Source organism: Benincasa hispida, chromosome 5, assembly GCF_027475165.1.
Source record: "Benincasa hispida cultivar pf3 chromosome 5, pf3_genome.v1.1, whole genome shotgun sequence".
NCBI lineage: Eukaryota > Viridiplantae > Streptophyta > Magnoliopsida > Cucurbitales > Cucurbitaceae > Benincasa > Benincasa hispida.
In genome coordinates this window covers 522,115-594,203 of record NC_143482.1, presented here as the reverse complement: position 1 = coordinate 594,203, position 72,089 = coordinate 522,115, and the positions used below count along the sequence as shown (strand labels likewise).

General features: G+C 33.2%; 1 protein-coding gene and 1 long non-coding RNA gene across 2 annotated transcripts; both read left to right on the top strand.

Annotated features, from left to right (window-relative positions):
* Nucleotides 1-32,209: 32,209 nt before the first annotated feature.
* LOC120078524 (AMP-dependent synthetase and ligase family protein) lies at nt 32,210-46,097 on the top strand. Its single transcript, XM_039032796.2, has 8 exons — nt 32,210-32,351; nt 32,461-32,575; nt 40,871-41,984; nt 42,527-42,716; nt 43,193-43,338; nt 44,374-44,441; nt 45,643-45,745; nt 45,857-46,097. Exons 3-8 carry the CDS (start codon nt 40,881-40,883, stop codon nt 45,968-45,970), a joined length of 1,725 nt encoding a protein of 574 aa, XP_038888724.1. The 5' UTR covers nt 32,210-32,351; nt 32,461-32,575; nt 40,871-40,880; the 3' UTR covers nt 45,971-46,097.
* A 2,790-nt stretch (nt 46,098-48,887) lies between these two features.
* Nucleotides 48,888-50,383, top strand: LOC150035822 (uncharacterized). The gene is made up of 2 exons (XR_016529890.1): nt 48,888-49,522; nt 50,202-50,383. It is a non-coding gene; the product is annotated as an uncharacterized LOC150035822 (long non-coding RNA).
* Nucleotides 50,384-72,089: the final 21,706 nt, after the last annotated feature.

Here is a 72,089-nt window from a genome sequence, read left to right as displayed (position 1 = left end):
TAATTTTCAAAAACAAAAAATAAAAAACCAAATGGTTACTAAATGAGACTTGTTTTTAGTTTTTTTAGTTTTTTATTTTTTTTTTATTTTGAAAATTAAGCATATGAACACATAATTCATTTCTAAATTATTTATTTTGTTATCTACTATTTATTAATATTTTGAAAAACTAAGGATCTGTTTGGTAACCATTTCATTTTTGCTTTTGATTTTTGAAAATTAACTCTATTTTCTCCTCATTTTTTACAATGATTTGCATCTTTTTTAAGTATAATGGTTGAATTCTTAGCCAAATTCCAAAAACAAAAACAAGTTTTTATAAGTTATTTTTTTGTTTTTAAAATTTGGTTTGGTTTTATAAATCGTTGGTAAAAAATAGATAACAAAATAAGAAATTTGGAGTAGAAGTAGTGTCTATAGACTTAATTTTAATAAACGAAAACAAAAACAAAAAATATAATGGTTACTAAACAAGGTCTTAATGAACCAAGTTTTGAAAAACTAAAGTCGTGTTTGGTATTTGATTTTTTGTTTGTAGTTTGTGAAGTTACGCCTATAAACATCTATTTCACCTCTAATTTTATTGTTATGTTATTTACTTTCTATTAATATTTTTCTTTTTTAAAAAAAAAAACTAAAAGGTGTGTTTGGGGTTGATTTTAGGAGGGTGAGAACTGATTTTAAAAGAATCTTAACTGTTTTTTGTGTTTGGTAAAACAAATTTTGATTAAATCTACTAAAATCGCTTTTACACAATTTTTAAAATCAATTGCCTACCTTTTTTTTTTTTAATTTTTATATAATCAAGTTTTATTCTTTTAATAAATTTTCATTTTTTTATTTTTCAATTTTATTCTTCAAAATTAAGATTTATATTATATATCGGTATCTTTCTCACATAACCATCATTTATCATAAAATACAACTATTATTTTTAAACCATACCATATTGATTTTTTTTTAAAAAAATAAAGTTTTCCCCCTTAATTCTTAACAATGATCTAGAGAAAGTATAACATTTTAAATAAATTTTTCAATATTTTAGATTATTAAAAAAAAATTACAAATTGTGAATTATTAAACTAAAACACAATAATATAGTATTTATATACCAAACATTATAACCAACTTTTTCAAATCTAAAACTGAAATTTACCAACACTAACTTTCTTCATACTAGGATTGATTTTTTTAAAAGCATAGTTACCAGAAAAAGCTACAACAATTCTAAACAAAGTCGATACCAAGTTTTATAAACTAAAAAAGTAGTTTTTATTTTTTAAATTTAACTAAAAATTTAATCCGTTCACTCTCCTCTAGATCCTTAATGTTTTCAAGTACCGGGGTGGTTCTTGCTTGTTCTAAGAGCACTACACATTCCTTTTCTAATCCACTCTTAAGTTTCCTTTTCTTTTTCTTCTCATTCAAAGTTTGTATGTTGCTAAGCAAGGTTTCTTGTGTGTTAATCTCCACTTTATTTGCATATACTTCTATTTGGATCACTAAAATTTGTTGATATATTGCTTCACTTTCAATCTTGACACCCATGTTTGCCTTATATTCCTTAACAAGTTCTTTAATACTAGTTGACACTTGTGCCTTTTATAGGATATGTTCATGTTGTCATTTAAGCATTGATTCAAAACTACAAGCGTCTAGTTTGGGTTCCCATAAAGTGTTAGGGTACTCCCTCCATCCTTGTTTATCCTTGTTTATGCTCATTTAAAAGTGCTTTTGTTTCGGTTGGTTTTAACACATACAAGTTGTTTTTTTAATTTGGGCAGTTCTACTTTGAGTGACCTTCCACATTATAGAGGAAACATTTACCCTTTCCGACCGCCTTGGCCTTTCCCTTACTCTTCCTAGCAGAAGAAGCCTTCCACTTTCCTCCTTTCTTCTTTTGGACCTTCTTAAGAGCAAAAGATGGGGGTACAGACTTAATTCCTAAGAATGAACCTTTATGAAACTTTTTGGAATGGGCAACATTTGCCTCTCCTTCCAGTCCCTTACCTTTCATAAGAGACTGATAGGTCTGCAACTTATTCAGGAGAGTCGTTATGGTGTACTAGATTTTATTCATAACCGCATTGCCACGAAATTGAAGAAAACTCTTCGGAAGAGATTTCAGAATAAAAGACAACTAACTTTGCTCGTCAATGACCGCCCTGTTCATTTCAGCCACATTGAATTAGACCATCAGGTCAAGAACATGTTCTCTAACTGATTGACTTTCCTTCATACGTGCATTATAAACGTATTTAAGGGTCTCGTGCCGAATCTAAATGGATGGTTGCCCAAACATATCTTGGAGGGACTCCATGATCTCACGAGCAGTGAGCATGGCCTCATGCTTCTTGTTGAGTACATTAGATAGACTCGCTAAGATATAGACTCGAGCCTTTTCATTGGCTTTTGTCCAACAGTCATATGCATCCCTAACATTTACGGGTGCATTTCGAGCGGGGACCTGAGGACACTCTTCAGTTAAGACAAACCACAGATCATTGATATAAAAATCGTATTCAAGTTCGATTTCCATGTTGCGTAATTTTCACCGGTTAATTTCTCGTTTTTAATTAAAGCGATAATTGAGGAAGACATATTGAAAAACAAACAAACAAATGATCGTTTTAGTTACCGCTGCCATAATCCATCACACAAAACATCCAATTAATTTAGCAAAACCAGGAAATCGTAGAACCCTAAATAAACTATTGATTTTATTTTGCAACGATACTTCAAAGGTTAGGATAACAACCACCAAAGGGTGATCAGCTATCCCTCCCCTGAATTGAGACTATCTTAGCTAATTACTAATTCCAGAATACCTCTTATTCTTATAGCTCTTAGCTACTATTAATTTGGTTGAGGATTCATTAACTCGTTTAATTCATCCTTTAAGTGTGACCCTTTCATTTTCTAATTTCAAAGGTATGCTTCAACATGCTACCGTTAGAAAAGACAACTGTTGAAAATTAACCTAAGAAATCCTATCCATTTTTGGAGTTTGCGTTGTTCCGAAACCTATGATTAGGCTCTCTGAAGGGATGGTCGCTCTAGGACGACATGCAAGCAGATCATAAGAATCTCACGGTGCAACCTAATGAAGGAGACCGTAGGATATGTTGACATGTGACCTTCTCCCACTTACTCTGAACATTTCCCCTATTCACCTTGATATTGACCCATGCAAAAACTTTTCGAAGGGAAGCTGTGCCTAGGGCGACATGACGGCGAACATGGAACTCACGGTGTGAACTCTTAAGGATGTGGGAGTGTAAAAATGATATATCTTATATACCGTTTTTCTCCCACTAAAATGTTCTAATTATTTTAGGATTTTATTATACTTAGCTAAATTCTGACTAATGAAATATATCTAAGTTTATGCCTATTATAACTCTTATAATAAGATATTTATACTAAAGTTCTAGGTGTATTAAACCATTTAATTTACCTAGCGACATTGCATGCTTATAGGACCTCAATTAATTCAACTCAAGTTCCGATCCAGTTCCCAGTTAGGAGGTGTTACGTAAACCGTCAACTTAAATACCTCTAGTCTAGACAAAATCGTATCGATTGAGTTCCCTTATAACCTTAATCCTATTTGTCCTACTTAGTCAATTTTAAAACTATTTTAAAAGAAACTAAGTAATTATTTTGATCTAATTAGAAATGTGATCTTATGTCTAATTAATTTTAAACAATTTAAAAATTAATATATTTTTTCCAAGATTCTATGTTTGCATGCAACTCTTTGTTATATGTTAATGGTTTGCTAATAATTAACTTTTATAACTATTACAAATTTTAAAGATTAGTCCTATAACATGCTCACTATGATTTTAATTAATTAACAATCATATTCTAATTAAAAAAATTAAACTAAATTACAAGTATTTCATGACTTTAATATAACCATTATATTAAGTTATGGATGTGTCATGCTCAATGCATATTGATTTTCAATTAAATATAACATTTATATAATATTATGAAAATCAACCAAGCATATTCATTACATTAATAAATATAACTAATTATATTTTCTAACTAATGTCATGCAACATGTTTCTCCAATTTCATATATTTAACATATCACATACATTAAATAAATCTTGAAATTATAAATCATGCATTTCATACTATACAATATAACACTTATAATATACCAAAATGCATGAACATACTTAACCTAAGGTGGGATTTATTTAAATGACATCCACAAAGCATTTAAATAGCAAATAAATATGTAATTTTGGACCTAGGATAAAATAAAGCAGTAAATTACACTAATTTAATTAATTTTATCCTAAAAAATCTTTTGTTGCTCTAGAACCAGACCAGACTAACCTGAACCAGATCACCAACCTACGAACGAAGCCAACCCAACCGAACCGGACCACCAACTAAACCGCAGTCGAACCGGACCCGCTTTGCTAACCTTAATTCTCTGCAAAATTGTGCAGGGATGCAGAATGTCAGCATAATGCGATTTTTTTGCCAAATTGGTCTCGATCTTCATCAACACGAACTCTAATTCTAGATCTAGACTTATAGAGAAACGATTTACAACAATAATACTTAGAAAACACAAGGGCCTTTACATTGATCATATCAAAATTGTAAATCTAAGGCCAAATATTGCAGAAAACATTCAATTGCAAACTATAACCAATGGAAAAAAAATTAATGGCCAAATTAATAATACAACCTAGCTCTGATACCAATTGAAAGGATGAAAATCCTAAGGCACAATGGAAGCCAAAACACAAAACTTTTTTTAAAAAAATTGGCATTTAAAATCAAAACAATTTTTTTTTCTTTTTGTATATTGGAATAAAAGGTAATAACAAATGAGCATGTTATTCCTAAAAGACTAATTATACGGTCTTGTGCAACCTAACTAGTCAACGAAGTTACATCTAGTGGTTACTATTTCACGGTCCGGTCTTATGCAAACTCATTGCACAGGATACCCCCACTCATGTTTCTCCTATACGAATGTGTTGGATCACTGTGTTTGTATGAAATAAAAAGTGGGTCATATCCATAGTGTTACTAGGATAACGTACCCAACCTTATCCCTATACTATAGATCCTTTAAGTTGTATCTTGAACATTGATCCCTATATGTTTCTACATACAATTTAAGACTCATAAGACAGTCTAGGATGTTAGTTTATTGGATTTTAAAGTTAATAAGACAAAATTAAATAAAACATCAATAACACTTATTGATAAAAATATTAATAACTATTTATTAATGATGGTCATTTAATTACATTCACTATCTACGAGGTTTAGGGCATAAATCCCAACAAGCAAGAACATGAATCTGTTACAATGTACTATGCCATGGTTAAAAGTCCCTGGGATGAATGCGTCTCCTATGGGCCTGGTTACACTTGCGAAAATGTACTTATGGTGGAGTTAAATCGGCTGAAGATTTTGTCCAATTTGAATATCTATTGTGTTTTTTGATGGGCCTAAGTGATGATTTCACTCATGCTAGGTCTCAAATCTTGCTTATGGATTTTCCCCCTGTCATCAACAAAGTGTTTTCTTTTATTGTTCAACAAGAGCAACATCAATCTTCTTCTTCTAATCAAGCTACCACAGCTCTTACTTTTGCTGTTCATAAACTTGATAAATCTGATACTTCCTCTCGATCACAGCAGAATGCTATCTCCAATCCTATATGGCAGAACAAAAACGAATTGGTTTGTACCTATTTTCATATTTCAGGGTATACGATTGATAAATGCCATAAACTTCATGGCGACCCCCCTGATTATAAACAGAAAAGACAGACTCATCCAACTACTCAAGTTCACAAGCCTTCTCCTAATCTGGTTGTTGTTGTAAACACAACTATTGATTCTCACCAAGGAGTTTCTTCGTCTGCCACTGCGTTGAATCCAAATACTCTTACTCAGTGCCATAGTATTCTAACTATGCTACAATCCAAACTTGCTGCAGTGAAATCTGATCTGGATGTTGTTACACATGTAGCAGGTATTTGTTCTTATTTTGATCTTCCTACTACTTGGATTGCTAATTCTAGAGCAACCACACACATATGTTTTCAACGACATATGTTCACTTACTTGAAGGTTGTTACTAGCTCTGTTATTCTAACTAATAACACACGAATTTCGGTGCATTTTGTTGAATCAGTCACCTTATTTGGAAACTTAACACCGAATCATGTCTTATTTGTATCTGAATTTCAGTATAACTTACTTTCTATCAGTTTCTTAATGTCCAATGGCACTCTATCTATGCATTTTTCCTTCAATCATTGTGAAAGTACACTTTGGAGACAATTGGCAAAGGTAGACTACGTGATGGTTTATATATTCTTGAACATCCTTATGACGTTGTTGATTCAATGTTGTCTTCTTTGGTTAATGTTGTTTCAAGAACTCCATCGATTGTTTGGCATTCCAAGCTTGGTCATCCTTCTACGTCTCATTTCTCAGCTTTGAAAAACATCTTATTCTTTTATTCGTCTTTGTTGAATAATGTTTATCAATGTGAAATATGTCCCTTGGCTAAGCAAAAGAGGTTGTCTTCTGATTCCAATAATCATAGGTCTACTAATATTTGTTATATGTTACCTGCTGATATTCGGGGTCCAATATCTACAATTTCACATGTTGATCATAAGTTTTTCCTCACCTTGGTTGATGATCATAGTGAAGGATCTCATACCGAGAGTTCCATGAGCGGGCTTAGATCGCTCCGATTTCACAGTGACCGAAACATAAACGATATACATTCCATACAAACAGTTATGCATATTAAACTCATCATCGGCATGCTCAGAATACAATAAAACACAAGGAAAGAGTTCATACCAGATGAAGACACTCTTCAAACGACTGAACCCAAAGTAGCGGAAAACCTCCCACCGATCTACCAGCACCCGGTAAGTCTGTTGACTGCAATAGCACGATCCGAACATACACGAACAATGTCGCGGGGACGACACCACCACAAGAGAAACCCGGGTGTCCTCGACGTCAAAAACTCAAAGAGTGGGCTCTGGTGAGTTTGGTAGAGGACAGAGGAAAAGATGTCGTGTAGATGATAAGCAAGTGAGAGATGAACTCTGCTATCGTATAGCTGAAATGCTTATCGTATAGTAGAGCTACATGATCGTTTAGAAAAAATTGAACGATCGGTTAGCAAATATGTATACAATCGTTTAGAGAACGCGTGAACTAGACGATCATTTAGACGAACAAGCTTCTATCGTATAGGCTCTCGCGATAGCGAAAATGCTTATCGTATAGTAGAGAGATGATACTGGGGTATGTCCTAGTTTATTGTATATTGTACAATTTTATATTGTATTGTACATTAGTCTCCCGAGTCATTACGACAAGTGGGAGATTGTTGGGATTGGTGCCTAATTCTCCCGGAGTCTCGTTGTTTTGTAAAGATACACATTGTTAAATGAATAAAATAAGTGTTATTTAATTCTGGCATTTACTCATATCTAATAAACAAATCTCCTTTGTTATCTTATGTGAACTTAAGCATGTATATGTGATATACAAGTGGATCGTGCCTTAAGTGATAACTAAATCGGTCTGTAGTATAAGGATTAAGGTGGGGTACCTGATCCTGGTGACACTAGGATACAACCCACTTTGTAGAGGTTTGCAAGTGTTGTAAACTACTACAGATGGTTGATTCTGACCATTCATGTGGAGACATGGAACAGGGGTGTCCTATACAAAGAGTTTGTATAAGACCTGGACCACGAGATGACTAGACTCTGTATATAACGCCGTTGATACTAGAGACTTGCATCCCACCTAAACGACCATAGGTGACACGACCTCAATCCTGAGTGTTTTGTGAACTTCTGCCTTTGAGAGCGGTCCTTTGATTAGTATGGGTGAGAGTGACCAGATTGCCAACTCAACATGCCTACCTTTTTGAAGACTTGTCTGATCTGGGAGCTGAGAACTCAATCCACAATATAGAATTCACTTCTTTCCTGAAGTAGGGATAAGTAGAGAGATTGCTCCCTTAAGGGCTGATTTTGGGGCTTGAACGTAGTGGCCACAACTTCTCTTTGGAAGAGAAGACTCGGTCATAGTAGGACTATGATTTATGTTTATTAGAGGGATCAATGGTACTTAAGGAGACAGATGTAACTATAGGGGCATAACGGTTATTGACCCAACTGTACTTACGAGCGATTTGTGAAGGGTTGTCGCACTACTCATTGGTTAAGATGGATACATAATATATCTGTAGTGAGGAGAGTTCAGCTGTCGGTCTTTAGTGGAGTGCCTAGCAGTTAATGGATGGTGGATCCCGTGACTAAAGAGTTTAGTCAGTTATTTACGTACCGTTGGAGCTTTGGATCTACAGGTCCATGAGGTCCCCTTGGTAGCTTGGATTCATGTTGAAGGATCAAGTTCTTGGTGTTGATTTGAAATATTCAAATTGACAAGAGGTATTTTGATTATACGTGATATACTCGGTTTGATATATAAGATACATCTAGTGGAAGATTGATGTAAATGAGATTTACATTAAGTACCACGGAATAGAAAAAGAACTATGGTTTATATGTTTCATGAGATGAAATATTAAAACTATAGGTTATAAATATAGTATGATAAGTTGGTTATCATTTATATTTATAATAATATTGATTATTAGATAATTAATACATTTTTTTTTAAATAACCAAATGTAGTGGGTGGTTATTGATCATGGTAACTGTGAGGTTTTAAAACGAAATCGGTTTCCAATTTTGAAAAGAAGTTTTTTATAAAAGATTGAAAAAGAATTTAAGTTTTCTCTCCGGCAAAAAGAAACTCACGGAAGTCGTCAATTAAATACAGATTTACTAAACGACGGCTGGGAGAGCTAAACAATCGTGCAGGTGCTAGTTAAACGATCGTGCAGTGTTTACTAAACGATCGCATAGTTTTACTAGACGATCGCTGGCCCAAGGAACACGATCGTGTAGAGTCTGTTGAGCTAAATGATAGAGCTAAACAATCGCATAGCTTTTGCTAGACGATCGCATGGTTGTATCTGAACGATTGGGCATCGATCTATACGATAGGTCTCCGACTTCTCCCACTTGCCTAGTCGTGTACACGATCTGTCTTTCCATCATTCATCTGCCTCACACCAAGTCCGAACAAAGCCCACCCTCTAGATTCTCACACAGAGAATACCAAGGTTGCCTTGTTAGTGGTGTCAGACTCAACTCGTCACCGTTGAGGTCTTTCGGAGGCCATTCGTGGTGCTGTGGAGGCCGTTTGTTATTGCGGAGGAAATCGTTGAGGACGAGCATGAAGAGTTCGTGCGGTGTTGCGGTCGTCTAGATCAGGCACTCATGGTTACTGTGATCGATCAGAGTGTGCATCAGAACGTGGAGACACTTCTACCTTTGTTAGTAAAGTTTTTCCTTCTGTACATTTAATGTTCATGCTGTAATTTCTCTGTATATTTGCATAATTGTTTGTATTGAAGTTGACCGTAATTCATTTGTTGATTCATGATTGTAATTTGGAATGGTCTTGCTTCTGCTACTCATGGAAATCATCGTTCCGATTTCCTTCATCAGTAATATTGTGCTCCAAAGCGATCTGCGTGACGATCACGTTCCCTCGATGCACTATCTCGCAGATTAGATGATATTTTCGCTCTATGTGTTTACCACGCTGGTGATTCCTTGGCTCCATTGAGTTCGCCATTGCCCCACTATTATCACAATAGAGGGTAATGGGCCTAGACATATCTAGAACAACTTCCCGATCTGTCAAAAACTTCCTAAGCCAGACGTCCTCCTTAGCAGCTTCGCAAGCCGTTATGTACACCACCTCCATATTGGAGTCGGTAATGCACCCCTGCTTAGTGATTCGCCACACTACAGCTCCTCCGTTAAGAGTAAAGACTGACCCTGATGTGAACTTACGAGAGTCCTTATAAGTCTGAAAGTCAGAATCTGTGTATCCTCTAAGGATCAAATCCCTTGAACCATACACGAGCATGTAGTTCCTCGTTCTCCAAAGATACTTGAGGATGTTCTTCACTATGGTCCAGTGACCCTGGCCTAGGTTAGACTGATACCTACTGACTATGCCCACAACGTAGCAGATGTCTGGACGAGTACAGAGCATCGCATACGTCAAACTGCCAACGGTAGATGCATATGGGACTCGTCTTATCTTCTCAACCTTTTGAGGCATCTTAGGATACATTTCCTTAGACAAAGTGACTCCATGCCTGAACGGTAATAGGCCCCTCTTGGAGTCCTACATCGAGTACTTGAGCAACATCTTGTCAATGTACGATACCTGAAACAGTGTTAGTACTTTGTTCTTACGATCCCGAAAGATCTGGATACCTAGAACAAACTTAGCCTTTCCCAAATCTTTCATTTGGAATTGCGTCGCTAGCTAGTTCTTAACTGTAGTCAGTAGACCTACATCATTCCCAATGAGTAGGACATTGTCAACATACAACACTAAGAAAACTACTGAAGCATTGAAGATATTCTTGTAGATACAAGGTTCATCAACGTTTTGGTCAAAGCCATACGACTTGATCGCAACATCAAATCGTATGTTCCCAGATCGAGACGCCTATTTCAGTCCATAAATGGACCGATTCAGTTTGCAAACCTTTTGCTCTTGACCTTGGGCTATGAATCCCTCGGGTTGCACCATATAAATGGTCTCCTCAAGATAGCCATTCAGAAAGGCAGTCTTGACGTCCATTTGCCAGATCTCATAATTATAATAAGCTGCGATGGATAGGAGGATGCAGATTGACTTTAACATGGCAACAGGCGAGAAAGTCTTCTCATAGTCAACTCCCTCTACCTGGGTATAACCCTTTGCCACAAGTCGAGCCTTGAAGGTCTGTACCTTCCCATCAACATCTCGTTTGCACTTGTAGATCCATTTACAACCTATAGGGCGAACCTCATCAAGCTGATCTACAAGATCCCATACTGAGTTGAAGTACATCGACTCCATCTTGAGATCTATGGCCTTGATCCATTCATCCCGGTCAACATCTTCCATTGTCTTCTTATAAGACAACGGATCCTCAACATCACCATCTGCTACCATAGCAAGGATTTTCGTGAAACCCAGATAGCGAACGGGTGGGTTCGCAACCCTCCCACTACGTCGAGGTTCCCTCAACTCTTAAGGTGGAACCGACCTACTGGATGAACTCCCATCAACAACTCTTGTGGATGTAGAAGGCTCTTCAATAATTCTTGTTGAAGTTTCAGTAGTTTCATTGGAAAGCTCACGCAACACGACTTTGCTCCGTGGACTCTGCTCCTTTATATGATCCTCCTCCAGAAAAGTAGCGTTTATTGAAACAAACACCCTATTTTTCGTTGGATCATAAAAATAACCCCCTTGTGTACCTTTGGTGTAGCCTACAAAGAGGCATAACCTCGACCGTGGTTCCAACTTCTTGAACCGCCTTAGACAAAAGGTCCCTTATAGATAGATTTGCTACACTTTAATCTTTTATTAGTCAATTTAATCCTATTAAACTGATTAAAAGATTAAAGCCTTAGGGTTGCTAATCATATTAGAACCGTGATCTTAGGTCTATGTGATCCAAGTTTTAAACATTTTAAAACATGAATTAAACCTAAGTTAGCATGCATGTCTTTCTTATTTCTTTTAGTTCTAATTTCTCCTTAATCTTAAAAAGAAACAACTAAAAAATATTGCGCATAACGAGGCATTTATAACAATTATAAAGTAACCTATGTTTCATGCTTCATGCACTGTCCGGTCATTACTATATAACTTTTATATGACTCGTAATAACCAACAAACATGCTATCATTCACCTTTATACTATAACAATTATAATATAAAGATGATGCATGTCAATGCTTTTTATGCATTCATAAATATAACTCTTATATTATATGATGCATGGGCATGCTCTTACATAATTAAAATCATGTTTTTCTAAATTATAACAATTACAATAAAGAGATGATGTATGATCAATGCATAACCTAAGGTGGGATTTACTATATGTGTATACCATATGACATATAAAACATACATCGCATGTATTAAACAAATAGATTAATGGATCGGGATGAGCCTTTAAACTAAAAAAAATCGAAATGAAAACCCTATATATTACATTTTTCATCGAACAAACCGGTTCACAAGCGAACCGGGTCTTAACCGCCAGGAGGTCTCCATCATGTAGCAATCTTCAGCAGGTAGACAATCGTTCAGCTCGCACTAGACGATAGGAACTTTAGTTAACGATCGCGTAGATGATGATGAGGCTGCAAAGCCTGATCGTCCAAACGATCGTGTAGCGCGACGACAGGTAAACGATTTACCTTTAGTTACTAAGCGATCGTTTATTCAGTTACTAAGCGATCGTTTAGTCAGTTATTAAGCGATGAAGCTTGCTGATGACGGAAAATTAGGATGGGGTTATGCATGCAATCATGCATTAGACATGGCTTAAGCTATGCATTTAAGCCTATGCGTCTGAGGTCATGCGTTGGAATGAAAATGCGTTAATCTAGTATACAATGACCACGCATTCCTATCACAGGTTTTCTTATGCTCGCGCCAAGTATAACGCGAACGCAAGTTTCTCGGGTAAGCCGAGGTCGAACACAGGGACTTATCACTCAATAATGCTTGTGAAGCAATGCGTTTGAGGCGATGAAAAAAATAAAAAGAAGAAGTTTAATGGATTAACACACTACTCCTACTCCTAACTAAACAGATTGAGCAATAGAAGACTTGCGATGAGAATAGGTAGATATACAACAACCATTAACGCATAATAATGTTTATTATCTTAAATTGCTCGAGTAATCCTAGCTCGTCACACTAACACATCGCACATCTCTCGGTGGTCAGCCGCATGACTATATCTCTATGAGAAATGGAGTTTAATCCCGTTTATTGAGCATAAGATTGTGTCTATCTCTAGGAACAATGCATACTTTGCTTTAGTGCGTTCCATCTCTTACTTTCTCAGGCAGTTAAACGTAGCTATTTAACTTATAGACAAGCATAGAAACAACCCATAGACAAGCGTTGCTACAGCCTTTCACCAAGCAAAGAGGATTAACTCATTATACTCACACAACGCACACCTCTCGGTGGTTTGCTACATGTGTCCTATCTCTAGGCTACACAATTAAGTATGCGATCGCCTTTGATAAATAAACGCTGAAGATAAACAATGATAAAGATAAAGATGACGAAGAAGACGACAATAAAGGAATCAAGGTATGCATTGATTAAAAAATGTCTTAAAATCTTAAGCTAAAATGTAATACAATATAGAGGTTAGAGGAGAAATGAAGGACTCTACGACAAGGCTACTGGTGGTGCCATGGATGAGTGATGGAGATGTCTCTCTCGAGCTCTATCTCCGGCGAAAGCTCCGGTCATCAGTCGATCTGGTTTGTGGAGGTGAAGAATTCTCATTGAAAATCTTGCTCAAGCTCTCATCTGTGATCGCAAACGTCTTCCTTGAGGCAGAAGTTTGGACGCTTTGAAAAGAAGGTCCAAAGGGCTATTTATAGAGTTTAAATGCCGACAGCTACAATGATTGCATTATGTTTCACTGCTGCCTTTGTCGCAATATGGGCAATGTCACATCGTCTTATCTTGTTAATAATCTCAAGGTATGTGTCCGAGCTTGATCCAGCTGAAGTATTAATGCATTCTACCCATCTTGCAATCGCCCTTCTATTATGGTTGTCACTCTATGGCCGTAATCTTCAAGTGATCAACGCATTCGCTTGATCACCGCAACTTCCATGCGATAGACGCATGCGATCACCGCATGCATTCGTCTATGCGATAGCTCGGTTTTCAGCACATGCATTTGTCTTTGCGGTCGACTGACTTCAGCGCATGCGTTTGTCTGCGATTGCTTATTTCCAATGCATGCGTTCGATTTCTGCGATAGCTACAAAAATAGACACTTTGGCATAAAGTAACGCATAATATTGGGGTCAGTGAAGATTTAGGTGTTAATCGACGCAAAACTAAAATTTTCGCAAATTCTAAGTATTATCACTGCATTTTCTACTTGTTAGTCCTCATAATTCTAAATAAAATGCTTATAATAACGGGCAATTCTGCCAGTTATCACTTGCTAACCTAAACAATCGTCTGGCGTGCTTTAAACAATACGCGAGCGTCTAATCGTCTAACTGATGCGTGCAACTTGGTAAACGATTTACCTTACGATGCTAAGAGATCGTTTAGTCAGTTACTAAGCGATGAAGCTTGCTGACCTAAACGATCGTCTAGCTCACGCGCGCATTAAACGATACTCAACGATCGCGTGCCCGATCGTCTACCCGATACGACCAACTCTTGATCGCATACTCCATCGTTCAACCGATGCGTTCATCCACGATCGCATAGTCCTTCATCTTCACTATGCAATGGACAACGATCACATAGAACCTTTTCTGTACGATACGATCAACCCTAGATCATCTCCTTCCTTGAAGAACCGTAACCTTTGCCCAGAACTTCAACGAACGACTCAAGACTTCAAACACTTTGAATACAGACTCGATTATGATTATTTATGCCTAAAAACGCGGGGGCCTTTACAAACAACCGCAAACATAAAAGAAATTAAACAGACCAAGGTAATTCATCCCGAAAACATCCATTAATCCGGCACATCCACAACAGTATTAACACTTAAAACAACGTAGAAATGCATCCACCATAAATATATACGTTATTTTGTTCCAAAAAATGAAATCAGAGTATCAGAAACCTGGCTCTGATACCAATTGAAGGATCTCATACCGAGAGTTCCATGAGTGGGCTTAGATCGCTCCGATTTCACAATGATCGAAACATAAACGATATACATTCCATACAAACAGTTATGCATATTAAACTCATAATCGGCATGCTCAGAATACAATAAAACACAAGGAAAGGGTTCATACGAGATGTAGACACTCTTCGAACGACTGAACCCAAAGCAGCGGAAAACCTCCCACCGATCTACTAGCACCCGACGAGTCTGTCGACTGCAACAACATGATCCAAACGTACACGAATAATGCCACGGGGACAACACCACCACAAGAGAAACCCGGGTATCCTCGGCATCAGAAACCCAAAGAGTGGGCTGTGGTGAGTTTAGTAGAGGACGGAGGAGAAGACGTAGTGTAGACGATAAACAAATGTGAGACGAACTTTGCTATCGTATAACGAAAATGCTTATCGTATAGTAGAGTTACACGATCGTTTAGGAAAAACTGAACGATCGTTTAGAAAAGATGTATATGATCGTTTAAAGAACGTGTGGACTAGACGATCGTTTAGATGAACGAGCTTCTATCGTATAGGCTCTTGCGATCGCTCTTTCACGGATTCTTTTTGGGCGTGGGCGATACGAATGCACGATTGAATTAACAAAATGAAAACGATTTTCATAGCTTTAACCCGCCGGTTACCATAACCTTCGCAACCTCACTTACCATGTCCGAACGTGGATTAATCGGTTGATTATCAAATAATTAATCAATTAATTTAATTAATAAATATATCATATTATATTTATATCCTATAATTTGATATCATATATCTACTATAGTATTTTCTCCTTTACTTGATATAAATCATATTTATATCTAATTTCCTCCAAAATAATGTATCTCATATATTTAGCCAATTATATCATATATAATTGAACTTCCTGTTGTCAATTTGAACCTTCAAATTAACCCAAACACTGGTTCTCGACTTTATCCAAGCTACCCAGGTGACCTAATGGTCCTGTGACTCGAAGCTTCAATGGTACGTGAATAGCTGACTAAACTCTTTAGACACGAGATTCACCATCCGTTAATTGTCAGTGATTCCATTAAAGACCAACAGCTGAACTTTTCTTACCACAGATATATTTTTGTGTCCATCGGATATAACCAATCATAAGTACGATGACCCTTCACAGATGTTCGTAAGTACAGCTGGACCAATTTACCGTTTTGCCCCTATAGTTACATCTCACTCTTTAAGTACCATTGATTCCTCTAATGAACAATACAACATAGTTCAACTATGTGTGAACACCTCTCGGGCCAAGAGAAGGTGTGTGGCGCTACATCGTTCAAGAGCCGGAATCAGCCCTTAAGGGAGTCATCTATCTACTTACCCCTACCTCAGGAAATGAGTGAATTCCATCTTGTGTAGCTGAGTTTCCAGCTCCCAAATCAGACGAATCCCCAAAATGGTAGGTTTGAATAGGCGACCCGGCCACTCGCACCCATACAAATCAAAGGACTGCCCTCAATGGCAAGAGTTCCCAACTCACTCAGGATTGAGGTCATGTTACCTATGGTCATCCTAATGAAGTGAAGTCTCTGTCATGAACGGTGTTATATAAAGAGACATTAACACTTCGTGGTCAGGTCTTATACAAACTCTTTGTATAGGACGCCCTCGATCATATGTCCCCAACACGAATGATTAGAATCATACCATCTGTGGCAAGTCACAACACTTGTGACCATTCCACAAAGCGGGCTACGTCCGTAGCATTACCAGGATAAAGTTTTCCTCCTATATCCATATACTACAGACCATTTTGGTTATCACTCAAGACATGATCCACTTGTATGTCACTACATACATGCTTGAGTCACATACAGATAACCAGGGATTTTATGTTTATTGGTTTGTGGTAAAGCAAATAAAATAAATAACCGAGCAAAACAACAAGATGTGAAGTAAATATCATATATTAACAATCACTGGTGTTTGTATATATTGTTTACAAACTACACGACACGAGACTTTAGGGCATCAAACCCAACACATTGTCGATATACTTAGATATTTCTATTGAAAATTAAATCTAATGTTCTCAAAATTGTGCCTCAATTTTTTGAATATGTGGAGAATCAATATAATAGGAGGATAAAAAAATTTCGATCAGATAACGCCCATAAATTAGTTTTCACTGATTTCTTTCTTCAAAAAGGGTTATGCATCTATTGGATTCAGAAAGCAAGCAACAGAAATAAAATAGGATCGTAAGTATTTTAATTCACTAATTTTGGCTTCAAACTAAGCATGCTTATAAACTAAAAATAGAGTTTCAACACTAACCTTTGAAGTACCTTCGATTCACGATCTTCATCTACAATCTCCTTCTTCTTTGGATGTGAACCACCACAAGGTCTTCCCTACCATTCTCTTGGTGCCTTGGATTGAGTTATGTGATTCAAAATAAGCTTGAATCGAAGGGAATTGGAGAGGAAGTTATTGGCTTTACAATATATGAAGAACATTTCTTCAAACACAAAATCTCATCTTCAGCAACGATTGTTATCTCTTCTTCTACTAAAAATTCCAACTTTATATTACATGACTTTCATGCAACTAACAATCTTGCATGAATCACAACTCATGCTTGAATAATTGAGCTGAAAAGAAACGGAATTATGTGTGAGTTGCTACAATTTGAAAGTAGAAACATCCCACTTTTGGGATTTTTTTCCATTTTCAAATTTCTTTTGAATTTCCTTCCTTTTGAATTTTTTTTATTTCCAAAAAATCAAAAGTTATTTCAATTAAGAAATTGAAATTTTATTAATTTTACAAAATTAATTTAATAATTAATTTTCTAATAAAATTAATAAATTAATTAAACAATTTTATTAATTTAATATTTACCATGAATCTTTATTCATGAATTTAATATTTAAATCATATTTAAATATTAAACGATCCTCCAATTTCATTTAATTCCAAAATTAAATGTGTAATTATATCACATATAATTACTAATTTTCTTAATTCTAATTTGAACGTTTTAAATCAACTTATCACGCTACTCTAAGGCTAATTCGTTTGTGAGCTAGTAGGGGGACCTAGTGGACCTACAAATCATAGGCTCCAACGATCCGAGATTAATTGGCTAAACTCTTTACACCGAATTAACCCTCATTTGTTAACTACTGGGTCACTTCACTAAAGCCCGTAGTTGCACTCCCCTCACTGTAGATATATTATGTCCACTCGATATAATCATGATTAGTAAGTTAACCCTTCACAGGTATTCGTAATAACGGCTGGATCAAAAGGCTATTTTACCCCCGAGATTACCTCTTGTTTCTTAAGTCTTACTGATCCTCTAATGAACAATTCGTTTGTAATCCAATCATCAAATCGAGTCCGTCTCAAGCCAATAAGAGGGTGGGACCCCTTGTTCAAGACTCGAAGTTAGCACTTAAGGGAACAACCTCTCTACTATCCCTAAAAGTGGGTAGGAGTGAATTCTATCTTGCACCTTATGTCTCTAGCTATCTACCAAACTTACCCCTGAAATGGGAGGCTTATTGAGTTGGTGTTGTTGAGCCAACCCCCACCTATGCAATTCTAAGGATAATCTCGAATAAAACAGAGTTCATAGTTAGCTCAGGATTAAGGTTGAGTTACCTAGGTCATCGTTTTGAAATAGTAAGTCTTAAACAGTAAACAACGTTATAAAGCAAGAGTGACTTACTTCGTGATCCGACCTTGTTCAAACTCATTGCACAGGATGCCCTCACTCCTCATGTCATCACATGTACGAATTAGGATCACTTCGTTTATAGCACTTTACAACTCTTTGTAACAACTATAGAGTGGACTGAATCTGATAGTGTTATCAGAATAAGGTACCCAACCTTATTCATATACTATAGATCATTTTGACTATGTACTTGAACCTATACACTTTTATGTTTTCACATAAAGTTCAAGTACTCATATAATAGTCATGGATCTCTTTAGTTTATTGGATTTATTTAAAATGAAATAAGCAATTCATATATTCAATAAAAACTTTATAGAATGAGTTTATTGTTTACAAACCACGAGTTTTAGGATATAAAACCCAACAGCATCAGTATTACTGTGTGGGAAGATCAAAACAAAACTCAGTCATTGAAAGAAAACATCAACATATTTTAAATGTTGCTAGGGCTCTATCTTTCAATCTCGAGTTCCTTTAAAGTTTTGAAATGAGTGTATTTTAACCTCCATTTATCTCATGAACTGGATTCCTTCCCCATTAATTGGAAGAGTCCATATGAACTTATCCATGGTCGATTGATTGACTATTCATCATTGAGGACTTCTGGATGTTTGTGTTATGCATCCACTTTGACCAATGGTCGGTCTAAATTTGCTTCACGGGCTTTGCCTGCTGTGTTTATGGGTTACCCACCTGGGATAAAGGGATACAAGCTTTTTGACATTGAAAATAATAAGTTTTTTTTTTTTTTTTTTATCTCCAGAGATGTGGTTTTTCATGAGTAGGTATTTCCCTTTCACGCAGTACCTATGGAGACTGACCAACCAAATTTTCTTTCCAACATTATACTTCCTCAGCCGTTTGATATTGACATCTCCACTACCATGAATATCCCTGATGCCTCTGCCTATTATCCTCCGACTTATACCCAACCTCCATCCTCCATTTTTTCCCAACATACCCCTATTGTCGCAGCCTTGCCTACTCCACTCCTACCCATACCTAACGTTGTTGCCGTCCCTTCTTTATCTCCTTTTTTGCCTATTCCCTCTACTTCAATTCAAGCTAATATCTTACCCACTCTCTCTCCTTCAGTTTAACCTACTTCTTTACCTTCTCCGTCTCCCTTTCTACCTGAGCCTTCTTCATCTACCCAAACTACCAAAGTTATCCATCCCATCCGAACGACCAAATGTATCACCAAACCTCCATCTTGTTTACAAGACTATCATTGTAGTCTTGCTCGTAACACTTCTTTGCCTACTTTTTCTACTCGTTACCCTCTTTCCTCTTCTATTTCATATGACCATCTTTCTCCAAGCGTTAAAACCTTTTCCCTTGCCATATCCTCCCATTATTAACCTCAGTTTTATCATCAAGCCATATCTTTCGATCATTGGAAAGAAGCTATGCGTCTTGTACTTCGGGCTATGGAAGATAACGATACATGGGATGTTATTCCTTTACTTTATACAAAGCATAACATTGGATGTCGGTGGATTTATAAAATCAAGCATCATGTTAATGGTTCTATTAAGCGTTACAAGGCCAGACTTATTGCAAAAGGATATACTCAACAAGAGGGATTTGATTTCTGAGACTTTTTCACCTATTGCTAAACTTGTTATAGTTCGAGTCCTTATTTTGGTTGTACCTTTTAATTGGCCTTTGATGCAATTGGATGTCAATAATATGTTTTTTCATGGTGATTTATTTGAGAAGGTCTTCATGGACCTTTCCCTTGGTTATGAACCTCGTGGTCCTTGTTCCAATAGTGGGAAGATGGTTTTTCATTTGAAGAAGTCCATTTATGGTTTAAAGCAAGCCTCTCGTCAATAGTTTCCTAAATTTTTTGACACTTTAATCGGTCTTGTTTTTCGACAATCTAAAGCCGATTATAGTTTGTTTGTGTCTGGTTCTGGTGATAGTTTTATAGCCCTTTTGGTGTATGTTGATGAAATCGTTATTACGGATGCGAATATTCAAAGGATTGATCGACTCAAGGGTCTATTGCATGAGCGGTTTAAGCTTAAAGATTTAGGTCCCCTAAAAATATTTTTTGGGTCTTGAAATTGCTTAATCATCAAAAGGGATCTCCATTTCTCAACTGCATTACACGTTATAAATATTATATAATATTGGACTTCTTGGTGCCAAACCTATTGTTGTACCTATGGATCCTACTGTTAAACTAAAAGGTTCTGATGTTGATGTTCTATCTGATCCTTCTCCTTATCAAAGGTTAATTCGTCGCTTGTTGTATTTAACTATCTCAAGGCCAGATCTTGTTTTTGCTGTGAACAAGTTAAGTCAGTTTGTTTCTCGGTCGTGCAAGTCTCATTTAGTTGTTGCTCATTACTTGCTATGTTACTTAAAATATTCTTCTGATCAAGGAGTTATGATTTCTCCTACAAATTCCTTTCAGTTATATGCCTTCATTGATTCTGATTGGCTTCTTGTCTTGATACAACAAAATCGACTTCAGGATTTTTTTATCTTCCTTGGGGATTCACTGGTGTCATGGAAGTCGAAGAAGCAGAATGTGGTTTCTCATTCTTCAGTTGGAGTGGAATACAGAGCTCTTGCTTCTACTGTTTATGAGCTTGTTTGGCTCACTTCATTACTTCATGACCTATGTGTCCTTGTTATTTTGTGACAATAAGGTGGCAGTGCATTTGGCTACGAATGTCACTTTTCATGAGCATACCAAATATATCGAGCTTAACTACCACTTCATTCGTGATAAAGTTGCTGATGGATCTCTCAAACTTCTTCCTGTTCGTTCTGCTCATCAACTAGTTGATATGTTTACCAAAGATCTTCATGCTCCTACTTATGTTTCTAATTTATCCAAGTTGGGGTATCTCAAATTTATATACTCCAACTTGAGGGGGACATATTATTTGTAATCATAATTTGTTATTATTCTATTATTTCTATTTTTATACTGATTAGTTATATATCTGTTGTATATATATACACTCTTGAAGGACATTAATAAAAATCAAGTCAATCTTTTCTCCTTTACCTAAATCTAATACATGTGCTTGTCCATTTTACCCAAGTTAGGTAATCTTAGAGTCAAAATATCACATAAAGAATTTTACTAGAAAAAGTAATAAAATAGACGGTAAAAACATACTTTTCTTTTAACTTAACCTTAATTATCGACGTCGCTTTTCCAACATGGAAACAACACGTCAGTGTAACAAGAAATAGTACGAATTTTGGTTACCATGGCCATCTAGGAAACAAAGTAAAAGAAAAAACAGTGCAATTCTAAACAAACTCTCATGCAATGGATAAGCAGAAAAATTACACAGAACAAAGAATATTTGACACCGAGCTGAAACAATGTACATAAATCTTTAGATCTTAGACCTCTCGAACCAGAGCATGACTCGAGATTCAGTTGCAACACAATTTTTTTTTCTTTTTTCTCTTTTTTTTGTCTATGTACAAATCTCATCCGAAATTGTCACCGAGTCCAAATACATAATGTCTTATAAAACTCAATATTTAAACCCCTACTAGGAGAGATTGCAGTGTGAGTTTTAACTTAATGATTATACAATAAAACCCTAACATTGTATAAAATAATAAATGTTAAGGATTTTTACAATAACATGAGTTAGAGTAATATACCTTGATCCATGATAATGATCAAGTAAGGGATTGTGTTTCTCTCTCTTGGCCTTCCTTTAGAACTTAATTAGGTTTCTTAATGAGGAGAAGAAAAACTACTTAATGAGGCAAAGAGAGGACCAAACCCTAGGATTTTATCTAGATATCTCCTATCAGGATGTTTAATTAGGAAATTATCTTTTACTTAATTTAGGAATTATCTTTTACATAATTGGCCTAATAAAACATTAGGCCTATTAGATAAAATAACAGATAATGCATACGGGTCATATTAATGATAATATTAAATCTAAATCAAATCTAACCTGAATCAATTTCGATCGAGATTCATGCAATCTCATAGAGATTCAACCCGGTAAGATTACGGTTCTTTTACCCAAATAGTCCAACATAAGTCTATAACCCTCAACCTCACACCAAAAATTGTACTACTACTACTTTAACACATGGGATAGTCTCAAAATTTCGAAGAAAAAAACCATAAAACATCTGCATGCTAAAAATTTCCAAACTTCATCTAAACCCAAAACTAAGAGAATGTCGAACAATAATAGCGTGCCTTTTACTTGTGCAAGTTGAAATCGAATGGATCGAGAAAAACATTCGAATCTGAGAGATTTTCAAAGAGTTTTAGAGATATGGGAGCATGAAAATTTTTGGTTCGCTGAAGAAGAAAGAAACATAACGTTTGAGTTTTGCAGCAGGAGTAATGGTATTTTCATTATGGATCAAAAAGTTACGTTTCATTGTTTCCCTTTAATCTCGAGGTTCAATTTCGGTCAGGAATAGTTGAGAAAAACTATTATAACGAGTATTCTAAAAATATGTTAATTGTGGTTGGTGAAAACTTTTGGGGTTATTTCTAATCATTTTTTAAAGTTTTTTGCTTTGTTATCTACTTTGTACCAATGTGTTCAAATTAATTAAAAAAAAAGTAATTTTTTTATTATTTTTGTTTTTATAATTTGACTAAGATTAAGCTCTTTTACTTAAAAAAATGCATAATATTGTAACAAATTGAGAGAAAGTGATTTCATTTTCAAAAATAAAAAACCAAATAGTTATCAAACGGGACCTTAGTTTATTGTTTTCTTTTTAAAAATTATGTTTGTTTCATCACAATTATATATATATATATACCACAATTCTCATATTTCCAAACTAAACACTTGAATTATGAACAAAGTTTCAAAAAAAAATCAAATTTTTTAAAGACAGTTCTTTTCAGTTTTTCAGAAACTTGTTTGATTTTTTTATAACACTCTTGAAGTCAATAGAAAATTAAAGAAATCAATAGATTCAAGTAATGTTTATAAACTTGATTTCAATAATAATAAAAGATTAAATCAAATGAATTTTTCAATTTTAAAAAATTCACCTAGATTAACATTTAAGAAAGGTAAATAACCAAAAAAAAAAAAAATACCGATGAAAAAGTAATATTTATAAGTTTAAATATCAAAAACTAACAGTTAAAGATTGAAAATGGTCATCAAAACCAGTTACTATTACTAAAAATTTTGCCATCCAATGGTTGGAAAATTGTTACCTTCACCTCAATTATTACTGTAGTTTTAAAAAATTTACCCTATGGCATTAATTATCTGGACTGCCTTTATTGCTTGCAAAGCTGATTTTAAATATTTGTTTGGACATTTTCCATTGCTTTTTTTCTTTTCTTTTCTTTTTTTTTTTTTTTTTGTAGGAACCTCGTGATTTAAGATTTCAAATCCAACGGATGTTTACATTAGGAGAAAATAAATGAATAATCTAAAAAGCGGGCTCCAATAAATAATCTTTGTCATTGCTTACCTTCTTTATATACTTGTATTGATACGTAGATCCACTATCCAATCTAAAATAGAAAACATAAATGGATTGAAGAGTGAAAGGTGATTAATCCATTTGTGTGTCAATATTACATAATCATTATCGTTATATTATTGTTATCATTACCGTTATCATTAGTGTACTATTTCAGTATGAAAACCTATCACATTTAGGATTAAATGGTTAACGACTAGGAAGCACAGATACTTCTAATTGTGTAGATAATTGGTATCAGATATGGATACGTCTAGATACGTGGTAGATACATGTCTGATACGTAATTGAAGTATCTGATTTTCTTATTTTTATTTTTAATTTTTAGATACGCATATCTGCTTCCAGATGAATGAGATACGTGGGTCAATTTTTTTCAAATTTAAGCCCAACCACTTAAAAAGTCTAACCCACAACTCATTTTATTTTAGTGCATGTTTAGAAGTGATTTTTAAATCATCAAAAATCACTTTTTTTTTTCATTTTTAAAATCACTCGAAATTAATTTAATTTTCAATTTTACACTTTTAAATGCAATTTTCATATCGTCAAAATTAATTTTGAAGGACTAAACATATTTCACGGTGATTTTGAAAATAATAAAAGTGATTCAACAATTTTAAAATCACTTCCAAACATAAAAGTCCACTTAAATTGAGCAATCCAAAACAAAATAAATTAAAAATGATAAAAACATGATAAAATTGAAAAAAAAACCCAAAACGTAATTAAATATTCATTCTTCCATTCTCTCTCACTATTTAAATCATGATTCACACCCGTTTCATCCTCAACTTCATTCTTCAATCTTCATCTTCTACTTCTTTCCTACCGACTACTCTAGTCGCTCAATAATCACTCGATGTTACTAGATTTTTTTCAAATTTTCTTTCTCTTCTTAAATCTACTTTAATCTAACTTAAAATAAGTATTATAACAATTATACATGCATGCATGTATATATTATAAAAGGGACATTAAATGTTTTTGCATAGCTACATATAAAAGTATATAATTATGAGATATCACTTGTAATATTAAATAAATAACATATTTGTTTTTGGCAATATATATGTGGGATAGAGATGTCGATAGTATGAATTTATTGAATTATACTCATTTCGATATGTCAAAACATTAATATAACACTAAATAATTGGTAAAATTAATTAATGGTGTGCTCGGTTTAATTTTTAAAGTGTTTAATTTTGAAACTAATTCATTTTTAAAAAAAATGAAGTGTTTGACAACTATTTAAAATAACTTTTTAGACACTTCAAAATCATTGTAAACCGCTTTTATGAATAGAGTTTAAATAAAAATGAATGTTAGTTTTCGTATTTATTATATGAAAATTCTCACCATCTTACCTTTTATTGTTAGAGTCTTTGGGAGTCTAATATTTCCGACAATGGCAATGCATCATTTATCTCTTTACTTGAAAAAAAACAATCTCTTTTTCTTTCTAATGTGTTGTCAAACTCACACATCATAATGCTCCGATTGAAAGCCCCTCTTAAATGAACATGCAAGAGTAATAAGTATATTATGTATATTAAACGATGATTTTAGCTTTAATTCTTGTTTGTTAGTACAAGAAGGATAGGGAAGGTTTCGTTTTAAAATAATAATAATAATAAATAAATAAGGATAAAGGAATCTAAATTACAAACGTCTTGATTGTTAATACATCCGTATACGTTAGTAGAGTTGGACTCGGATTGGTAGCTTTAATTATCATTCATATACACTTTCTTTCACTAATTTTAACCCCTTTTTTTTATTCACTCACGTTTTCTCCACAAGTTTCTAAGTTAGGTTGGGCTTGATTAACATTTGATTTAATTCATTGTTTTGTTATCTTAATCAAAATAATTTTAACTTTTTTTTTTGTTTTTTTTTTTAAATTTAGATAAGAACTTGTGTATTTAGTTAGAAAAGATAAAAACTATGATATTGAAGTTGTAAGAAAACAAACATAAATTTAAAATATTAAAAAGTAAGAAATTAAAGAGTTATCATACTCCTTGATAACTTTTAATTTCTTTTGGCCAATACAATTGTGGGGTGGGGGATTGAATCTCTAATCTCTTAGATCATAACACATATTAATACTACTGAGTTAGACTCACTTTGACATGATTTGCATTTTTTTAAGTACAAGAGTTGAATTCTTAGTCAAATTCCAAATACAAAAACAAATTTTTAAAGATTATTTTTTTAGTTTTCAAAATTTGCCTTGTTTTTTATGACATTGGTAAAAGAAGATAACAAAGCAAGAAATTTAGAGATGGATAAAATGTTTATGGACTTAATTTTAAAAATAAATTATGAAAAAAGTCATATATATATATATATATATATATATATATATATATATATATCTTGAATTGAATTTTAAAAATAATACAATAAACAAAACTTAAGGTAGTAATAATGTTTATAATCTTAATTCAAAGTTTTTATCAAACGTATCTAAAATAACCCATTTTAGTTTCATTGTAACAATTTTATAGTTAAAAAAAAATTAATTAGAACAACAAATATAATTATAGTTTTTGTGCATCTTGAAACCTTAGAATTTAATTGCAACCATTCATTAATTTTATGGGTTTGATTGTCAATCATTCATGAATTTTGACTTTTATTTCATTTTGATATTTATAGTTTTAGTAACTCAATTTTAGTCCTCATACATTTAATAATTCGTAAATGCAACTCTTATATTTTTAATAATTTTTAAAATTAATTATTTAAATTTATAATAATAATAATTTCTAGAAAAGATATTTGAATATATTATTACACTTTATATAGATGATATAAAGACTAAATTGGTTAGGGAAAATGAACATAAATTAACTGCAAATACTTTTTTTTTATATTTATTAAAAGATGATGAACTAAAATTAAATAATTGAAATTATCAAAAATGAAACAAAACCAAAAAAAAAAAACCAAAATGATATTAAAGTATTTTTTTAACAATCTCTTTAATTCAGGGTCAGTTTTGCAATTTTCTCTTTTTTTATGTATTATTACACAATCCCTCGGCATGGCCGAAGATGAGAAGGACCAATAATTTTTTTTGTCAGATAAGGACAAATAATTAAACTTGAATTAAGTAGATATTAGGTTGAGAGGGCAAATCGGGTAATTCACTCAAGTGTATTCCATTCTATTCCATATACCGAGATACGGATGAGCGCTTCCGCAAAACTAAAAATAAATAAATAAAATATTAAAATACTATTTCCATCTATATACTTTTAATATAATTTCAAACTGTCTAATTTTAATCTATTTACTTTCAATAAATTTTAAATTTAGTCTTCATTGATAACTTTTTGATAACTTAAGTTTCGTTTAATAATCATTTTGTTTTCTTATTTTTGAAAATTAAGTCTATGGACACTACTTTCACCTTCAAATTCTTTCATTTGTTATCTATTTTTTACCAATTATTTTAAAAAAAGCTAAATTATAAGAACTAAAAAAAGTAGCTGTCAAGAATTTTTTTTTTTTAATTTGACTAAGATAACAATTGTATTTAAAAAAGATACAAATTATTATAAGAAATGTAGATGAAATAGACTTAATTTTTAAAAATAAAAAACTTAAAATTTTAATTTCTTTTATCATCTATTAATATTTTACTATAAATTCAGAAAAACACGTTCACTTATTATATTTATGAAATTTATCATTATTATTATTTAACAATTTTCGTAAAAATTAACTCTAAAATATATAAATATGGAAAAAATTAAATAATTAAAAATAGAATAATAAATAAGTGCAACCTCGGCATTACCTATTTTCGTGCCCACTTTTTCTTTTACATACAAAAAAATAAAAAAGATTGTCATATAATAATTTTTTGTTGAATAATTATGTACTCAAAAGATAGATAATAAGTGCAGCCACCTAAATATTTTTTAAAGTCTTATTGAACAAACTTTGAAATATATGATCAAAATGATATTTTAACCTATGAAAAAATCGGTTACATGCATCTAGTGCTAATTTTTTTAGTAAAATAAGTTTGATATTTTTTTAAAAAAAATTAGGTAATACTCCTATGTTTGTGCAACTATCAAATAAAATATTGCATATAGCAGTTTTTAAAATAATTTCTAAAATATTTTTTCAATGTATAAAGAAATAGGGAACATGAAGTTAGGTGCATCTCATCATCATTATTATTAATTTTAGTGCGTAATAAAAAGAGGCATGCAATTAGGTCTATATTTCCTCGACATAAAAGGAAAAAAAAAAAGAAAGAACTTGGTGCTGCAACTATATGTTGGGTAGCCCTGCTCGGCTAAATTATTATTATTATTATCATTATTATTATGAATATTATAATAATAAATAGATGTCCATTACTTAGTGTCTTAAAAGTCATGTGTCACATTTCATGTTATCTTGTATCTTGTAATTATTCATGTTTGGTGCTCATGTAAGTCCACATCCTACTTGTCACTTTCTTATAAATAGTGACATTTGGTGGATTTTAAAACTACACACACATTGGGCAAATTCCATACAAATTGGAGAAAGTTAAGAAATTTGATAATTTTCTCATTTCTCATTTTGTTATTTTATTTTATTTTATTTATTTATATATTATGTTTTGTTTATTTTAATATTTATTTATTGTATTAGTATATTATATTTATTTTAATATTATATTTTATTACCATCTGTGTTCTCACTGTGCTACTCAAATTCACAACACGTTATCAACATGAGCTCCTGTCATTTTCCTGGTATGTCTTAAAGAAACATGGATCATTTTCATATATGTTGGGTGTTTAAAAAATGAGCAAAGAAAATTTGTTTGACAGTCTGTGTAACTACATACACAATACTTACAAATAAAAAATACTTTTCCAATTTGACAATGCTGAAAACAAAAGTAAATATAATATCAAATTCTCCAAACTTGATTGAATGTTTGGGAAAAATAAATATTATTTTGTCTAAAGGAACAAAATTTATAATTGACAATGCATTGTTCTCTAGTCAATCAAAGAGAAATCTCCTAAGTTTTAAAGATATACGTTGCAATGATTATCATATTGAGACTGATAGTAAGAATCAAGTGGAATATTTATATATCATATCCACTGTCTCAAATGAAAAATATATATTGGAAGAGTTGCATGCTTTATCTTCTAGATTGTATGATACTCATATACAAGTAATTGAAACATATGCAACAATGAACCTGAAGTTCATGAATCTAGACACATTTACAATTTGGCATGACCGACTGGGTCATCCAGGATCTATAATGATGAGGAGAATTATTGAGAATTCAAATGGACACATATTGAAGAGCCAGAAGATTCTTCAATCTAATGAATTATCATGTGATGTTTGCTATCAAGAAAAATTGATAATTTGACCATCACCAGCTAAAGTGGGGACTGAATCACCTGGATTTTTAGAACGAATTCATGGTGATATATGTGGACCTATTAACCTACCAAGTAGACCATTTAGATATTTTATTGTATTAATAGATGCATCCAGTAGATGGTCACACGTGTGTTTATTATCAAAATGAATTCTTGCATTTGCAAGATTACTTGCTCAAATAATTAAGTTCAGAGCACAATTTCTGGATTATACAATTAAGACTATTCGTCTTGATAATGCTGGTGAATTTACATTTCAAGCTTTTGATAATTATTGTATGTCAATTAAGACAAGTGTTGAACATCCTGTAGCTCATGTTCATTCACAAAATGGTTTAGTAGAACCATTAATAAAACATTTGTAATTAATTGCAAGACCATTACATATGTGAGCTAAGCTTCCTTCATCTGTATAGGGACATGCTATTTTGCATGCAGCGTCACTTGTACACATTAGGCTTATAGCTTATCATAAATACTCGTTATTACAATTAGTTTATGATCATGAGCCAAATATTTTCCATCTGAGAATTTTTTGGGATGCAGTATATGTTCTAATTGCTCCACCATAACACACTAAGATGGGTTCTCAAAGGAGATTAGGAATATATATTGGATATGATTTCCCATCAATTATCAAATATCTTGAACCCTCGGGCGACGTATTTACTATACGATTTGATTGTCATTTTAATGAGACAAATTTTCCAATATTAGGGGAGGAATTAAGAAGTTGAAAAAATAAGGAATATATCATTATTGTCTCATTTAGATCATCGTACAGATCAATGTAAACTTAAAGTTAAGAAAATAATTCATTTGCAAAATATAACGAATCAACTACTAGATGCATTTATAGATGCAAATAAAGTAATTAGGTCACAGTTGCAAGTGCTCCATCGAAAATTGATATCCCAACACAACAAGTTATCACTAACGAGTTTGGAACACGTCAGAAGCGTGATAAACCAGTAGGTTCCAAAAAAAAATCCTCAAAAAAGAAAAATAATTAATAGTGAAAAAGACCTAGTTAAGGATGTAAATACCCATGAAGAAATCCTTGACATGACTAGTAAGGAAGGTGAAATACCTAAATATAATAATGAAATTTCAATAAACTATGTCATGGCAAAAAAAAAAAAAAAAAAATGGAATCGAACTAATGTAATTATTAACAACATTTTTGTGTATAATATCACTATTGATATTATATATGAAAATGAGGATCCTGAACCAAAATTTGTTGAAAAATGTCGACATAGAAAAGATTGACTTAAGTGGAAAGAAGCAATTGAGGCAAAATCAAACTCACTTTCAAAACGTCAGGTTTTTGGACCAATAGTCCGAACATCAGAAGGTGTTAAACCTGTGGGATACAAATGGGTATTTGTAAGGAAAATAAATGAAAATAATGAGGTCACAAGATATAAAGCAAGACTAGTTAAACAAGGTTTTTCACAAGTACCTGGTATTGATTATGAGACGACATATTCTCTAGTGGTGGATGCAATTATACTAAAATATTTAATTGGCTTGACTGTGTATAAAAGTCTGAATATGCATCTTATGGATGTAGTCACAACATATTTATATGGATACCTTGATAATGATATTTATTTGAGAATCTCAAAAGAATTTAAGATACATAAAACATATACATCAAATTCTCGGGAATGATATTCAATAAAGTTACAAAGATCACTATATGGATTGAAACAATTAGGAAATATGTGGTACAATCACTTGAGTGGATATTTATTGAAAGAATGATATCAAAATAATCTAATATGTCCGTATGTTTTTATAAAGAAATCACAATCAAGATTTGCTATTATAACTGTATATGTTGATGACTTGAAAATAATTGAAACTCCTGAAGAGCTTTCAAAGGTAATAGAATATATTAAAAAATAATTTGAGATGAAAGATCTCGGAAAAACAAAATTTTTTCTTGGTTTGCAAATTGAGCATTTAGCGGATGAAATATTTATTCATCAGGAAAAAAATTGAAAAGATTTTATATAGACAAAACACATCCATTAAATATTCCGATGGAAGTCCGTTTATTGGATATAAAGAAAGATATATTTCGACATCAAGAAAATAATGAAGAACTTCTTGGTTCTGAAGTACTATATTTTAATACAATTGGTGCACTCATTTATCATGCTAATAATACAATGCATTTTCAGTAAATTTATTAGCAAGATATAGTTTTTTTCCAACAAAAAGTCATTGAAAGTTTAACGTGACATATTATATATATATATATGGGCATCTAAAGGAAAATATTATGAATATTATAATAATAAATAGATGTACATTACTTAGTGTCTCAAAAGTCATGTCATGTGCCTTGTAATTATTTATGCTTAGGTCCATGTAAGTCTACATCTTATTTGCTACTTTGCCTAGTGGCATTTAGTGAATTTTAAAATTATACACACATTAGACAAATTCCATATAAAGGGGAGAGAATGGAGAATTTTGAGAATTTTTTCACTTTTCATTTTGTTATTTTATTTATATATATTATATTATATTTATTTTATTATTATATTATATTTTATCACCATCCGTGTTTTCATTATATTCCTCAAATTCACAACTATTATTATTATTTTTGTGCAGCCTGACTTCTTAAAAAAAAAAAAAAAAATACTAATGAGAGAAAATTTCGAAAATTTGACGTGGAGGCAGATTTCCTTGAACACGAAATTTCCGCCTATAAAACAACAGAGCAAGGACCTGATTTCAGTTGCACCTTTCCGCTCGCTCATCTTCCCTGATTTCCCGTACTCCCATGCCGCCATTAAAGCCCTAGCCCATCGTCGCTGCCGGCCTCTCTTACGCCGATTTTCCAACCTCCGACGGCTTCATTTTGTGAGATTTTCCGATTCTTAGCATTTATTTCTCTTGATTCCTCTTCTTCCTTTCGCTGATCTGTTCTTCATTCACATCCTTTTCTAAACCTGTTAAATCGCTTCTACAGAACTGTGCGATTCAATGGCGTAAGTTGGGAACCGGAAGATTTATTTCTTCAGAAACGCCTCAGTTTTGTTTCATCTCGAAGCGAACAGAGCAAGAAGATCTGTGTGCTGATTACGGTATTTGTTCTTGTTTTGTTCTATATTCTGCGTTTCGATATCTGATTTTTTGCATTTTTAGTTGCTCATTTATGGATTTACTTATAATTACAGACATATTACTAAAATGCTGAAATGCAACATTTAGATGGTGAAAGTAGAATTGAGAAATAAGTTCTGGAACTTTGGAATTTAAACTTAATTTTTTAAAATTTATTTTTCCGAGGGTTCCTACCGACCATAAATTTGTTTATAACATGTATTTATCTTCTTCAGTGGTGAATTGTCTTCGGTCATGCATGGTGAGTACTGTACTACTGCTGACATACCGAGACTGACTTTTTTTTTTTTTTTCTTTTTACTAGATGTATCCCTCCATATTTAGAAAAACTCAAAAGAAATTGTCACTTGGTAAATTATGATTAATGAGATACACGAAAATATGTGCGGCATGAAATACTACTAAGTATTTTTTTGTCAAAAAATTATCCAACTAGATCCTTAACTTTGTAACATTTTAGTACAAATAATAATATAGTTTCGGGTTCAATTTCAATACTCATCTTACAATTATTGATGGAATTTCTTACACAATAAGTAAAATATGTCAAGATGAGCATAATTCAAGTGATGTAGTGTTTGAAGTTATGCCAAAAGAAGCATAATTCAAGGGAAGTAGTACATGTATTATTAACCTACCACTTCACATATTGTAAAAAAATAAAAAAGAAAAAAAAATATATTAATATTTAATTTTGATAAAGAAAATTAAGTTTAATGTCGAGGTCTTGACTTTTAACCGGTATTTCTAAAAAAAAAATTGTTAGAACAAGAAAAAAATATTTAAATATACATTTTAAGATTTTTAAACCATAAAAACATATTTTTGTACTAAAGTGGTGATATAATAAAAATGTCAATCTATTCCATATAAAAATATGGATGAAAATATTTAATACTAAACCTATGAAAAGTTCAGAATCTAAAATTTTCTTTGTTGAGCTAAAAAAAAAAAGAGAAGTAAAGGCGAATTCTTTTGTTTCTTTTGTTTGTACCGGTTAGGGAACGAAATTGCCCTCACGTGGCAAGTAGAGGTTCCAATTCAAATTGATTTCAGATGATAATTAAAGGAGATCCTACTCGGTTTTTTTTCCTAATAGATGAGTAGGTCTAATAAAAATTTGGCCTACATCTTCTTTTCCCCATTAAACATTTAAATTAGTTATATTTTTTGTTATTAAAGTTTTAGATTTTTCTATTTTGGTTCTTCCCCAACTTCAAATTGTTTATATTAGTTTCTCCGCTTTTAAAAAGCAACAAAGGTCCTTGATTGGTTACTTTTTTTTTTTTTTTTTTGCTTTATTTTTTTTTTTCGTCTTTTAACTTTTTTAATTTGAGATTCAAATTAGAATATAATGAAGATCTTAAAATTTCAATGAAAAATAAAATAAACTATTTTGTTGTGTATGACTAAAGTAGTGTAAGTTGGCAATTATTGTTCATTTATGGTTTGTTTTTTGGAAAATGGTATATAGGTCTCGTGATTGGGAGGAATATTTACAAAACATTATAAAAAATATGACAATTATTATTTGTTAAAATATATTTTCATCTTTATACTTTAAATTTCTTCTCAGTATTTATATTTTCAATAAATCTTACAAATTAGTAAGATTACTAAAAAAGTCTTTATTTAAATTTTCTTTATAAATTTAGGTAATACATTCACAAAGTATTTTTTTCTTGCATTATTTTTCAACAAACTTTCATAAAATTAAAATTCTTAAATTTGAAAAATTAAATTTGAGATTTATTGAAATTAAAAAGCTAAAATGAAATAAACTTAAAATTTAAGAAAAATCATGGTTGAGTTGGGAGATTTGTGTTTTTTTTTTTTTTTTAACTAACCATTATTAAATATTGGGTATTTATTATTATGACATTTTATTAAGAAGAAAAAAAAATCTCTCTCCTGTTTTTTTAAAAAGCTAAAATATACTGAAATTTTTATAAATAGAAAAATCTAAAAAATATTTACTTTTATAGCAAAAAAAACTTTTTGTACTTTAGAACTTTTTGTTAAATATTTTTGGAACTTTTTACTATAAAATATAAATATTTTTAAATATTTTATATTAAAAAGGTCCTTAAAATATAATTATGATCTCTATATTTGGATTATATTCTATTTAAATACCAATATTTTTAATGATCCAATTTTAATCTTTTCATCCTCAATAAATCTTAAATTTAGTTTATATATTTTTAATAAATTTTAAATTATATTCTTCCCAGTTTAATTTGTAATTAAGGAAAACAAAAATGATATTTTAACTTTTGTTTTTTAAGTTTGAGCTTGCTTAGTTTTTTAAAGAGAATTTCAAAGCACACTGACTTTAGCCTTTTGCACTCAACAACGTGGCAACATTTCATCCATATACATCCTGGAAAGGGAGATGAGATATTGAATGATACGAATACATTCTCGAGAAGAGAATAATCAATAATAATAATAATAATTATTATTATTATTATTTTTGTCATAACTCACGTGACACTGACTTTCTTTTTTTTTCCACCTCACCTGGCCTTTTCCTTTCTCCATTTTTCTCTCTGTTACATTCTTCTTCTTCTCTTCCTCTCCGGCCGAAGTCTCCGCCACCTACCACCGGTCAACGCCGACGTGTTTTCTCTTTTCCTTTGCCCTTCTCCTTCATCTTCCATTTTCCTGTTTCTCTCTTATTCTTTCCCGAAAGAAGCTCATCGCCTTGTCGTTCTCGCTTGCCGGCGGCGCTCCCTTCAAATCTTGTCGATATTGACACTCATGAACTCTTTGGACTAAATAAAGTAGAACTCACAACTTCATAATTTCCAACTCATTATTTCAAACACTGTCAATCCTTGAGGAGTTTTTGAGCCAAATAGTTGGAAATGTGCCGTGAATTCTACTTTTTATTTGGCACAATCTCCTTAGGTATAAGGAGTGCCTTAATTCTTACTCTCCTGACTCTTTAGAACAAAAACATCCTATTTTTCGCTCTATAAATTTGGCTTCATAAATTTTCATTTTAGATGTTTTGGACTTCACTCCACGAGTTAATGAATCATGAACAAATTCTTAGTACTAACATAATATAGCTTTTTTTTAGCATATCACCTCTATTCGTTTTTTGGGGAAAAATTTCAGTACCATCTCTTATGGAGTGGTAGCTACTACTAAAATAGTATTAAAAATTTTCTCGTGAATCACATTATTTCTTATTTTCTTATTCTTTTTTAACTAAATAAAATAACCAAATCTTCTCTTGCCACTTCGTTCTTTGTCCCCCGGTTTATGCCTCCTCCACTAAAAATAGAGCCAATGCTTAAATTTCTCTGATTATTGCCGCCCCATCTTTAAACCCATCTTCTCCGGCCGCTCATAGTGAACTTTCATTCTTCCTGCCATTTCAAACGGTGTTCGGGGACGTAAACTTATTGGGGGATGGGCAAAATATTTTATTAAAAATGGGTTTTTTTTTGTATGGACGGTCTCATTTGGGAGATGCAAATGAAAAATGGCCACTAGAGAAAGTAATGGAAAGTGACATTCTACTTACGTCATAAGCATATGATTTTGTCAATTCGCCCATGAGATGCACCCTGGCTCGTCACTCGTTCCTTGATGCATGGTCACTCGATATGGCTGCAATCGGCACGTGTATACTCGATCATATCCACGTCATATTTGATAATCGATTACTTTATACTCTTGTATTCATTGGAGTTACTATGAGCATTCACATCAGGGTGTGATCTAAATCCTCCACATTAATAAGGTCTTGTCGACATTGACCCTTGTCTTCTCCCTTCCCATCATACCCAATTTAGTATAATAGACCAATGTCATCTTCACAGTATCCATGTCGTTCTCAAACTCCATTTCCTTGTACACCGTCTCTAAGGTACCAATATGAATATTCCCCACAAAATCATTCTTGAAGTACCTATTACGTAGTGATCTAGTTACTTCAACCCTCCTCACAACTACAGGATTAAGTGACCGCTACAATCCTGTCACTAGTAGGAAGTCTTCTTTAGTGAATATTACAACCGTATCATTCAAATCCGAATTTCATTGCATCCTTCCTATCGTTTAAAACCTCCCTCAATAGAATGCAAAAGATAATGTCCATGTCCACAAATTGTCTAAATATCATCTTCCTGAAGAGGGCAAGCTAAGTGGGAGTAAGCTTTTCTTTTACTATCTTGTTAGCCATCCCAATGTGAGAGGATAGGCTGGTCGCTTGGCTTGGGAAACGATCCTAGGGAGGAATCTTGAATTGTCTAGTCATACGACACATAATAACAAAAAACAGGAGTAAATAAGAATTCTGTTCAATACTCGATACACGATATAAGATACTCGTTCCTTGCTACTTGATTGCTTGATACTTGATACTCGATATCTCAATATTCGATACGTGCTACACGGTGTCCCTTACTCGCTGCATTACAAGTGACTAGATGGTCAATTATTGAGCATTTGATTTGATTTTCCACCTTCATGGATTATCCAACTCAAACCCTAAACTCTAGACGGTCTGAAATAACAAAAATATGAAAACCAAAACAAAACAAACTCGAAGTCCACCCAAACATGCAAGATATGGAAACAGAAACAAAAACCGTGTCAGTCGAGTATCGAGTAACATGCAAGTGCATATTGAGGACATGATGATGTAGAAATAGTTGAGTTTCGAGTGAATGATGTCAAAATAAAAATAAGATTAAGAATGTTACCTAATATAGAGATAGTCGAGTTTCGAGTGTAGAGGTATTGTCATCGAAGGATATACAATCGGACGAATAGACAGAATAGTTTGAGCTTGTCGGAAGTGGTGAAATAATGGACTTCAAACGGGTTAAGAATTCAAAAGAATCGAGTATAAAGTAATCGAGCATCGAATATGACGTGGATATGATCGAGTGTACACGTGTCGATTATAGCCATATCGGGTGACCATGAAGCTGGATATCGAATGATCTTGCATCGAGGATCGAGTAAATTCGTATTGATAGGTGCGTGAGTGCATCTCAGGGCGAATCGATAAAATCACATGCTAAACAAAAACCACCTTCCATTACTTCCTCTTGACCATTTTTCATTTGGCCTCCCAAATGAGTCAACTCGTACAAAAAAAAATTGCTACGTGACATGTTGTACCACGTTTTTTTCTTTTTGAAATTGAAGTTTTTTCGACCTTGTTTACGTGAGGTGAAAATTACCAAAATGGAATATTTTGCCCATGGATTACAATTTCGATCTCCTCTCTCACTCTCGCACTCCTACCCCTTTCCCATCCATGGATTCGGCACCATAAACTCACATCCCTTGCTCTTGTTTCGACGCCACTTTATGATGAAAACTATAGATCTAGTCCGTAGAAAAATCGATCGACCCAACAAACTTTCTGGCGAAAATCCACGCATTTGATGCTTCAACGATCTCTAAAAACCTTTTCCAACGACCCCACGACCTTTTCGATGAACAGATAGCTGGCGATCACCATGCAACATTAACTGAAAAAGTGGAGAAAGAAGAAAATCGAGAAGAGTAAGAGGGCAAAAACGAATAAAGGTGCTTTGGTAATATTGACTTATGATCTGAGCAAAATGACTAAATTTTTGTTTAAAAAGTCAGGCAAAAATTATTTTGGAATTTTTTTTTCCTTCGCTTTTATACAATTAACTCAAACTTATTGGAGCGTTTAGTTTAAGAGTGCAATTTAGTAAAATTATTCAAGTGCAAGATTTAAAAAGATAAAATTGAAAATTTAAAGTTAAAATGAAACAATATACCAAAGTTTGAGGTCAAAATTCATCCTTTCCAAGAAGATGAGGACATAACGAGGGACAAAAAAAAAAAAAAAAAAAAAGGATTAGAAAGGGATGAAACTCGAACAAATTTACAAATCCCATGTGAGACGAATGAGACAAAATCTGGACGGGGTAGGTAAGGCAAAAGGATGAATCAAATTTGGAGCTTTTATTTCAAACATCCTTATATTTGTAGCTTTTATTGGAAACACATAGAATTGTGTGTCAGATGATATATAAATTATATCTATCTTCATTTATCAGTTTAAATTTTTTAGTTAATTAATGATTTAAAATGGTATCAGAATAGGTGGTCTAAGAAATATATTTTATTTTATTTTGTGATAAATAATTGATATTTTATTATTTCATTAGAAATTATTAAAAAACTTGAATGAAAATTTAGGATCTAAATGCAACTTAACTCAAACGTCAGAGATATAAAAAACGTATTGTTCCATCATTTTTATAGTTAAAGTGGTAGTTGATTTTTAATATGCATGGTTTTTTACGAAGTGTAAAACTTTTATTTTTCAACAAATCAACAAATGCGTTTTAAAATAAAATCAACTTCATCTTCATTTTCCAAAGAAAAAGAAAAAGAAAAAGAAAAAGAAAAAGAAAAAGAAAAAGAAAAAGAAAAAGAAAAAGAAAACTAATGAAATAGTTGGTTTGAAACAAATTGTGTTATATTAAACTTATATAATGATAAAGACGTTAACGACAATTGAAATTAAATTTAAAGTCACAGAAATGAAATTTAAAATTTTGTAGGGAAAATGTAAAATGACAAAATAATAGCTTGGCCGCAGTTTGTTTTTAATATAATTTGAAATTTGAAATTTTGCGTGCTTTTGTTTTTATTTTATTTTATTTTTTGAAATCTGTACTTTTGTTTTATTTGTAAATCAAGTTCCAATATATGTTTGTCTCTGTCTTATTTTTATAACCTTTCTTTTTCAGGGTAAATTCACCCTCTAATTTCTATAGATTTCATAAATTATAATTTAGTATCATTCTATAAATTTGAGAAATTAGAAAAATTACGTTAGTATATTTTGAAATGTAAAATTATCTAAATATTTATTATAAAAGACAAATCGATACAATTTTTTTCATGATAAAGTTAATATATGAGAAACGAGAAAAGGCAGTCCCAAGACTAGACGAGAAAATTTCTAGCCTAGTTTTGAATTTTACTTTATTTTATATGTTATTTCTCTATAACCTTTATTCATCATCAAATAAAGAAAAAATTATTTAAAACATACAAAATAAACTAATATAGTATATTGATAGGGACAACAACTCTCCAACTATCTCTACAATGGTATGATATTATCTACTTTGGATATAAACTCTCGTGGTTTTGTTTTTGGTTTCATCCCAAAAAGTCTCATATTATTGGACATAGTTGTCCTCTCTTATAAACTGTTAGGATACCTACCTAACAAAGACACTCAAGAACCCAAACAACAAACAAAGAACACTAAAAGATAGAATTATATATCAATATCTATAAAGAAATTACAATATACCTCAACACATTCTAGAGGGCTGAGAATCCTCTCCCAAATTCTATACCTATAAACAAAGCTCCAAAATTACAATATACCTCAACACATTCTAGACACTCAAGAACCCAAACAACAAACAAAGAATATTAAAAGATAGAATTATATAGCAATATCTATAAAGAAATTACAATATACCTCAACACATTCTAGAGGGCTGAGAATCCTCTCCCAAATTCCGAATTAAGAAATCCCACAAAATTCTTCGTACCCCTCCTCTCAACCCACTCCCTCTATTTATAACCGAAAGTTCTAACCAATTCACTATCTAATTACTAATTTGTTCCTTTTATTAACCATACTAATATTCTACTAATAACTCTATTATACCTCTAACTAAGTCTCTTACATAAACCGATCCCTTATTACTAATTACACATGATGATCCCTTATTTAACCGACCTGAAATTCTGGTCGACACATAATTCTATAAATTTTCTCAATCTAACATGCTGCTACAACAATGCATTTAAATTCTCATTTAAAATAAAATTTCAAACTTTAATAACTACAATGCTACTTCTTACTTTTGGAACATACCAAAAAAAATCAATTTCAAATATTAAAGTGTAATTTATTCCGTTTTTTACTATGATGATCAGGTTAGTAGATAATTAGGATCAGGTTAGAAGAATTATACAATATATTTACAATTATTAATATTAAATAAAGTGTCACATTTTGTCCGTCATTACTTTAGTATATAACATCGGATCACATGTGAGTTGAATGATTCGTGTCTATCAAGTCTGAAATGAAGATCGTTAATCCATGTCGGAAAATTCTAAATTCTGTATTTTAATTATGAATTTTTCCTTTAGACTGAATACTTAGTTCAGATTTGATATCTGTTTTTTTTTGTTTTGGTTTTTTTTTTTCCCAGTTTACGAGAAATGGCACCGCTATTAAACGATCACTTCAGTTATCAAACGCCAGAAAATGAGACTGTTATCACTAAAAAAATTCCTCGGTCTGAACAAACCAACAAATATCCTAATTGGTATTCACCAGATACAGGAATTTGCCGTAGTGTTCATGCTTCTAGAGGAGTTCCCTCTGATCCATTTCTTGATGTTGTCTCCTTCATTTTCTCCTTCAAACACAATGGAAATTCAGCTATCATTGATTCCTCAACTGGGAGTTCAATATCTTACAAAGAAATGTTTCATATGGTCAAATCCATGGCTTCTGGACTCCAAAAATTCGGTATATCACAAGGGGATGTAGTTTTGCTTGTGTTACCAAATTCCATTTTCTATCCCATTATTCTTTTAGGTGTTCTGTATTTAGGAGCAGTTGTTACAACCATGTTTCCTCAAAGCAGTTCTTCAGAAATCAAGAAACGAATCAATGATTGCAATGTTCGATTGGCTTTTACAATAACTCAGAAAATCAAGAATTTTGAGTCATTGGGAATTCAGGCAATTGGGGTACCAGAAATTACCAATTTCGACTTGATGCAGCCTATGGGATTTTCTTATTTTCATGAGCTTATTTCAAGTGGTTCTGATTTGAAACAAAGACCAGTGATTAGACAAGAAGATACAGCTGCTCTATTGTTTTCTTCAGGTACTACTGGAGTAAGCAAAGGGGTTATGTTAACACATAGAAATTTTATATCTACGATCGAGCTTTTTGTTCGGTTTGAAGCTTCACAGTACGAATATTTGCCTACAGAGAATGTGTATTTGGCTGCTATACCAATGTTTCATATATATGGTCTTTCCATTTTTGTGATGGGATTACTGTCATTGGGATCTAGTGTTGTTATAATGAGCAAATTTGATGTGAAAGAGGTAGTCAAGGCTATTGACAGATTTAAAGTCACACATTTTCCAGTTGTTCCACCTATAATGACAGCTATGGCTAGAACTGCAGAGAAAATTGGTGTGCATAGATTTAGAAGTTTGAAACAAGTTTCTTGTGGAGCTGCTTCTTTGAACAAGAAGACCATTGATGATTTTGTTAAGGCTTTCCCTCATGTTGACTTCATTCAGGTATTCTACTTGACACTTATATTACATTAAACCTAAGAAACACGGACACTGTAGTTTGGCTAGTGTGTCCATGTTCTGACACATGATGGATACTTAGATACTTTAACACTAGTTGGAGATATATCAAACACTTGTTAGTTCAATAAATATGTTAGATCTATGCATAGAACACTTGTTGAGTACACTAAAAATAAACAAAAAAGACACATAAATAATAATAAATTTTGAGTGTGTAATACATCAAACTAATTTTTTAAGCATTTAAATGCATCAATGCACTTACTTTGAATTAACATTTAAATGCATCAACCAACTTTGAATTTTCTTCTAATATAAAAAGGATATATATTTTAATAGACGTATCCTTATTATGTTGTATCCTAGATTATTAAAAAGCAATGTGCCCTTGTGTCTATGTCGTGTCGTGTCCGATGTCTGTATCAAAGCATCAAAAGCAATGTTTTGAGGAATTTTAGCTCGTAATGTTGATGGGCCAAGTTGTTAATTTGAACAATGCTTGGTTTCGGTGTATTTGTTGTTAGGGATATGGCATGACTGAGTCCACAGCTATAGGAACTCGCGGCTTCAATACCAAAAATGCTAGAAATTATACGTCAGTTGGACTTTTAGCTCCAAACACAGAAGCTAAAGTAGTTGATTGGGTTTCCGGATCTTTCATGCCTCCTGGTAAAACCGGCGAACTTTTGTTACGCGGACCCGGTTCAATGAAAGGTTTGAAGGATTCTTTCTAAAACAATCCTTGCATTGCCCTAAGATCTTGTTAAACTACCATTAACTCAAAAGTTTATATTGATAGGTTACGATATACTTACGACTTTTATTTTTAATTCGGTAAGCAAAATGATGATCAATATTAATGGAGGAAATGACATGATAGGATTCGGACTCTAGACTTTATGACTTGAAACCATTTCAAACTACTGCTGAAATCAAAGGTTTAAGTTGATAGGTTAATACTTTATTTCTATTCTTAACCTATCTATTTGTTGGCTTTAGTGAATTTCACATCACTCTTATCTGCTTCACTTCTGTTATAAATCCTCAATTTGAAAAAATTTTATTCTGTAAATCTGGACGAAACTATGTCTGTCATTTTCTTTATAGATCAAACTCAGCCTATGAAGTTGGAAAGCTTCTTTTGATGTATTGTTTTTTTTGGTTTTTTTTTTTTTTTTTGGCCTTTACAGGGTACTTGAATAATCCAGAGGCAACAATGTCCACAATAGATAAAGAAAATTGGCTACATACTGGAGACATTGTCTACTTTGACCGAGATGGATACTTGTATGTTATTGATCGTTTGAAGGAGGTTATAAAGTATAAAGGCTTTCAGGTACAATATAATAAGGGACACATTCATGTTTTTTACACATCCAAATGGTTACCAACGACGCCTAGAGTGAAATACTTTTGTTTTTAGCTTCGCAATATAAGCACTATATAACTGGCGTTAACTCTTTAGCCAAGAAAGTAAGTTAGAATCTAAAAAAAATTCAATTTCTTAGCCTTTGTTAAACATTCGGGTTCTATTTGGTAATCATTTGGTTTTTTGTTTTTGAAAGTTAAGCATATTCCTCTCTATTTCCTACCATGATTTTCATCTTCTTAAGTAAAAGAGTTGAATTATTAGTCAAATTACAAAAACAAAAACAAGTTTTTAAAAACTATTTTTAGTTTTCAAAACTTGGCTTGGTTTTTAAAAACATTGGTAGAAAGTAGATAATAAAACAAGAAATTTAAATATGTAATGTATATCTATAGGCTTAATTTTTTAAAACTAAAAATCAAATGGTTATCAAATAGGATTTTAATTTTTTTGTTTTTGCATTCTTAGTTTTTGAAAATTAAATCTATATACACTCTTTCTACCTCTAAGTTTTTTGCTTTGTTATCTACATTTTACTAATGTTTTCAAAAAACTAAGCCAAATTTTGGAAACAAAAAATATAGTTTTTAAAAATTTATTTTTGTTTTTAGAATTACTTAAAATAGAGAGGAAAGATGCTTGAATTTCAAAAACCAAAACAAAAAACAAAATGGTTTTCGAGTGAGGTCTTATATATAATTTTAATCTTATAGGAGTTAAGTCTTGTTACTTCTTCACTATACCCCTGCTTATGATGTGTCAATGCTTTGAATGAAGGCCTAGTTTACCACTCTTTAATCAAATTGCTGCAATCATAATAGATTTTTTTTTTATTATTCATAATTCACATAATATTATTAATTAATAATTTACAAATGTATTTAAATGGACACACTTTTTATATTAAGATTGATTGATTACGTTTACAGTAAAAGTATCCGAAGTTCATGAGTAATTATGATAGATAAAAGAGTTACACTTGCTTTATCTGTTATTTTGTAGATTGCTCCTACTGATTTAGAAGCTGTGGTGATGACACATCCAGAAGTTCTCGATACTGCGGTAACAGCGTAAGTATTCTTCTAACCATACATTTAGATACAGAGTAAACATCTTTTAGTTAGTTACTCTAATCATTTCAATCAAAGCCAATACACTTGTTAGTTTTTCAATGCATGCGTTAATACATGCAACATTGAGAATGGCACAAGTATTATGTGTTTTGTCTAGTAAAGAAGAAAGGAGTTATCTCCAAAAGTTTCGGATAAATTATGAACTGACTGTCAACTAGGAATTATGTACAAGAAAACGCAGCCAATTCATGAAAAATGTGTTTGTTATTTAATTACCTTTTTAGTCCCTAGGTTTCGAATAATATGTGTGTTTGGTTTTTAAGTTTTAAATATATACTTTTTTAGTCCTCGAATTTTTAAGCATAGGTGCACTTGGTTCATGAGTTTTTAAAATAGACCTTTTTAACCCTTGAATTTGTAAGAATAGATTTTTAGAAGGTTCTTGAAGTACTTAAAAAATATTTTTCTAATTTTGAATATCGAATGATTATTTAAAAATAATTAAAAAAAATACTTCAAGAACCTTCTAAAATAATAATGATTTATTTGATGGACCTTCTAAACCTATTCTTAAAAACTTGATGACTAAAAAGGTACATTTTGAAAACTTAAGGGTCGTTTGGGCCACCGAGTGGAGTCAATATGTCTGGAGTTAATATGTTAAAGTATATTTGTGTTTGATGGGTAGAGTTGTAAGATGAAGTTTTTTGATAAATATGAGAAGTAAAGAAAGAAGAGAATGTGGAATTTCTCGATAATCGATGTGAAAAGTAGAGATAGATGGGAAGATGAAGTTCCTTGTGAAAAGTTGAAAAAGATGGGAAGATGAAATTATTTGATAAATGTGCAAATTTCAATATTGTTTACCATTGAAGTTGAGTTGTTTACACCAATTTAAGAAGTTGGTGGGCCAAATGACCATTAGGGATTAAACACACTTATTCTTAAAAATCTGAAGACTAAAAAGGTATATTTTGAATAGGACCAAATGCACCTATTCTTCGAAACTCGAGGACTAAAAAGTCACATTTTGAAAACCTAACGACACATCTTGAGGTCATGCTTAGAACATGCTTAGTACAACCTGTGTCCATCCATATAAATTCTGATCACCAACCAAGTTAAGTTTTATGCTGTTTTTAAGATTATTTCAGATCATATCTTAGACCCTTTTTTTCCATACTTCGGTTTTTTTCAGGGCCAAAGATGAAGAATGTGGGGAAATTCCAGTGGCATTTGTGGTAAAGAAGCCAGGAAGCAAACTCTCACAGAAAGATGTTATTGATTATGTTGCTCAACAGGTTTCCCATATTTCAAGTCTATGCATTTTTTACCATTAAAAATGTAAAAAAAAAAAAAAAAATTGCCACCTCACATTGAATATCTGGTATCATTTTTGGCTTTTGCTACAGGTTGCACCATATAAAAAAGTAAGAAAAGTGGTTTTTACAGAATCAATACCAAAATCTGCTGCTGGCAAAGTACTTCGTAGAGAACTTGGGAAGCACTTGCCTTCTAAACTGTGAGGTCTCCCATTGTGTTTATCTTTCGTCTTTTCCTTATATTGGCTCTACCACCTAAAAATTTGTAATAACAGTATTCTATGACGATTCCTTATCGCAATCCCTATGGTTGAAAAGTTAATTCTTTGAATTTTAGTGTGTATTTTAATTTTTCAAGTGTTAAAAATAAGTAATTTTAGAAAGAATTGAAGTGTTTGACAATGACTCAAAATAGTTTTTGAAACATTTTTATTTTAGAATTTTTTTACCAAAAAAAATTTAAATAAAAATGATTTTTTTGAAAAATATTTTTTTCTCTGGTTAATCCAAACAAGTCCCTATTTCATTAGTTTCATGTTTAATAGGACTCTTAACTTGAAAAAAAAAAAAAAAGATGTAGTGAGTTTTAAGCTTTTATTTTTGTCTTGATAATACTTTTTATCCTTTTTTTTAATAAATAAATGTGTTAGACTTGGAATTGAAAATTTTAAAATTTATGAAAAGCTTTTAAAGCATACTACACACATATCTTAAAAGTATTTAGGCTTTATTTGATAACTATTTTATTTGTAAAAATTAAGTATATAAATATATATATTTTTTGTTATATGCTTACTGGTTATGTTATTAAAAGGATCAATTTCCTTTATTGTCCTTAAGTTTGAATAATAGGAGTGTTTGGTCATTGAGTTTCTAAAATTATAGTCATTGAATTTTTATGTATAACTGATGTAGATGATATGTTAATGATGGGCACAAATAAAAGTGTCATTGATTCCACTAAAAGAATGTTGAAATCTAACTATGATATGAATGATCTTGGTTTTGTTGATGTTATCATTGGAATTTGAATAACAAGAAATCCAAATGGATACATACCTTCTCAATCAATATATAGAGAAAGTGTTGAGAAAATTTGATCATTTTGAAGTAAGTCGGCTGTTATTTCATTTGATTCAAAATTATAAGTTGAAGATAAACAACGATGAAGATGTTGGAATGTAAACAACGATGAAGATGTTGGAATGTAAACAACGATGAAGATGTTGGAATGTACCATGGTACAGAAATAAATGAGTTTCGTGACATACTTTTGTAGAACTTCCTCAAAACTTGAATTCAGATCTTCTCTACTATCCTCTTGGTGCTCTAGATTGAGTAGAGGGACACAAAATAAGCCTGAATTAAAGGAATTCAAAAATAAACCTGAATTAAGGGAATTCAGAGACAAGCTCACATCTGCAACCCAAATGAAGAACACTTTTCTTCTCTCGATTTTTTCTGAAAAATTTGATCGGTTGCATTACCTCAAGATCACTCTAATCTCTTCAATATATTGCAAACACTCATGCAAAGAGATTAGCTGCATGAGATGTAGCTCATACTTGGAGTTAATGAAGCTTGAGAAATGGGTTGTTGGTGAGCTACTTGAAAGAAGTAATAGAAAATGCCAATTTTTCATTTTTTTGATTTTTCATTCGTTTTTAATTTTTCAAATATTAATTTCATAAATCAATTTTTTAATAAAATTGAAAATATTATTAATTTTACAAAATTAATTTCATAAATTAATTTTCATTATTAATTTTACGAAATTAATTTTTTTAATAAAATCAATAAATATTTAAATAATTCTAATTAATTTTATATCAAATATTAAATTAACTTTTACACAATTCCATCTTTAAATATTTAAATCATATTAAAATATTATTTCTCCAATTTCATTTAATTCTAATTTGAACACTTCAAATTAACTTATCACGCGACTCTAGAGCTAATTCATTTACGAGCTAGTAGGGGGACCCGCGGACTTACAGATCATGAGCTCCAACGATCCGAGATTAATCTGCTAAATACATTAAACCGATCTAACCCCTATTTGTTAACTAATGAGTGATTCCACTAAAGCCCATAGCTAAATTCCCCTCACTATATTATGTCCACTCGATATAACCATGATTAGTAAATTAACCCTTCACAGGTTGTTCGTAATAACGGTTGGGTCGAATCTCTATTTTACCCCAAAATTATCTCTTGTTCCTTAAGTCCCACTGATCCCCTAATGAATAATTGATTTGTGATCTAATCAACAAATCGAATCCCTCTCGGGTCAATGAGAGAGTGAGGCCTCTTGTTCGAGACCAAAACTAGCACTTGAAGGAACAACCTCTCTACCAATCCTAATTGGGTAGGAGTGAATTCCATCTTGTCATCGCTTTGAAATAGTCAGTAAACAACGTTATAAAGTAAGAGTGATTAGTTTCATGGTCCGATCTTGTACAAAACTCATTTGCACAAGACACCCACATCCTTAGGATCACTTTGTTTGTAGATGTAACATCCTGATTTTTTTAGAAAAAATTAAGTTAATTATCTCAAATTGTTGAGTTTTAGTTTCCTAATCTTTGGAATTTGGAAACACATTGTTACAGTTGAAGAAGTTTTATTGGTTAATGTGGATTCTTCGAGTATGAGTTTTAAATTAATTGAAAAAGATAATTGAATTATTTGTATAAGAAATTTTGAGTTTTTGTGAAATTTGAAAGGGAAAAGGGAAAATTGTGGTTTTAAGATTTTACCTCTTTAATTTTGGAAGTTGGATCCAAAATTTAAATAAAGAATTAGGAAAAGATAATTGGTTTATTTGGAAGTAATTCAATCAAGTACTTAAAAAGATTTGTAAATTTGGATTCAAGTTAATTTGAAAAGTTAGAATTTAATTTTGGGATTTAGAACTTTTGGAAAGAAGTGATTTAAAGTTGGTGAATTTATTTTTAGGTTTATTTAATTAATTGGAGAAGAGGTGAAAGATTTGAGTTTGATATGACATATTTATTAAGGAGAGAAAATATATATATATATATATATATATATATATATATATAATATTATTTATGTATTTATGTGGTGGATAATTAAACAGAAAAGAAATATGGAATTTTCAAACCCCCACTTTCTCACTTTCTCTCTGGTTTAGACAAACTTCAGCTGCCGCACCGCCAACGTCCACATCCTTTCCTCCGTCAAGTTGCAACCGCGTCGCTCCGACCTTCACGTCGTCGGATTTGCTCGCTGTTGGTCCTCCTCTCTTCCAGTTGTTATCCTCTGTTGAACGCTATCGTGAGGTTCGTAGTTTTGGGATAAGATCTAAATGATTTTTATGGTTTTGTTGAGGATCTTGAATACCCAATAAATAACGTGTTTAATTATTATTTCAATCGTGATTTTGAGGTTGAATTTGAAAGTTTGAAAGAGTTTAAAAGGTCGTTAGTATGCTATCAAGCAGAGTTAAGGTGATTTCGGTAAGAATTTTGGTAAGATTTAAGGCTTTGTGACTTGTTCAGTTCGAATGTAATTTATACAATTAAGTTATTAAGTTTTGTTGCTGATTTTGGCGTGATTAAATGCTTAGGTGTGAACCTAAAGGTTAAATTTTATTTTGGTTTATGTACTAGAATTTAAATCAAAGATTGTGGAGATTAGAAGGGGTTAGTTGCTCAAATATTTGGCTCGATTAAGGATTCAAGAATTTCACAAAGATCCAATTGCTTTTTGGTTCAACCTAATATCAAAGTAAGTAATCTTACTACTGGAATTGCCCACGGGCTAGACACTAGATATATGCCAGCATGATAGATGAAAATTATGACAAAATGATAGCATGATAGATGTATAGTATGACCGATCTATGTTCTTGTATAAGAATTTGAAAGATTTATTTGTGCATGTAGATACTTGCATGCTAGTAAGAGGTGATACTTGACTCACTGAGGTTGTATTTGATATGAGGATATTGAGGCATATATGCATGTTGTATAGCTATGATGTTGAGGTGTATATGTATGATATGAAACCATATTGCGATAATTGTGATATTGAGCCTATGATAGTGTGTTTATCGATTAGTTAAATGCCCACTAGGTATTGTGTTTCCTTCGGGATTCACCAGATTGTGTTTCCTTCGGGATTCACCAGATATTGTGTTTCCTTCGGGATTCACCAGATATTGTGTTTCCTTTGGGATTCACTAGATTGTGTTTCCTTCGGGATTCATCAGGAGTTGTGGGCATACTTAACTACAGTAGGATAAAAACCAGTTTTTCATGTATGTATGTATCCCATGATGATTAGAGCCCTTTTTATGTTCCACCAGAGGTAGGCATCTAGAGGACATAGATGCCTAGCCCAATCCTAGTAATGGGGTTACTTACTGAGTATTTTATACTCACCTTTTCTCATGTTTATGTTTCAGGTAAGAGTAGGGACGCATCGGCGAATGACAAGCGGAATCCGTGATCTAGCCACTGAGACTAGTTTTATGCCTCTACTTATGAAATTTAGATTTCCTTCCATGTTTTGCATAACTTTTAGTTTTGATATTTGAAACCTACTATTAAGAATTATTTTCAGACTTATATATTAACAATTATGATTTATGGGTACCCTATTGTTGTTTTTAATATTTGTATTTAATAGACTTTTGAATTTACCTTATTTATTTAGCATTTATTTCACCATAAAAGGGTATCGTTTTAAGTACCATGCATGCATGTATTAGTAACGGTCTAACTTAAGTCCTAGGAGGTTGAGTTGTTACAGTTGGTATCAGAGCCCATGTTTTGGATTATGTAGATTGACTTACTATGTAAGTCTAGATTGTCCTTATGGCTTATGAACGGATTTCTCGTCATCGCCAGGTATGCTCCTTCATTACATGTTTTATGGAAATTGTGTTTGAAAGCCTTCATGTCTAAGCTTTATGTAATGAATGATTATCATTGCTAGTTTAATGACCTGAAAGGAGTTAATATAAGATCACTATTACTTTTTGTATTATGGAAGGAACAAAGGATCACAATAAGGCCATTTGGCTTTAGTTAATTCATGGAATAACTAATAGAAACAGACATACTTTTGTGTTCATAGATATTAAAACTTTGTAGAACTATGAAGTGTTATGAACTTATAATGAGAAAGAAAGTAAAGGATATATTTGTCTAAACCATCAAATAAGGTAGGCGAGTTGGAAATTTGTTGAGGAATAGTATTATGTGTTGCATTGATGGAATAAAAATTGGTGATGCTACAAGAAATTTTGTCACAAAGCACACAATCCTAAGTACGGGATTTAAGTTGCTTTATAAGATATGTAAGAGGCGAGGAAGAGACGGTGGTTTATTTAGAGATTACTAGATATTGAGGTCAAAGCGTTTCAAGAGAAATTTTGAAAGAATTGATAGGTCATAATCAATTTAATGGTGTCAAAGTTGATGGATTGAGTAAGGTATGGTGTTTTGGTTCTTCATGTAATGCATCTAAAAGGAAGAAGAATTACTAGTTGGAACATAAAGCATAGTATAAGGAATTCCTTACGAGATTTAAGTGAAATAAATTGGTCAAGGAAGATAAGATGGTTGAAATTATAATTGGTATAAAATGGGAGAAAATACGTTGTTGGAACAAATTGTTGATCTCAAAGTACTTTGACTTTACCTATGTCTTATTGCGATGAAGAGACTTAAGTTTAATTAGCTATACTAAGATGAAAGATGAGAATTTAGAGTTTAAAGGCAATGTTAACTTGTGGAAAGTACCCTAATAAAAGTATGAAGATTGAAGTTGAATTGTAGGTTATAAAAGGGTTGGAAATGATCACATATTTCGGTATAGAGAGTATGTTTCACTTGGAAATTGAAAAAGAGAACCTTTAACTTATTGATCTTAACGAAGATAAGTGGGAGGAAAATAAAATCATTTAATGAAGGTTTTATTATTTTAATAGGATAAAGGAAATTAATATTTTGAGGTCAAGGGCTAAGTTGGTTTGGCTTTCTAAGTTAAGAGCTCTTTGGTTGTGAGCATTTGAGATCGACTTCAATTGGTTTTCTTTCGAAAATTTGGAGATGTTATATGAAAGGAGGTATAGAACTTTATGGACAATTGAAGTTTGAAATACTATTCACTTGGATCGATGAAGCAACTCGAAATCGAGAAGATGAGGTGAGGATTAAGTATTAAAAGCTCTTCGAGATTTGAACTTTCGAGGACGAAAGTTCTAAAGGTGGGAAGAATGTAACATCCCGATTTTTTTTTAGGAAAATTTAAGTTAATTATCTCAAATTGTTGAGTTTTAGTTTCCTAATCTTTGGAATTTGGAAACAAATTGTTACAGTTGAAGAAGTTTTATTGGTTAATGTGGATTCTTTAAGTATGAGTTTTAAATTAATTGGAAAAGATAATTGAATTATTTGTATAAGAAATTTTGAGTTTTTGTGAAATTTGAAAGGGAAAAGGGAAAATTGTGGTTTTAAGATTTTACCCTCTTTAATTTTGGAAGTTGGATCCAAAATTTAATTAAAGAATTAGGAAAAGATAATTGGTTTATTTGGAAGTAATTCAATCAAGTACTTAAAAAGATTTGTAAATTTGGATTCAAGTTAATTTGAAAAGTTAGAATTTAATTTTGGGATTTAAAATTTTTGGAAAGAAGTGATTTAAAGTTGGTGAATTTATTTTTAGGTTTATTTAATTAATTGGAGAAGAGGTGAAAGATTTGAGTTTGATATAACATATTTATTAAGGAAAGAATATATATATATATATATAAGGGTTTTGAAATTTAAGAAAAGAAAAGGAAAGAATATATATGGGTTTGGAATTTAAGAAAAGGAAAGGAGATAATATATATATATATATATATATATATATATATATATTATTTATGTATTTATGTGGTGGATAATTAAAAAGAAAAGAAATATGGAATTTTCAAACCCCCACTTTCTCACTTTCTCTCTGGTTTAGACGAACTTCGGCTGCCGCACCGCCGACGTCCACATCCTTTCCTTCATCAAGTTGCAACCGCGTCGCTCCGACCTTCACGTCGTCGAATTTGCTCGCTGTTGGTCCTCCTCTCTTCCAGTCGTTATCCTCTGTTGAACGCTATCGTGAGGTTCGTAGTTTTGGGATAAGATCTAAATGATTTTCATGGTTTTGTTGAGGATCTTAAATACTCAATAAATAACGTGTTTAATTATCATTTCAATTGTGATTTTGGAGGTTGAATTTGAAAGTTTGAAGGAGTTTAAAAGGTCGTTAGCGTGCTTTCAACCAGAGTTAAGGTGATTTCGGCAAGAATTTTTGTAAGATTTGGGGCTTTGTGACTTGTTCAGTTCGAATGTAATTTATACGAATTAAGTTATTAAGTTTTGTTGTTGATTTTGGTGTAATTAAACGCTTAGGTGTGAATCTAAAGGTTAAATTTTATTTTGGTTTATGTACTAGGATTTAATTCAAAGATTGTGGAGATTAGAAGGGGTTAGTTGCTCAAATATTTGGCTTGATTAAGGATTCAAGAATTTCACAAAGATTCAATTGTTTTTTGGTTCAACCTAATATCAAAGTAAGTAATCTTACTACTGGAATTGCCCATGGGCTAGACACTAGGTATATGTTAGCATGATAGATGAAAATTATGACAGAACGGTAGTATGATAGATGGATAGTATAGTATGACCGATATATGTTCTTGTATGAGAATCTAAAAGATTTATTTGTGCACATAGATACTTGCATGCTAGTAAGAGGTGATACTTGACTCACTGAGATTGTATTTGATATGAGGATATTGAGGCATATATGCATGTTGTATAGCTATGATGTTGAGGTGTATATGTATGTTATGAAACCATATTGTGATAATTGTGATATTGAGGATATGATAGTGTCTTTATTGATTAGTTAGATGTCCACTAGATATTGTGTTTCCTTGGGGATTCACCAGATATTGTGTTTCCTTGGGGGTTCACCAGATATTGTGTTTCGTTCGGGATTCACCAGGGATTGTGTTACCTTCGAGATTCACCAGGGGTTATGTGTTTCCTTCAAGATTTACCAGGGGTTGTGTTTCCTTCGGGATTCACCAAATATTGTGTTTCCTTCGGGATTCACCAGGGATTATGTTTCCTTCGAGATTCACCAAGGGTTGTGTGTTTCCTTCGGGATTCACCAGAGGTTGTGTTTCCTTCGGTATTCACTAGGGGTTGTGAGCATACTTAACTACTGTAGGATAGAAACCAGTTTTCATGTATGTATGTGTCCCATGAGGACTAGAGCAGTTTTTATGTTTCACCAGAGGTAGGCATCTAGAGGACATAGATGCATAGCCCGACCTCAGTAGAAGGGTTACTTGTTGAGTATTTTATACTCACCATTTCTCATGTTTATGTTTCAGGTAAGAGTAGGGACGCATCGGCGAATGACAAGTGGAATCTGTGATCAAGTCACTGGGACCAGTTTTATGCTTCCGCTCATGAGACTTAGATTTCCTTCCATATTTTGCTTAACTTTCAGTTTTGATATTTGAAACCTACTATTAAGAATTGTTTTCAGACTTATTTATTAACAATTATGATTTATGGGTACTCTATTGTTTTTTTTAATATTTGCATTTAATAAAGGACTTTTGAACTTACCTTATTTATTTAGAATTTATTTCACCATAAAAGGGTGTCATTTTAAGTTTCATGCATGCATGTATTTAGTAACGACCTAACTTAAGTCCTAGGGGGTCGGGTTGTTACAGTAGCATTTTACAATTCTTTGTAACGACTACAGAGAGGCCGCATCCAATATGTTACCAGAATAAGACACCTAACCTTATTTATATACTATAGATCATTTTGACTATTTACTCGAACCTGATCCACTTGTATGTTTCCACATAAAGTTCAAGTATTCATATAATAGTCAAGAGACTTTAGTTTATTAGATTTCTAAAAAACAAAATATTCAATAACAACTTATTGAATTTTCAGAATAAGTTCGATTGTTTACAAACCACGAGTTTTAGGATATAAAACCCAACAAACTCCCACTTGGACTAAAACTCCAGTGGTAAATTATGTATCCGATATATAAGACTAAGTTTCCAAGTTTTATAGAGAAATACAATAAACCAGGGCATCCCATACCTATGGTTTTACCATTCGATATCCAATACCTGATATTTCTCCCACTTGCCCTAGGTTATTTAGCTGGTATTCGTAGTCTTACTAAGTGATTCTCAAACACTTTAGCTGATAGAATCATTGTAAGCATATGAGTATACAACAGGCTTTTATTAAACTATATGGGGAATGCATCTAATTCTCAATAATGATCAGGAAGCACACTTTCCTCCCACTACATTGAGATACTCTCAACTCTTTGATTAAGATGCGTCTGACCTGTCTTAACAACTCTTGTTACCAATCAGATCTAAAAATCTTTAAACTTACTATACTTTGATCTTAGCCATTTTAAATATCTGAATATTTGCAAATAGCTTTTAACAATTTGATTCTTAACAGAAGTTGCTATGAGATAGAACAAACATATTTTCTAAAAACGAACATTTCATCCAAAACAAAAATATGTACCATATGTTCATTACAAGACTTACAAAAGCAGGTAATATCATCTTCAGCAGCAACTTCTCCCACTAGTCAAGTTGAGTAAGCGGTCTTCAGGAACTAAGTTGCCTGTTTAGCTCTCTCAACTTTCTTCTTAGCAACATATTTAGGGCAATTTCTCTTCCAATGCTCTTCTTCGTTGCAATGGAAACATTTCCCTTTCTCTGCAGCAGTTTTCTTGCTTTTCTTGCCAGTAGGCTTCTTCTTCTTTTTCCCTTTATCTTTCTTCGATGGAATAATCTTACTCTACGAAGAGGAGGCAACATCAGGCTTGGGGGATGTTCTTCTCTTTTCAGTAGAAGCAACATTTACTTCTGATTCTATACCCTTTGTTCTCAACATAGTCTGGAAAGCCTGTAGCTCATTCAGCAGAGTAGTCAAGTTGTATTCAATTTTATTCATCAATGCATTGGTATAGAATTGCAGAAAACTCTTCAAAAAAGATTCTAGAATAAAACTAACTTGATTTCTCTCATCCATAACAACGCTGTTTACTTCTGCCACATTAAAATGAACTATCATGTCCAAGACATGTTCACGAACTGTGGTCCCCTCTTTCATGTGGCTATTATAAACGTATTTGATAGCATCGTGCCTCAGGGTGAAGGACGGTTGTCCAAACATCCCTCATAGAGATTCCATAATCTCTTTGGTATTACTCATATTCTCATGTTTTTTGGCTAAAACGTCAAACAAACTGGCAAGAATATAAGCACGGGCTTTATCATTTGCCCTGATCCATCTATCAAATGCTTCTCGTTCAGTTCGGTTGGAATTAGAGCTAGGAATGGGAGCACATTCCTCTATTAAGACAAATCGCAAATCATCTATCGTGAGTATCGTGTTCAAATTCGATTTCCAGGTTACGTAGTTATCTCCAATGAGTTTGTCCGATGCCAACAATTATATAATTGAACTCGTCATTCTGAAATTATAAACAAATTCTATAAGTGAATTGCTTTTAAATCCAATTACGTTTTAGCAAAGTGATAATGTACCCATAATCATTATTTTTGCAATGATACTCAAGTGATTTAGAACAAATGCTAACGAGGGGCAATCAAGAATTCCTTCGCAAAAGCAAGACAATTCTTGACCAAATATTAACTCCAGAATAACTCATATTCCGATAATCATTTAGTTATCGTTTTTGGTAAAGATCTTTACTAACACTTAGTAATTCTTGTAAGTGTAGACCCGCCATTTTCAGATCTTACAGAACAGTATGAGTATGCCTCTGAAATAGAAGACTATACCCAATACGAAACTATAAGACCCTATTCATTTTACTAAAGCCTGGGTTATTCCGAATCCTATGTTACAACCATCCGTGGGGATCGCCGTGGTTAATGACTAGCTAGTGCCGCCTAAAAACAACAACAGACGCAACATAGAAATCTCACAGTTCAGACTAATGGAGGAGACCGTAGGACAATGTGACATATTTCCTTCACCCACTTACTATGAACGACTTCCCTCATTCACCTTGTTAACGACTCATGCAAACACTTTCCGAATGCAACAGTCGAGGTAAAATCGACACGAAGCCGAGCATGGTTCTCACGGTGTAAACTCTTGAGGACGTGAGAGCTAATAACTTTTATTCTCCCACTAAAGTGTTCTAAATGTTTGGGTAAATTTATACTTAGGTTCTTTTCGACTAATAAAAATAACCCTAAGTCTAGGTGGTTTATCCATGTATAACACTTATAAATGGATTTAAACCTATGATTTCTAAGTGATAAACCGTTTTTATTACCTCACACAACTCACGAATGCTCATAAAACCGGTTACCAATGCTCAATTATTCGGTCATAGTCCCCAGGTAGGAGGTGTTCCATAGATCATCAACTTAAGTACCCCAGCCTTCTGTAGGATTATATAATGATTGAGTTTGTAACCCTAGTTTTACAAGTTTAACGACCTATTTTAACTATTAAAACAAGTGGTTAACCTAAGTGAGCATGGAACTGTTCTTTGTTATGGATTTTAAACGTCTAACCCAATTTTATAACAACTTACAAAATTTTAGACATGCTAAGCATCCACAACATGCAACAAAGGGATTCAATATCGAATATAACTATTATATTAAATAAAAGAAATCCTAACATGCATACTATATATTATAACTTTTACAACATACTATCAATGCATATAACATGCTTCCTATCGTGGGATTTTAAATCTACATAGCATACTGTATGCACATACAAGATTTATTTAATTATAACATACATCAAATGCATAAATAATTAAACACTAACTGATATGGCTTTAGTTTTGGCATAAACAAGCAAACAAAAAACTAATTATTACAAAATTGCTTCTGAACCGCTTTCGGACCGCTCAAACCACTCCAAAACGAACTCAAGTAGCTTGAATCGGACCCGAACCGTCTGAACCGGACTAGCCAAACACCATTTGAGACCAAACCAGACCGAACCCCAAGAGAACCGGTCGAATCGGCAGCTCTCACTCATGTTTAAAATCTCGCCAACGCTCATTGTTTAGCAATGACGACCATCGCATGCGTTTGCATGATCGTTTAGTGTTTGCATGATCATTTAGCAACTATTGCATAGCTCTTGATCAAGGTATACGATCATGTAGTGTTGGCCTTTTATCGCATAGTGTCATCATCTAGTGCCGGAGGATGCTACACGATCGCTTAGTGTCCAACACTATCGTGTAGCTCCATCGTTTAGCACGGGCAATTTCTACACGATCGCTCAGCGCCATCGTATAACACCTCAACTTGATCGTTAAGCATGCACACAAGGTAAGCGATCGCTTAGTGCTATCACATGGCTTTTGACACATCGCCCAACTGTAGCACATAAGTAAGCGATCGCGTAGTGCACGATCGTCTAGCGCACAACACCTCAACAATCAACACCCAAAGCAATAAGATCACTTAGCTTTTCTTCACATCGTCTATCACATGAAGCTAAACGATCGTTTAGCTACTGAAGCTCAATGACGATATAAACAAAGGCTAAAAATCTGGAATATGCAACTTGGCCTCTTCGCTTGTTTCTTCAAATTACAACTTAATTTCAACTCTAATGACTTCAAATAAATTACAGACTCTTGGGAACACACATAAGCTCATCAAGCAAGAGGCAATTAAAATTTAAATGAGAAATCAAAGAGAAATTAAATGCCAAAACTCAAACAACCATATTAGTACAACAATTTCATATTTCTCATATAAAACACCCACCAAACCAAAATTAAACCAAATTGAATGCTTATAAGATGCTCTGATACCAACTGTTGAAACGTACCATTGTGTAGCGGAAGAGACTATGATCTATAAGCACTCTAATTCATTAATTTTGGTAGAAATGAAAGCATGCTTCAACAGAAATAAATGAGTTTCGTGACATATCTTTGTAGAACTTTCTCAAAGCTTGAATTAAACTGCAAATCTCCTCTGAATCTGGTTGTAGACCACCCCAAGATCTTCCCTACTATCCTCTTGGTGTCTAGATTGAGTAGTGGGACTCAAAATAAGTTTGAATTAAGGGAATTCAGAGACAAGCTCACAACTGCAACCCAAATGTAGAATACCTTTCTTCTCTCGAATTCTTCTGAAAAATTTGATTGGTAGCATTGCCTCAAGATCACTTCAATCTCTTCAATATATTGCAAACACCCATGCAAAGAGATTAGCTGCATGAGATGCAGCTCATGCTTGGAGTTAATGAAACTTGAGAACTGGGTTGTTAGTGAGCTACTTGAAGAAGTAATGGAAAATGCCAAATTTCCATTTTTGTGATTTTTCCTTCTTTTTCAATTTTTCAAATATTGATTTCATAAATAAATTATTTTAATAAAATTAAAAATATTATTAATTTTACAAAATTAATTTTCTTAATAAAATTAATAAATAATTATTTAAACAATTTAAATAGTTCTACTTAATTTAATATCAAATATTAAATTAATTTTTATACAATTCCATCTTCAAATATTCAAATCATATTTAAATATTATTTCTCCAATTTCATTTAATTCTAATTTGAAGAGTTCAAATTAACTTATCATGCTACTCTAGAACTAATCCATTTATGAGCTAGTAGGGGGACCTCGCAGACCTACAGATCTAACCCCTATTTGTTAACTAATGGGTGATTCCACTAAAGCACATAGCTGAACTCCCCTCACTGTAGATATATTATGTCCACTCGATATAACTATGATTAGTAAGTTAACCCTTCACAGGTTGTTCATAATAACGGTTGGGTCGAATCTCTATTTTACCCTCGAAATTACCTCTTGTTCCTTAAGTCCCACTGATCCCCTAATGAACAATTGATTTGTGATCCAATCAATAACTCGAATCCCTCTCGAGCCAATGAGAGGGCGAGGCCTCTTGTTCAAGACCCAGAAGCAGCACTTGAAGGGAACAACCTCTCTACTAACCCTAATCGGGTAGGAGTGAATTTCATTTTGCACCCTATGTCCCCAACTATTCATCCGATCTTATCCCCAAAATGGGAGGCTTATTAAGCAGAGACATATGGTCTACTCTTACCGTTGCAAATCAAAGAATAATCCCGAACAAACAGGAGTTCATAGTTAGCTCAGGATTAAGGTCAAGTTACCTAGGTCATCACTTTGAAATAGTGAGTCTTAAACAGTAAACAACGGTATAAAGTAAGAGTGACTAGTTTCGTGGTCTGATCTTGTACAAAACTCATTTGCATGGGACACCTCCACTCCTCATATCCCAACATAAAAGAATTAGGATCACTTCGTTTGTAGCACTTTACAACTCTTTGTAACAACTACAGAGTAGGCTGCATCCAATAGTGTTACCAAAATAAAGCACCCAACCTTATTCATTTACTATATATCATTTTGACTATGTACTCGAACCTGATCTACTTGTATGTCTCCACATAAAGTTCAAGTATTCATATAATAGTTAAGGGACTTTAGTTTATTGGATTTCTAAAAAACAAAATATTCAATTTACAACTTATTGAATTTTCAGAATAAGTTCGATTGTTTACAAATCACGAGTTTAGAACATAAAGCGCAACATAAGATGTCTTATCTAGAATATTCTAGAGTTATTGGTAGCTTAATGTACATAATGAATTATACAAGATTTGATATTGCCTATTCAGTAGAAAGGTTAGCAAGATACATCAGTAATCTTGAGCATGGTCAATAGAATGCTTTAGTCAGAGTTCTAAAGTACTTGAGGTACACTCTTGATTATAGATTGCATTATATGATGTATCCACATGTACTAGAAGGATTTAGTGATGCTAATTGGATTTTTGATAGCATGAAGACTAAATCAACCAGTGGGTAGATTTTTACCTTAGGTGGAGTAGTTGTATCATGAAAATCTTTAAAATAGACATGTATAACACGTTTTGTTATGGAATTAGAGTTTATAACTCTTGATAAAGCAAGAGAAGAAGTTGAATGACTTCAAAATTTTCTTGAAGTTATTTCATTGTGGCTGAAGCTTGTAAGTGAAATATGTATTCATTGTGACAACTTAGCGGCTTCTATGAGAGCTATGAATAATGTCTATAATGGCAAGCCATGACATATTAGACATAGACATAATTCGATAAGGCAATTGTTATCTAATGAAATAATTTTTGTTGATTATGTGAAATCAAAAGAGAATATTGCAGATCGTTTGATGAAAGGATTGTCAAGAGAGCAAGTCACATATACATTGAGGGAAATGAGGCTAAAGCCTATGAAATGAGTTATCTGGTGGTAACCTAACTTAGTTGACTGGAGATCCAAGATCTAGGTTCCATAGGCAAATTAGCTGGATAATTAATAATAGAAACACTAAGAAACTTATAGTTTCTTTCCATTTCTATGATGTTTTAGTGTGTGTGATCAGTTGATGTTAAGGTTATACTGATATCTTGTTTTACAAGAGGAGTAATGATAGAATACTCTTAATCAATAACCTATGTGAGAGTAGAAGTGAGGTCGTTTCTATGAGAATTTTTCAAATGACTTACATTCTCTAAAGCTCTCCTGAATTTAGGATTTTGTCCAGTATCAAAAGGGATACAAATGTATAAAACTTAAAAATACAAGATGAGTTGGGTGTGACATCTATTTTCTCAATTCACCAATGCAAATTATAGTTTCAGAGCTTAGTCTCACTGATAAATTTGCTGGATATTTACTAAGGAAGGTTCAAGTCCATAAGACACCTCTCTTGATGCATAGCTTGTTCGTTTACTCTCAATAGTTTTTGTTTGATTTTTCTCACTTTCTTTCATGTGGGGGATTGTTGGATATTCATAATGAAAGAAGTAAACATTTGAATATTAAAACATAAACAAATGAATTTCATTATGTAGATTGAATTCAAAGTTAGAAACTTTCAAATTTGATTGAAACTTCAATCACATGTATGAAAGTTAAATTTGTAGTTTCTTCAATTTGAATGAGTTATATTTGATTTTGATTAAATAACAACTCAATTGAGTTAAATTTGATAAATTTTTCAATTTTTATATTTGTTTGATCTTATTTTATATTTTGGTAAGTTACTAAGTTGCTAGCCTATAAACAGCAGTTTGTTTCTTTATTTGCAGCATCCCACTTCAATTAGAAGGGTTATTTATTATTTTTTCTTTCTTTATTTGTTTTAATTTTGTCTTGAGTTGAGAGCAAGTATCCAAGGGTTCTACTAGATCCGAGTAGTTTGAGGTTGCAATTTTACCGAAATTAGTCATTGTATCATGCTGAGACGATCACTGTAGTCTGCTTGTAACCCATGTAAAGCAAATAATTTTCTTCAAGACAACGCTTATCAAAAGCTTGCCTTGGCTATTGTTTGAATCTCCGAAGGTTTTGAGAATCTTTCAAGTTTTTGGTTAATATAATTATTGTAATACCATCTGGCCTTTAAGAACTAGCTCCAATGAAGAGAAGAGGAGGAAGAGGAGGAGGAGGATATTCTTTTGTCTAGGTTACTAGGAAAATTTGAGTCTAGCCTTTAAGAACTAGCTTATAGCAAAATCTGAGTCCACATAGCCATTAGATACATGTTGCACTTGAATAGGGAATTTTACTCATTTTCTGTATATCTTCTTTAAGCTTAGGTGAATCTTTAGCTAAAAGCTTGAAATGTTGTGCCAAAGGTGTGCTAACTTTACCTTTAACATATTGAACTTAGTTAGGCTCATTCTAGTGTAATCACTTTGGGAAACAAAGAGTTCTCCTTGGGATCTTCTTCTTTCAATGATCATCCCTATAATCCTTTTTGCTGATCTTAAGTCCTTCATTTCAAATTCAAAAAATTTAGTTGTTATTTGATCTGATTTACCTCTTTGAAGTTTCTCCCTTCAATGAGCATGTCATCAACATAGAATAGTAAATAGACTAGGCTTTCATCTTTAGCTCTTTTGAAAAACACACAGGCCATATTGACTTCTAATGAAGTTAATTCTATTCATGTAATCATCAAGTCGTTTATACCAACATCTAGAGGCTTTCTTGAGACCATAGAGTAATTTATTCAGTTTGCATACTAGGCAATATTTGTTTTCAGCTTCAAAGCCAAAGGCTGATTCATGTAGATTTCTTCTTCTAACTTTCCATGTCAGAAAGCTATTGTCACATCCACATGTTCAAGTTCATAGTTCTCAAAAGGCACAATTGCAAGTAGCAATCTGATTGAGGTGTGTTTGACTACAAGGGAGAAAATTTCTATATAGTCTAGGTTTTCTTTCTGTTCGAACCCCTTGGCAACTAGTCTTGCCTTGAATTTTACTCTTTCAATGTTGTTTTCAACTAATTTCTTCTTGAAAATCCATTTATAGGGGATGGATTTTTTGTTTGAGGGTAGAAGCATTAAGTCCCAAGTGTTGTTCTTCTTTCAAGAACTAATTTCAGCTTCCATAGCTTGCACCCACTTATCTTTTTCTTTGCATGACATGGCTTTTTCAAAGTTCTAAGGTTCTTCTTCAAGAGTAATTTCTGCAGTATTAGCAAAATTTGATACGTAATCAGTATTTGCATATCTAGCTGAGGTTCTGATCTCTTTTCATCTTCTATCTCTTGTCAAAGTGTAATCAGTTAGGTTCTAAGGCTGAGAGCCTTAGTCTTGAGTTGTTTGTTCACTTACATCTGTTTCAATGACTTGAGGATTCCGTCATCTCTTTCTGATGATGCATTAAGGTAAGAGCTCCACCTTAAAAGTAGTGAAATTCTCATTTGATACTCCTTCAGGTGGCTGTTTACCCTTCTCCGACGCTGTAAACATATCATTTTCTCTGAAAATTATGTCTCTTTTGGGATTGGTGTCCTAATTCTCCCGAAGTCTCGTTGTTTTGTAAAGATACACATTGTTCAATGAATAAAATAAGTGTTATTTAATTCTGGCATTTACTCTTATCCAATATACAAAGCTTCTTGGTTATCTTATGTGAACTTAAACATGTATATGTGATATACAAGTGGATCATGCCTTAAGTGATAACCTAAATAGGTCTGTAGTATAAGGATTAAGGTAGGATACTTGATCCTGGTGACACTACGGATACGACCTGCTTTGTAGAGGTTTGCAAGTGTTGTAAACTACTACAGATGGTAGATCCTGACCATTCACGTGGAGACGTAGAGCGGGGGTGTCCTATACAAAGAGTTTGTATAAGAGCTGGACTATGAGATTACTAGACTCTGTATATAACGCCGTTGATACTAGAGACTTCCATCTCACCTAAACAACCATAGGTGACACGACCTCAATCCTGAGTGTTTTGAGAACTCCTGCCTTTGAGGGCGGTCCGTTGATTAGTATGGGTGAGAGTGGCCAAATTGCCAACTCAACATGCCTACCTTTCTGAGGACTTGTTTGATCTGGGAGCTGAAAATTCAATCCACAATATGGAATTCACTCCTTTCCCAAAGTAGGGATAAATAGAGAGATTACTCCCTTAAGGGCTGATTCCGGGGCTTGAACATAGTGCCACAACTTCTCTTTGGAAGAGAAGACTCAGTTATAGTAGGACTATGACTTATGTTCATTAGAGGGATCAATAGTACTTAAAGAGACAGATGTAACTATAGAGGCATAACGGTTATTGGCCCAACTTTACTTACGAGCGATTTGTGAAGGGTTGTCGCACTGCTGATAGGTTAAGATGGACATATAATATATCTGTGATAAGAAGTGTTCTGCTGTCAGTCTTTAGTGGAGTACCTGGCAGTTAACGGATGGTGGATCCCGTGACTAAAGAGTTTAGTCAGTTATTCACATACTGTTGTAACTTCGAGCTACAGGTCCATGAGGTCCCCTTAGTAGCTCAATGGATTCAATTGAGGATCAGTTCTTGGTGTTGATTTGAAATGTTCAAATTGACAAGAGGTATTTTGATTATATATGATATAATCGGTATGATGTATAAGATACATCTAGTGGAGGATTGATGTAAATGAGATTTACATTAAGTACCATGGAATAGAAAAAGAACTATGGTTTATATGTTTCATGAGATGAAATATTAAAACTATAGGTTATAAATATAGTATGATAAGTTGGTTATTATTTATCATAATATTAATTATTAGATAATTAATTATTTTTCTTTAATAACCAAATAAGTGGGTGGTTATTGGATTCATGGTAACCTGAGTTTAAAAGGAAAATGGTTTCCTAATTTTAGTATGAATGATTTACAAACGAATTTTTTTTTTTTTGTAAAAGTTTTGTGTTTTCTCTCTTGTGAAAAAGAAACTCACGGAGTCGTCAAGTAAATACGGATTTACTAAACGACGGCTGGGCGAGCTAAACGATCGTGCAGTATTTACTAAATGATCACATAGTTTTGCTAGACGATCGTTTGCTCAAAGTAAACGATCGTGTAGAGTCTGTAGGCGACAGACCGAGCTAAACGATGAGCTGAACGATCACATAGCTTTTTCTAGACGATCGCTTAGCTTTATCTAAACGATTGGGCATCGACCTATACGGTAGGTCTCCGCCATTTTCCACTTGCCCAGTCGTGTACGCGATCAGTGTTTCTTCCTTCGTCTGCCTTATACCAAGTCCGAACAGAGCCCACCCTCTGGATTCTCACACCAAGAATACCAAGGTAGACTTGTTGTGGTGTCATACTCAACTTGACATCGTCGAGGTTCTGTGGAGGCCGTTCGTGGTGCTGTGGAGGCCATTCGTGTTGCTGAGGAGTTCGTGGCTGAGGCGATCGCTGAGGACGAGTGCGGTGTTCGTGCTGTGGTGTTGCGGTTGTGTAGATCTAGCGTTTGTGGTCACTGTTATTCGAGCAATCACGCAACGGAGCATGGAGACGCATTTGCAAATGTTCGTAGGATTTTCTCTTTATGCATTTGTAGTTTTTCATGCTGTAATTTCTGTATGAATTGTATAACCGCTTGTTTAAAGTCGACAGTAAATATTATGTTCATTCATGAATGTGATTTGGAATTATGTTACTTCCGCTGCTCATGGAAATCTCAGATCCGATTTTCTTCATTTGCATGATGGAATTTAGAACTAAAATCGATAAGAAAGAGTTGCATGAAAACTTAGGTAAACTCATGTTTTAAAAAGGTTTTAAAATTGGATTGAGATAGACCTAAGTTCATGGTTCTAATGAAATTAGATACCTAAGTTTAATATTTTAAATCGGTTTAATAGGATTAAATTGATTTTCATAAAAGATTAAGTTTGTATTAAATCTATCTATAAGGGACTTTTTGTCTAAGGCTGGTCTTGGCTAGGCTGAAGTATTTAAGCTGAAGGAAACGAACACCCCTACCTAGGAACATACCTGGAAAAGTGAAGTAGATAGATTTTCTACAAGCATGCAATAGTTGATCAATGACTTCGTTAAAGAGTTTAATGAATGATGATCGTTCAACTTTCCAAAGTCAGCATTACTTTTGGGCAAACCTAAAAAGTCACTTAGTTAAAATCCTTAGCTGTATTTTTTCTAAGTAAATTAAACCCTAGGTTATAAAATACTCAATGGGAGGAAAAGATATATATGATATGTCAATTCCACTCACGTTTCTCCCTGAATGTTCACGCCGTGAGATTCATGCTTGGCATCGTGGTGCCCTGGGAGCATCCCCTTTCAGATGGTGTTTGCATGAGTCAATATCAAGGTGGGCGGAGATAGTGTTTATAATAAATGGGTGAAGGATGTGTGTCAACATGTCATACGGTCTCCTTCATTGGTTTGCACCGTGAGATCTTCTTGCACGGACTCATGGCGATCTGGGAGTGTCCCCCTTCAGATGGTTTTTGTGCGGTTGGTCAATATCAAGGTGAACTCCAGAAATGGATAGGGCTGCTTTAGTTTTTGCCCCCAATTGGATTTTTTCCCTTCGGATTGGCTGCTTGGGGTGAAACTCTAGGATCTAAAATGAAGGGTCACACTTACGAGAAATTGTTAAGCAAGTTAATGACTGGTTGAAAGTGTCTTAATTCAAAGGAGGGATAAATTCACCCTTCGGTGACTTTTATCCTAAACCACTGAAGTGTCATTGCAAAACTAGATGTCACACGAGGTTTATTTAAGTTTTGCTAAACCATATTGGATTTTGTTTTAAAGAGTATTTACTAGATCAATGTGTTTGTTTTTCAGCAACATGTATGATCTTCCGTTAGTTGCCTTTTTTACTTTGAGCAATTACATACATTTTAAAGAGTCTCTTAAAACATTTTTTTTTGTGGTAAACGACCTCGAGTTTTTCATGGTTGAGGAGTGTCCTTAAGTCCTGACCCTTCATGCACCGTGAAATGTTCGCAATGCATATGAGGTGTGGATGAAGGCTATTCAATGGCCCGACTTCACATTTTGGCTAGCATACCTGATGCATTGGCTAAAAGGGTTGAGAACATGGTCATTACACGTAAGATCATGGACTCGTTGTAAGAATTCTTTAAGCATCAGTTCTCACTTTTTGAGCAAAAAGGGATGGATGACAAAGAAACCAGTAGTGTCAGGATAATCTCCAGTCTTTTTTGAATGTCAAGGAACTAAAAGACAAAGCAATTGTTGCTGACTCTGGAGAAGTTCATCGATGAGAATTGTTCTCTGAAATGGAACTTGGAGCTTATATAGGTTCTGATACTGATCCCACTACTGTCTAGAAGAGGAAGAAGTCTAAAGACAGTAAATGTGATTTATTTGTCTTGGAGACGTGTTTGGTAGAGAATGATGATTCTGCCTGGATATTTGATTCAGGTGCTACTAACCACGTCAGTTTTTCCTACCAAGGATTTAGTTCCTGAAAAACATTGGAAGATGGAGAGATGACTCTTCAAGTCAGTACTGATGAGGTTGTTTCAACTATCGTTGTAGGCAGGCTGAAGTTATTTTTGGACAAGAAACGTTATCTGTTACTGGATAATGTTTTTGTAGTTCCTTATATCAAGAGGAATTTAATCTGGGTTTCTTGTTTGATTGAACAAGGTTATACCATCTCCTTTTCTAAGAGTAAAGTGTTTATTTTCAAGAATGGTATGAAGACTGGTTTTGGTTCAATGAAAAATAACTTATATATACTAAGGCGATTAGTCATAAAAGCCTTGCTTAATATTGAAATGTTTAAAACAGCGACAACTGCAGAAAGATCAAAGGTTTCTCCTAAAGAAAACACCCATCTTTGGCATCTAAGTTGGTGATAAAGAGTTTAGAAGAAAAATCCTTGCCGGTATGTGAATCATGCCTTGAAGGCAAGATGACCAAATGACCTTTTACTAGAAAAGGTTATAGAGCCAAGGAAACCTTGAAGCTTATACATTCAGACCTTTGTGGTCCGATGAGTGTTAGAGCTCGAGGTATGTATGAATATTTCATCTCTTTCATAGATGATTATTTAAGATACGGGTATCTATACCTAATGCAACATAAGTCTGATGCTCTTGAAAAGTTCAAGGAGTATAAGGCTGAAGTTGAAAACTTGTTAGGTAAGAAGATAGAAACACTATGATCTGATCGTGGTGGAGAGTATATGGACTTAGAATTCCAAAACTATATGATAGAACATAGAATCATGTCCCAACTCTTGGCCCTAGGTACACCTTAGCAGAATGGTGTATCAGAAAGGAGAAGCAGAACCCTGTTGCACATGGTTCAGTCTATGATGAGGTATGCTCATCTTCCAAACTCGTTTTGGGGATTTGTAGTGTAGATTGTATGTTATTTTTTGAACAACGTTCCCTCGAAGAGTGTTTCTGAAACGCCTTTTGAGTTGTGGAGAGGCCGTAAAGGTAGTTTACACCATTTTAGAATTTGGGGATGTCCGACCCACATGCTTGTGGCTAACCTTAAAAAGTTGGAACTGCGTTCGAAATTTTACCTCTTTGTAGGCTACCCAAAGAAACGAGGGGTGGATACTTATATGATTCGAGTCAGAATAAGGTGTTTGTGTCGAAAAATGCTAGCTTCTTGGAAGAAGGGCACATTAGGGATCATAAACCACGAAGCAAGCTTATTTTACAAGAGTTTTCTAATGAGACTACTGAGAGTTCAATAAGAGTTGTTGAACAGACTGATAGACTAACAAGAGTTGTTGATGTTGGTTTATCTAGTCTACCATCTAAAGAATTGAGACTGCCTTGATGTAGTGGGAGGGTTGTGAACCCACTGGAACCTACATGGGTTTGACTAGAGCTAAAACATCATGTTTGATGATGAAGTTGAGGATCCATTGTCTTATAAGCAAGCAATGGAGGATGTTGACAAGGATGAGTGGATTAAAGCCATGAATCAGGAAATGGAATCTATGTACTTCAATTCTTTCTGAGAACTTGTGGATAAGCCTGATGGGGTAAAACCTATAGAGTGTAAGTGGATCTACAAGAGAAAACGAGGTGTAGATGGAAAGATGTAGACCTTTAAGGTTAGACTCGTGGCAAAGGGTTATACCCAGGTCGAGGGAGTGGACTATGGGGAAACTTTCTCACTTGTTGTCATGTTGAAGTCTATCAGGATTCTTTTGTCCATAGCCACATTTTATGATTATGAGATATGGCAAATGGATGTCAAGAATACCTTTCTGAATGGTAATCTTGAGGAGACCATCTACATGGCTCAACCAGAGGGATTCATTGTTCCAGATTAAGAGCAAAAAGTTTGCAAGTTTAATAGGTCTATTTATGGGCTGAAATGGGCGTCTAGATCGTGGAACATTAGATTTGATAATGCGATCAATTCGTTTGGCTTTGATTAGAATGTCGATGAGCCTTGTGTTTACAAAAAAATCATCAACAACTTAGTAGTTTTACTGGTATTATATGTGGATGATATCCTACTCATTGGGAATGATGTAGATTTTTTGACTGACATTAAAAAGTGGTTAGCCACCCAATTCCAAACGAAATATTTGAAAGAGGCGCAGTATGTTCTAGGGATCCAAATCATTCGGGATCGTAAGAATAAGAGGTTGGATAGGCATCATACATTGAAAAGATGTTGACCAGGTACTCGATGCAGAATTCCAAAAAGGGTTTATTACCCTTCAGGCATGGAATTGTTTTGTCTAAGGAACAGTGTCCTACGACACCTCAAGAGCTTGAGGAAATGAGACAGATTCCCTATGCTTCGGCTGTTGGAAGCCTTATGTATGCAATGTTATGTACTAGACCTGACATTTACTATGCAATAAGAATTGTCAGTTGTTATCAATCTAATCCAGTATTAGATAACTGGACGATGGTCAAAACGATCATCAAGTATCTTTGAAGAACGAGGGACTATATGCTCGTGTATGGAGATAAAAATTTGATTCTTATAAGATACATAGACTCTGACTTTCAGACTGATAAAGATTCTCGGAAATCGACATCAGGCTCAGTGTTTACTCTGAATGGAGGGGCTGTAGTTTGGCGACACATCAAGCAAGGATGCATTGCGACCTTATCTATGGAAGCCGAATATGTAGCCGCTTGTGAAGTAGCTAAAGAGGTTGTCTGGCTTAGGAAGTTCCTTATAGATTTGAAAATTGTTCCAAATATATCTTTGTAGATCACTGTATATTGTGATAACAACGCGACCGTGGCAAATTCAAAGGAACCTCAGAGTCATCATAGAGGTAATCATATTGAACGAAAGTATCATTTGGTCAGGGAGACACTACAGATATGGCCCGCTTTGTAGATGTTACAAGTGTTGTAAAGTACTACAAATGGTATGATCCTGACCATTCATATATTATACATGAGAGCGGGGATGCTCTATACAAAAGAGTTTGTATAAGATCGAACCATGAAATGTTTAGTCTCGTTATATGACGCCGTTCATGACAGAGACATTCATTTCACTAGAATGACCATAGGTAACAGGACCTTAATCTTAAGTGAGTTGGAAACTTCTGTCTATGAGAGCGGGCGATCCTTTGATTTGTATGGATGCGAATGGCCAAATCACCGACTAAAACCTACCAATTTGGGGATTCGTCTAATTGGGGAGCTGGGAACTCAGCTATACAAGATGGAATTCACTCCTTCCCTGTTTTAGGGGTAAGTAGAAAAATTGCTCGCTTAAGAGCTGATTCTAAGACTTGAACAATGTGGCACCATACCTTCTCTTGGCCCGAGAAGGATTTACTCATAGTAGAACTATGATGTATTGTTCATTAGAGGAATCAGTGGTACTTAAGGAGTTAGATGTAATTATAAGGGCAAAATGGTAAATTGGCTTGGCTGTACTTATGAGCGTTTTGTGAAGAGTCATCGTACTGTTGATTGGTTATATCCAATGGACACAAAAATATATCTGTAGCGCGAAGTGCAGTTGTCGGTCTTTAGTGGAATGCCCAACAGTTAATGGAGGGTGGATATTGTGATTAAAAAGTTTAGTCAGTTATTCACATACCGTTGGAGCTTCGATCTACAGGTCCATAAGGTCTCCTTGGTAGCTCAATGGATTCAAGTTGAGAATCAGTTTTTGGGTTAGTTGTAAGTGTTCAAATTAACAAGAGAAAATTTGATTATATATGATATAATTAAATTGCATCAATTATATGAGATATAATTGACTTAATGTATTAGATACATTAAATGGAGGAATTATTATTAAATGCTATAAGGGAGAACAAGAACTATGCTTTATATATTGCATGAGATGTGATATTAAAACTATAGGTTATGAATATATTATTTATATTTGTAATTATATCAATTATGGGATAATTGGTTACAGTTTTTTCTCCCAATAACCAACTTAGTGGGAAATTGCGATAAGTTATGGTAACTGATGGTTAAAATGAAAATTGTTTTCATTTTTACATAAGGCGATCATTAAGCGATTGAGAATTTGCGATCAAAAGAATTAGCTATATGATAGCTTGAGAGCATACACGATCATGTAAGAATTTTCTATACGATAGTCTCTTGTTTTCTAAACGATGAGTATCAATCTATACGATAGACTATAGTCATCTCCCAATTACTCGATCATCTATACGATCTGTTAAATTCCTCCTACTCTCTACCAAATCCTATAGAGTCCACAACTCCTTGATTCTCACTCCGAGAATTCCAAGGTAGCCTTCTGGTGGTGTCTACTTTCTGTTTGAGGGATGCGTGTTGTTTGTGCTTGTTTGAGGAGATAGCTGAGGTGTGACGTTCGTGTTGGTGAACGATCGTGCAGTAAGTTCGAGGGAATGTGAGGAATAGTTCTTCAAGGGTAAGTTCTCTTGAACCTTGGTA

Excerpts from the sequence above, each read along its gene's own strand:
- LOC120078524 (XM_039032796.2), top strand. The coding sequence starts at position 40,881 with ATGGCACCGCTATTAAACGATCACTTCAGTTATCAAACGCCAGAAAAT. Across the intron at positions 42,717-43,192 it reads CGGACCCGGTTCAATGAAAG|GGTACTTGAATAATCCAGAG; the intron begins GTTTGAAGGATT and ends TGGCCTTTACAG. Across the intron at positions 45,746-45,856 it reads TTGATTATGTTGCTCAACAG|GTTGCACCATATAAAAAAGT; the intron begins GTTTCCCATATT and ends CTTTTGCTACAG.